The sequence below is a fragment of the Nicotiana tabacum genome, chromosome 1 (assembly GCF_000715075.1).
Source record: "Nicotiana tabacum cultivar K326 chromosome 1, ASM71507v2, whole genome shotgun sequence".
Lineage (NCBI taxonomy): Eukaryota > Viridiplantae > Streptophyta > Magnoliopsida > Solanales > Solanaceae > Nicotiana > Nicotiana tabacum.
Genome location: NC_134080.1, coordinates 216,759,009 through 216,830,567, shown reverse-complemented (window position 1 = coordinate 216,830,567; position 71,559 = coordinate 216,759,009). Strand labels below are relative to the sequence as shown.

The following is a 71,559-nucleotide window of genomic DNA, read 5'->3' as shown; positions in this document are numbered from 1 at the left end:
GCTGTGAGTTCGGTAGAATTTAGAATGCATAAACTTCAAATTTTAATTATCCGCTAAAGTCATTTTTCTTTCTTTTGTAACAACAACGTTACTTAACTATGCCTATAACACTAAAAATGTCACTGAACTAGATTTTTCAAATTTTGGATTGTCAAATACCTATTTTACTCACTACATTATAAACATTTATCTTCTTTTTATTTTTTTTAACTTTTTTAATATTATGATTATCCCTTTTTAATTTATATTATGGACTTACCTATATAATAAATAAATTTTATTTATAAATTAAAAAATAAAAAGTATTTAAGCATATATAATGCTGGAATAACAAAATAATGAGCATAGTAAAAAATTAATTAGAATAATTTGTTCGTAATAATTTTAGTATGTATTAATAACAAAAATTCAAAAATTTATTTACACAATCCAGAATGAAAGAAAATAAAGGTTGTAAAATATATATTCCATGCATGTAATACAAAAATAATTATTTAAATAAAAGTATTTTTAGAATATACATTATATATTTTTGAAAATTATGCTCAATTAAATTATTATTCTGTCATCATATGAGTTGAAAACTAATTTTTTATTTTATAAATAAAATATATTTTTCTATAGGTAAGTCCACAATGTATATTAAAAAGAGAAAAAACTTATGATATTTAAAAAGTTAAAAAAAATTGATAATTTAGAGGGTAAAATAGGTATTTGACAATCAAAAATTTAAAAAATCTAATTGAATGACCTTCTGAGTGCTATATGCATAGTTAAGTGACTTTGTTATTACAAACGAAAGAAAAATGACTTTAACAGATAATTTGAGATAGTTGAGTGATCATTTGAGTAACGAATTCTAGAGAACACTACTTTTCCTTTAATAAGTCTTTACGTAACGCAAATTTAAAATAAACGGATCAGTAAATTTTGAATAATGAATGGCTAAAGAAAAGTGATAAACCAGAGTAATACCTCACAATATTTTTTAACAAAAATACAAATAGTAATGTTTTTGTTTCGCTTATTTCTCTTTGTATCGTCATATTTATTTTGTTTTCATTTAATACAAGTTATGGTTCAAACACGTTTCCTATTGTTTGACCATCTCCTTCTCCAAGAGACCACACGGTTCGTTATTGGACGTTATCACTAGTTTAGAATTTCTATTTACAAACTTGTAAACATAAAATTATAAAATCAAAGATACGAAAATTAGTTTAATTTAATGGAGTTAAAACAATGTGGCTATCCAAATCCTCGTCTGGTCTTCCAAACGGAAAAAAAAAAAAAGTAATAAAACACTTGCTTCATGTGACGAGTCAAAGGGTCACCACCGGTTTTTAATTATATTATGTGCTTTCGAGGCCTTGAAAACCTCATTTAGAGTTACCTCGATTTGCGTGCGCAGTCCAGGCGCGTAGCCGGAAAGCTTAAATATGAAATTCTTTGAAAAATGATGAAATTTGAGTTTAAAATGAATAAATTTGACTTTGGTCAATATTTTGGGTAAACGGACCCGGACCCGTGATTTGACGGTCCCAGAGGGTCCGTAGGAAAATGCGGGACTTGGGCGTATGCCCGGAATCGAATTCCGAGGTCCCAAGCCCGAGAAATGAATTTTTATGTAAAATTATTTTCTGAAAATGTTTAAGGAATTTTGAAATGAAATCTGATTAGAAAGCGATGGTATCGGGCCTGTATTTTGGTTTCGGTACGCGACACAGGTCTTATATATGATTTAAGTCATTTCTGTAAAATTTGGTTGAAAACGGAGTCCGTTTGACGTGATTCGGACCTAAATTGCTAAAGTTGATGTTTTATGAAGTTTGAGACAAATCATTTGATTTTGAGGTTTGATTCATTATTTTTAAGGTTATTTTGGCGATTTGATCGCACGGATAAGTTCGGATGAAGTTGTTGAGTTAGTACGTGTGTTTGGTTAGGAGCCCCGAGGGCTCGGGTGTGATTTGGATGTGTTTCGGACTTAGAAAACGTTGTAGGTTTCTCACCTATTGGGTTCTCTAGTACTTCCTTCTTCGCATTCGCGGGAGTACCCACGCGAACGCGATGGGTTAATTGTTGCTGAAGGAATTTCTTTCTACGCGAACGCGTAGCTCAGGTCGCGAACGTGAGGCTTTGGGGGAGGGGGGGGATAACCCTTTGCGAACGCGGTCCTGGCCACGCGAACGCGAAGGCCAAATGGGTCTGGGCAGGGGGTGGGGTAGTTGTCTTACGCGAACGCGAACCCTTGGACGCGAACCCTTGGACGCGAATGCGAGGGCTCGAGGAGATTACTCTCCGCGAACGCGAGCCCGTGTACGCGAACGCGAAGGCTCACCCAGCCTGACCATCGCGAACGCAAAGGGTCAGTCTCGAACGCGAAGGGCATTCTCGCCCAGTGATTTTAAAAAGGCCAAAAACAGAACACTTTCGGAATTTTATAAAAATTTCACAAACCTCTTCTTCTCCAAAGCTCTTAGGCGATTTTTGAAGCTTCTCTTCACTATAATCTCTTGGGTAAGTAATCTTTAACTTGTTTTCTTCATTTTTCATTAACACCCACTGGATTTTTAGGCCTAAAACATGTAATTAAGAGCAGAAATTAGGGATTTGGGTAGAGTTAGGATTTTTTGATTATTTGTGATTTAGACCTCGTTTTGGGGTCGGATTTGAAAACAAATTATATATTCGGGCTCGTGGGCGAATGGGTGATCGAGTTTTGGTTCGAACCTCGTGTTTTGACCAAGCGGGCCCGAGGTCAATTTTTGGGATTTTGGGAAGAATGATTGGAAAGTTATAATTGAACATTGGAATTGGATTGTTTAGCACTTATTGATGATATTGAGTCAATTATGTATAGAATCGATTGGGTTAAGCCGAATTTGAGAGGAAAAGCGGTGTTCGTGGCTTGAGTTGGCCGTGAAAGCTTGAGGTAAGTGTTCGGTCTAACCTCAGCTTGAGGGATTAGGAGTTGAGTCCTATTTGCTACTTGCTTCTTGTTGAGTGCGACGTATAGGCACGGTGACGAGTATCTATATGTTGCTGTTGAGCATGGCCGTGCGTCTTAAATTTGAACGTTGTTGTGCTCTTAGATGGCACTATGGATGCTTTAATTAATGATCTCCTATATTGAGTAAAGATTGATTTTATCCTCGTAGATCTTAGTTATGATTGAGTATTATCATTAATTGAGCTGAGTACAAAATGAATTAGGATTTGGTTATAGCTGATTCTCCCTTGCCGGGATGACTGTTTCGATATTTTTGTTCCCTTGTTGGGATTTCTTGTAATTTTGTGATGACTTATAAATGGGAGCGGGTGGTACGCCTACCACAAGATATAATGAAATGGGAGCGGGTGGTACGCCTACCACAAGATATGATAAAATAGGAGCGGGTGGTACGCCTACCACAAGATATAATGAAATGGGAGCGGGTGGTACGCCTACCACAAGATATGATGAAATGAGAGCGGGTGATACGCCTACCACAAGATATGAGAAATGGGATCGGGTTGCACGCCTGCAACAAGATGAAAACTGAAAGTGAAAGTTATCTTTACTTCTCTTTATCTGTGTTAAAAGTTATATGGGAGCGGGTAGTATGCCTATCACAAGATATAATGAAATGGGAGCGGGTGGTATGCCTACCACAAGATATGAGAAATGAGATCGGGTTGCACGCCTGAAACAAGATGAAATTGAAAGTGAAAGTTGCCTTATTTCTTTTTATCCGTTTTAGAAGTTAAATTGTAGTTTCCTTATTATTCCTTGATATTCTGTTTTATCTGCTACCCCCGAAGCATGTTCCCTTTCCCAAGCTTTGATTGCTTATTACCTGTTTACTTTTCCCGTCATATATTATATAACTGCACAGGTTTATTTGGAGTCTGGTCCTAGCCTCGTCACTACCTCGCCGGGGTTAGGCCAGACAATTACCAGCACATGGGGTCGGTTGTGCTGATGCTACACTTTGCACTTATGTGCAGATACCGGAGCAGCGTTTGAGCTGCAACATTAGCTCGGGAGCCAGCCTTCAGTCCACCTAGACACCGAGGTAGCCTTGCAGGCGTCTGCAAGCCCGGTGTCTACTCTATCCTATTTTATATTCTGTTATCTCATGTATTCGAGACAGACAATGTTATCTTTCTTTCAAACTGATGTATGTAGTATTCTTAGTAGTTCATGGATGATGTGACACCAGGTTCTGGGTAGAGACATGTATTGGTTTCTAGATATTTGAGTTTCATATTTATTTAAGACTTCCGCTAAATTTTATTTTTCGCTGTCATTTAAATGCTTAATCATTGATAATTTAACTGGCGAAACATGTATAAAAACGAATGAGTTAGTGGTTTATAAGTGCATGGCTTGCCTAACTTCTACGAGTAGGCGCTATCACGCTCCCGAGGGTGAGAATTCCGGGTCGTGACACTTCAATACAAAAATGCAAACTTAATAAGTAGGAAAAAAAAACGATTTTTTTCCTTCTTTATTTGCCTTTCTGGCTCTAATTTTTTCCTTTTTTTTTGGTGAATTGACCGTGACTTATTTTGTTTTAATTGCGTATTTTACTTAATGAACATATTTTTATATTTAATAATTTTAGTTTAATATTCTCACTTTGCCTTCAATATCACCTCTTATAGAAATGATATGACATATTTAAAATTATAGAATTCAAAGGGTATTTTTGGTATGTTATACACACATTAGTTTAAGATCGTAATGTTTAATTTTTTTTATATTACTAAAGTTTATATTAGTCAAACTAAAATACATAAAATGAAACAAATTGAAAAATGGTTATTTATGATCACTTCATATATATATATATATATATATATATATATATATATATTTGGACATTTTATAAGACTTGCAAGTCTTATAAGGGCTGCACCTTAAGAAACGTGATGTAGATAATCTAGCCTAACGCAAGCATTAGTGACTGCTTACACGACTCAAACTCGTACTGTGGGTCACACATAGACAACTTTATTGTTGCTCTAAGATAACTTTGCCTTTTTCATTTGGTATATTTGGCTTCCTTGTCCTCATTTGTGCTTCAATAATGTGCACTATTACACATTATTGTGGGTAACTAGTTTTGTGGCTCTTTGCAAATTTATTTTTAATTTTATGACCCTACTTTTTTTTTACACATGAAAAATTTATTTTTTATATATAAGAGATATGTTTTTTATACATAAAAATTCTAAAAAATATTTTCTTAAATTTAAAATTATAAAAGATCATGACGTAATAACACCACACTATTGAAGGGTAAGGTAGTACCCTTCAATATTATTTATTTCTCCAAAACAAAACTACTTTCATCCTTATTTATTTCTCCAACTAACACACCCCGTCTTTCTGCAGGGTTATTTGCTTGTTCACGTGAATAAATAAAGTTTCTTAAAGAAAAACAACTGGCAAATATCATTTGCACTAAAGGAACATAATCAAAACTACTAATTGCAGTTATAATAATTATTACTTTTTACAATTTCACCTCAACACCATTTAAATGTAGGGCTTTAATATTATTTCAGTAAATATAATATTTTCTTTTATTTCTCATCTTCTATTATAAACCGGTTTAGTGTATTTCCCTAAATATTTTAATTAAGAGAAAAAAAGAAAATAATATAACAATTGTTGGATTAAAAAGTTTGATAAATGGACATTGAGCCTACCTCAACTCCAAAAAAGGAAGAAGAAGAAGAAGATATAATGTGGATTTGATACCATGATAAATGGACATTGGGCCTAACTGGATTGCTCCCCACACCCACCAATATGGGACTCAACACTCCCTCACGCCAGACACATAAACTGGAGCGTGAACAATATAAATGGAGGTGAGTCTTGCTTTGATACCATTAAATTATAACTGAATTAGTATAAGAACCCTAGAAACGAGGAAGAAGAAGATATATGTGGCTTTGATACCATGATAAATGAACTTTGGAATTAAATCAACCCCAAAAGCTAGCTTATCAGATGAGTATTGTCTAAGGCCGAGACAAATAGCCTCCCACACCCACCGACGTGGGACTCAACAAAGTTCCTAGCATAAATTTTGTAACCTGGTGTTTGATATTTACTTTGGCGCTCCGACTTATTTGAATTTGTATCGTGTAAAGCTCATTAAAGTGAAAAATGCACTTTATTAGAATTTTGTAAATCTATAAGGCTTGAACTCGAGATCTCTAGTTGATTTCTCACTTAGCGTCCAGTATTTACTTTGGCATTTAAATTCGCATTGCGTAAAATTCATTATAGCGCGAAGTATTCTCTATTGGATTTTTTTCGTATTTAAAACTCGAATCCAAAACATATAATCCATAAGGAATCATATCAATCTCACCATAATCCTTAACGATAAAAATTTACTATTCCCTCACAACCTACTAGTGGTATTAGAAAAAAAAAAGGAACATGTTAGGGACTATATTGTCATTACAAAGTAAACAATAAACAAAACAAGGAGATGAGGGTGAGAAAAAGGAAAACAATAAAGAAAATTGAGAAATCCAACTAAGATTTACCCAAATCAACCCCCGCCCTCCTTTTTCCCCGCGTTTTTTTCCACTTTCCACACCAATTCCTCCCTCCCAAATCAATTTATATAAAACCCCCCCTTATATTAAGCTTCTAAGAGAAAAATTTAAAATAAACAAATGAAAACAAACAGCCCCTATTTCTCTCTCCTTTCTCTCACCCAAACACACCACAAACAGTAGAGAGAGAAAAAAGCTGAGTTCTAGAGAGAGAAAAAAGCTGAGTTCTAGAGAGAGAAAGTAAGTGCTTTCGGAAGGGAAGCTAATCCTCTGCTGCTTCTCGATCTTTGATTGGCTCCAATCGGTCTCAAAGGGGTAAGTTCATTGCTATTTTTTTGATTTGTGGCCATGCGGAGAGGTAGAGCAACCCCGGCGGCGAAGCAAGCGGCAGAGGTTCCACCGGCGGCTGGATCTGGAGGATTAAAAGAGATTAGGTTTCGTGGAGTCAGAAAACGGCCGTGGGGAAGATTTGCGGCGGAGATTAGAGACCCGTGGAAAAAAACTAGGGTTTGGCTTGGCACTTTTGATTCAGCTGAAGAAGCCGCTAAAGCTTATGACACTGCAGCTCGGACTCTTCGGGGACCTAAAGCCAAAACTAATTTCCCTTTACTGCCGTATTCTCACTTCAATCAAACCGTAAACCCTAACGACCCGTTTATTGACCCGAGATTGTACTCACAGGAAAACCACCCGATTGTTATTCAAAGACCTACATCGAGCAGCATGAGTAGTACCGTAGAATCCTTCAGTGGGCCCAGGCCGCCGCCACGTCAGCAAACGGCGGTGTTGCCTTCGAGAAAACATCCTCGGTCGCCGCCGGTCGTGCCGGACGACTGCCGGAGTGATTGTGACTCGTCGTCTTCTGTTGTTGAAGACGGCGATTGTGACAATGAAAATGATAATATCGTTTCCTCAGTTTTCCGGAAACCGTTGCCTTTCGATCTCAATTTTCCTCCGCCGATGGATGCTGATTCTGATGATCTTCACTGCACAGCATTATGTCTTTGATGGAATATGGTTTCGAAATTTGGATCTGTTAATTATTTGAAAAAGCCCCATTTGGTTTCTTTTGTTTATTAACTATTGATCTTGAGAAAAAAAGGGGTGGAAAGAAAAAAAGATCATAGCTTTAAGGCTATTGATATGAGTCTGTTGCTGGAAGAGATTTGAACTCTTCAATTTACTTGTCCTATTTAATGTCATGTTATTTCATGATGGATGGATCAGTGTGTGTGTCTGACAATTGATCTGATTATGTGATCTTCAACTATATATTGGTTCTGGGATAATTAAGTCCTTTATTATCAGTTGAAGTCAGACTTATATACATTGACATGTAAAATTAGGGGGAACTTTCAGTTCCGTGGTGTCGTATTATGATGGGAGTTCTAGTGTTGTTGATGTATGAGATGTTGAATACTCTCTCATCACTTTATGTAAGAATCAAGATTTCATCTAATCAAATATTAATTGACATGTGTTACTATCATTTATGCTTGTTTAGTGTTTTGATTCTGGTGTTAATCAGGTCTGATATTTATTCAGTATGAGTGTGTTTTTACATTATACATGGTTGAGTACTTGTATGTTGGTCTAAGGTTTAATTATTCTTTTGCTAGCGGTGATAGAAGTTGAGATTGTTAGATGTTTCATGAAGTTCCATAATTTGTTGGAGTATAGTATTTATTTTTATTTCTAGTGTTTTGATTTTGGTGGTAATCAGCTATAATTTTTATTTTCAGTATGAGTGCATTTTTACATTATATATGGTTGAGTGCTTGTATGTCGGTCGAAGGTTTAACTATTCTTTTGCTAGCAACGTGATAGAAGTTGAGGATATTAGATGTTTCATGAAATTCCTTGAGTCTGTTGGAATATAGTATTTGACATGGCTTATCGGTGTTCATTCTTGAGGGATAAGCCCAAGTGCATCAGAGAGGGTTTTGCTTGAGCTGTTAAAATAGAACTCTTAGCTTTGTGAAGTTTCATGATCTTTTGCCCAAAAAACAAGGAAGTTTATTATTTGGTGATTGTCTGATAGCAAGCTAGAAATATCTGCCGTCTGCTAAATAGATATTTCTTATATAAACCATGTGTTCTATGCAGTAAAGTAAACAACATTCAATCATTTGATGATCACAATCATTCAATATTTTGGAACATCAAGCGCTTTGACATGGCTTGGTGCTGTTCATGCTCCAAGTAATAAAGTGTAGGTGGGTCACAGAAGGTTTTCCGTTAGATGCTAAAAGGAAACAACTAGCCCTGTGGTATTTGTGGAATTGTGGTTGTTTCTGATAGTGAGCAAGCAAGTTTGTAAAGTAGTGATTGTTTGATAATAAGAAGTGAAGTCTTCTGCCAAATAGATGTACTTCTTATCTATGTCAACCAAGTGTTGTGTGGAGTAAAGAAACATTATTCAATCATTTGATAGTCATTCTTTTACAAATGATCACCATGTATTATGTTTCAACCTAAGGTTTCTCTGTGAATATTCCCTATCAGCTACAATTTGTTGCTGGAGTTTATGATCTTGCTGTTTGGATTGTTTCTCTTTTCAGATATAGATGTTTGAACTTGAACTGCTGCTTTCACTTAAATTATAGAGCCATCTTATCTAAACATTGGAAGCACTAGTAGCTGTTATTACACTTACCACATTCTAGCGGTGCATGATTTCTTTCACTCCATGTTTTTACGTTTTGTTAGATTTTTATAGTCTAGTTGGATTCTTTTAATCTGGTCATTACTTTACATCCTTACCTTATTAAACTTACCTTAATTTGGTGAAATTTTCTGCAGCGCTAATTTAAGTGTGTTTGTATCTATTTCTGGGTGTTTTAGGCATTCCCATGTTCTTTCGCAGCATGTGTTTATGTGATTGTTAACTTATTATTAGGTCTTGTTCCATTCTTCAAACAGGTCATTATGTTACATAGGTACCTTTTTAAACTCGTCTTAATTTGGTTACACTTTCTGCAGTGCTAATTAAAGTGTGTTCATATCTAACCAGGAAACATGTGTCTATTTGTGAGTGTTGTCTGCATTCCCATGCCAAAGCTTTTCTCTCATGATTAATTCTCTGGACCTCCAAATTTGTTATCTATTCTCTGATATCCTGTATTTGCGGAGTTTTTAGGATTAGTGTAATTCAGTACATAATTTTATAAGATGGAGACTTTATTTTCTTGCTTTTTATAGTCTAATGTTTCCTTAATCTGTCATTTGTATCACTTCTCCAGTGTTCTCTTTTTCTGTTCTTGTTTGTACTGTGAACTTTTAGTGAAGTTTCTATGCTGAAGGAGCAGCAAATACATGAAAAAATTTGATAGCATCTGCCAGCGGCGGATTTAGGGGGCCGAAGGGGTTCATCCCCGAACCCCTTTCGGCGGAAAATTACAATGTATATACAAGGCAAAATTCGTTTTGTGCCTCTATATATTATATATTTTAACCTTTTTTTTGAATCCCTCAGCAGAAATTCTGCCTCCGCCACTGGCTTCTGCCCGGATCAACTCCTAAACTATCTGCTGGATGTTTCTAACTTCTGATATTTAACCCTGTTATATTGCATCAAAGCTGGTTATCATATGTGTGGAAGAAATTTATGAGAAACGTTGTGGAAGACGTTTGCTTTCCTGATTGGTTCATTGTGAAGGTATTGATATCAATGTTGTAGGTTTGGTGGTTAGATAAAATGAAATAATAGAATACGCAAGTCCAAGTATTACCTAATTGTATGGTTTAGTGGTTGATGAAGTGGTTAAAAATCATGGAGATTAGGATTCAAATTGCAGCAACGTCAAATAGTAAGGGGCAAGTGTATGGATAGACTGTCACTTATTTCGTCCCGAAATTTTACACGACAATATATGATATTTTTGTTCCAAAAAATTAAACTAAAAAACTGAATTTCAGGATGCATTGGCTAATTTCTAAATAGCAGCCCTTTTGTCATTTATACCGCCCCTAAGCACAAGATAGCTAAGTAGTACTCCCTCGATCCACGATAAGTCACCAATTTGCCTTTGGCACGTCCATTAATAAAATAATAAATTCTATACAAAAATACCTAGTATGACTAAACTACCCTTAACTAAATATTTAATGTGAGGAGTAATAAACTTTTTAGGGATATGTACATAAAGGTAATTTTGTAAAAATAAATTACCTTGTCACTTATTTTGGACCAAAATAAAAAAGTAAACTGATCACTTATTGTGGACCGGTGAGAGTAAGTATTTGGCGGAAAGTTGAGAAGCACATAGCTGACTTAGGGTATGCATTTGTTTCAGGAGTACAAAATCCAAGTTAGCTGGCTTTTTGAAGAGGAAGTGATTTAGAATTAACCCTTTTTAATTTGAATATAGCAAGATAATTTTGCAAAGATCTTTATTTCAGATGTCTTACGTTAAAAATAAAACCTTTTTAGAATATTATATAATTTTTTAAAAAGATTGTAGTGGATCACAAATCGAACACAAGAGCCCACAATTTTAAGTTGTAACCCAATTTGTCCCAATACTTCTTAGGGATTTTTAGCTATATGTACTACATTAGAAACTTATTTACCTTCACTGTTTAGGTTTTAATTTAATTACAAGTTGATATACAATTTATCAATTATATACAAATTAGTATTAATAAGTATCCCATTATATTAGAAATTGAATAGGGAATTCCTCCTCCTCCTCTCTCTCTCTCTCTCTCTCTCTCTCTCTCTCTCTCTCTCTCTCTCTCTCTCTCTCTCTCATTTTCTATCAGTATTCTTATATTAATATCTTTGTGTGGATTATTTGAAGAAATGATACTAATCTTAAGCGAAAAAAGAGAGAAGATTATTAGTACCTAGCAAAGTTCTTGCTTCAGATCCTATGAAAACGAGGAAGTAAATAAGAAAGAAATTAGCTCTGATGAAGAGAATCATTTTAGTTATCATTCTTTTAGCTTTTTAGAATTAATAAACAAAAAGGTTTTAATTAGAAGCGAGTAGATTGAATTGGAAACTATGTTAATCCATTGAAAACTCCATTGACAGCCATTAAAAAGTCTCAAAGCTTTGAATTCGAAAATGGAATTTTATGAAATTATTTTTTATTTGGATTGGGTGTTGTTGCAAACGATTGGAAATAACCGTTGGAGTTTATATCTCAAATTGAGACAATTTGGTGAAGATTCGAGGTGGTTTTGGTTGAAATTTCAGATTGAAACTCAAAAAAGAAGACGTGAACAAATTGTATATATTTTGCTTGTTGAATGTAGAAACGGTATACAAAATATATTGTATATAAGTTGTATATAAATTGTAGTTTTTGACTAGATTTTATATTAAAAAAAATGTATTTATGCTATAGATAAATTCTAGATTTTGACCGAATTTGTATATATTTTATAAAAAACTTTTGTCGCTTCCTATAAATATAAAAAAACTTAGACAAAATCGGGTAAATAGGTTTAAGATCTTGTATATATACGAAAAAGTCCCTACTTCTTACTTGCTTGGGCTGGGCCAAGATGAGCTAAACAAATAATGTGCCCAAGCTCTTCAACTCATATCAAGTTTTAGTTTTCTTTTTGTTTTTCTTAAAATTGGTTTTATTACCAAGCAAAATTAATATTTTTATTCTTCTTTATTATCGTTATATATAATATATCAAACAAAACAAAAAATTCTTTTAAACAAATCTTTTGACAAGTTTTCTCGTGGTTTAGTTGGGCCACATATTTAGCCCAAATCAATCCAACTTATAGATGGGCTAAATTGGATGGGTCAAAATATTATCGTTATATATAATATTTTGAATTAGGCTATTTCTGATTTTTCCCCATTTGCCACTAACTTTTATTCTTCGATCACGAATAATTAAACCACCTAATCCCTGCTATCAAATTTGTACATTAAATAATTTAGTCACTCTCTAATTTTTTTTTTCGTTTTTACTACCCCTTTCGTTTCAATTGAAGTGTTTTCTTTTTCTTTTTAGCCATATCTCCTTTTATATTTAGTAATTCTCTAATTCTAATATTTTATATGGCTTGTTCAAAACCACAAGATTCAAAGAGCATCTTGGTATATTACACACATATATGTAGTTTTAGATTACAAAATTCAAAAGTCTTCTGTATTTTCTTAAATTACGTGTATAATCAAACTGGAGCAATAGTTAGGTTCAAAAGTGAAGATTAAAATATTTAATTTCTAAGGTGAATTTGAGCATAAAATAAAATTATATCATTAGAAACCAAATAAAATTGGTCAATACAAAACTGACCGGTTAACTGAAACTAATTGCTTAGCGAAAAAAATATATGAAATATGTAATTTTTTGTATATACTACATATATATATAAAAAATATATATTTTATCGGCTATTATTTTTAAAGCGGTTAAAACTATACATTTCTAAATAAATTTCAGTATGATTTTTTAATAGTTATTTATAAGAATATAAGTTTATGGCAAAAAATCTACATAAGGATACATCATTTTTCTTTTTTATTCTCAAATGCATTTTATAAAGAGAAGAAAGTTGGACTTCACATGTAGTGATAATGGGCAGGTTGGCCATTTGCATAATTGCATGTTTTTGCCTATAAACTAAATACACCTGTAGCTTCTCTGCATATAATCTCATTTTGTCTTTTTATTAAAGTTTGTAAAAGTCTCTTTCATTGTTTTTTCAATATGTATAGACAAAACTAACAAACAAATCAAATTTGGTGTTATATATATATTTACAGCTTTGGTTAGCTATTATGGTGACACGAGACTTGCCTAAGATTCCTAGGAAAGACAAATCATGTGGAGAATTTTAAAAAGTGAAGCAATTGTAAAGAATAGCAGAAGAAGAATATTATTCAGAGACTAGCCCAAGATCGTTAATTAAGATCGGAGAATTCAACTAAAGAAGAAAAAGTTTGAAAAGAGAATAGATATTTTAGATAGGAGAACATGTTTAGAAAAGAAGACTTTCTTGATTTTGGCTTCAAATATAAATGCCTAAGGCCACTCCTATTTATACTTTGTCTAGGGAAGATTCTAGATACAAAGATAATCTAGACAATTCTATCATCTTCTATTAATATCTTTCTTAATTATCCAAGACTCTAGAATATCTAGATATTTCTTAAGTACAACAAATATCAAAGATATTACTCAATAACTTTCTAGAATACTCTTCTAACTATCTATAATTTTTACTCTTTCAAAAAATCAACTTTATTTTTTCACACTCTCCCTTAAAGTGATTTTTTGGAAGCTATCCTAAGCTTGTCGCGGAAGAACTCAACTGATGCTTTAGGACGTGTCTTGGTGAAGATTTTCTGGCTCCTCTCGCTTCCCCAAAAATTGAAGGCTCTTCAGTTGGTCCTACAAAGAGACATGAGTATGTGCTGACGAAATTTTCATCTCTGAAACGAGTTGGCTTTACAATAGTTCTTTTTGGTCTTCTTAAAACACTTGAATCATCTCTTTGCTAAGTTTCATTTCTTTGAGTTCTCGGACTCTCCCTTTCTATTAGGTCCTCGATAACTGCATTATCTAAGGAAGTACCTGCTGGGCAGATTTGATGCTTCAAGGTTTAGAACCTGCCCCTTCTTCTGCAACTCCATAATACAAAGAAACTTCATTAAATATGACATCCCTTGAAACAACAAAGAGATGGTTTTAAGATCCATACACTTCCTGCCCCTTTTCCTTTCATCATATCCAACAAAGATGCATTTTCTTTATAGGTGTTAAACGAGTGGTCCAGGTTGCTATTTTTTGGACCCGTACGGGTTACGGTCCGGGCCGGTTACGGGTTGGGGCTTAACGGATTTAACGGGTTCGGGTTCATCCGGGTAAAAATTGAACCGTAAAGGTTACGGGTTAAGGGGGCTGGGCCGGGCCGGGTTTAGTGTATTTTTTATTTTTTTTGTATTTTGTATAACTATTGTAAGTTATATTAATAATTTGTATTAATTTAAAGATTACAAGTTATATTAATACAAAGGTATTAATATAAATTGCAAGTGCTACATTTATTTCAAAGTTCAAAATTAAAGTTTGCATTTAAAAAGTAAATTAACAAAAAATAGTAAAACTAAATTTTCATGCATAATGTATTAACAATACTTCAAATTAATCTAACAAACTAAAACATTAAGCATAAATACGTCTAATAATTTTAAAATAACACAAATTGTCTTAAAATCTTAAATACGAATTTCCGGAGGACGCTCAAGACAATACTTTATATGCCTCCTTAAACTGCCTGTGCCAGACTCTGAACGAAAATTTAAGACTTGACCACAATTCTTGCACTTTACTTTCTGACTTTCTTCATTTTCTTCTATCACCTCAAAGTGTTGCCAAACATATGAGCACACTCTAGAAGTACGAGGCATGATTTAAATTGAATTGAGATTTGAGATTTGAGAATTGAGAATTTGAGATTGAGACTTGAAATCTTGAAAACTGGAGAATGAGAGAATGAGAGAAATTGAGAATTTGAGATTGAGAAATGAGAGTTGAGTGAAGAAATGAAGAAGAGGGGGGTGTATTTATAGTTTTAGAGAAGGTTAATTTTGTAAATTGTAAAAAGGTTAAATTTTAAAGAAAAAAGAGGTTATTAATGCAATTAACCCATTGGGCAACAGATCTCTGCCAGGTCTGACCGTTGCCAACGGTTAGTGGGCCCCACTTAATTCAAAAAATTTAAAAAAAACAAAAAAAAAGGTTGTACCGGGCCGGGCCGTGCCGTGCCGGTTTAACCTGTACACGGTACTGTTCACGTGGACCGGGTTTGACCGGTTCGGTTAACCGTTACCAAAATTTAAACGAACCAACCCCCTCTACCCCTCCTACCCAGCCCCACCCGGCCCCCTATGTACCAGGCCGGTCCAGTTTCGGTTTTAACCGGTCTAGGCCGGTCCGGTTACGGGTCAACCCAGCCCGTTAGACACCTTTAATTTTCTTGCCTTGGCATCCAACTTGCTCCGTTTAGAATCCGGAATGAGAACATAACAAATAGAGCCAAAAACCCTGAGGTGTTTCACGCTAGGCTTTTCTCCAAATATTAATTCACAGGGAGACTTCATATTGTTTGGAGAAAGCGACATCCTGTTAATCACATACGCTGCACATTTCATACCTTTAGCCCACAAAGCTCTAGGTAAATTCTTGGCATGAAGCCAACTCTTACATGTCTCAGTTAAGTGTCAGATCTTCCTTTCAGCCACTCCATTTTGTTGTGGCATATCGGCGCATGTCAGCTCTCTTTTAATGCCATGCCGACGATAAAAGAACAAAAAATCATCTAAAGTTTATTCTCCGCCATTATCAGTTCGCAGGCGCCTTATTCTGAAATCGAGTTCGCCTTCAACTGTTTCTTTGAACTCCACAAACTTACTGAAAACTTCTGACTTGTGCTTCACAAAATAAACCTAGGTGAATCTAGTAAAATCATCAATGAAAATTAGCATATAGGAGTAGCCTGAAAATGAAGGAGTTCTCGTTGGCCCCATTAAGTCACTGTGAATAAGTTCTAGTGGGGCATTGCACCTTGACAAGGATCTGTCAAATGGAAGACGATGTGCCTTTCCATATTGACATCCTTCACAAACCTCTCCTCCATCAAAATTTCTTAAGTTAGGCAAACCTTTTACTAGATTCAACTTTACCATGGCTTTTAATTTATCCATGCTTAGATGTCCAAGTCTAGCATGCCAAAGATGTGTATTATCATTGCTACTCATCTTCTCAATATATAAATTAGAGGCAGATAAGACATATAAATCGTTAACTCTTTTACTTGAGTGAACGATATCTGCCTTGAGCACTTTGATATTTCGGAGGAACTTCACATCACGTGGGCCAAATAGCAAATAGTTTCCAGCATCTACATAATTTGCAACTAAAAATAAATTTTTCTTCATACCTAGAACATGATAGACACTGTTGAGAGTGATAGAGTTTTCTTGCTTCTCGTTGACTACAACAATTCCTTCCTTCTCCACTTGATGGACTATATTATCTGTTGTCACAATGACATCATATCTATTGTATTCGCGAAAGGTGGAGAATTTGGATTGATCTCCAGTGAGATGATGCCCACATCCTGAATCCACGGTCCATTCTCTTTCAAAATTTATGGAAGCCATGACATTTATTGCACGAGTCTATGTTGCTAAGCACTTTCCCCAGTCTTCTTCTTCTTCTTCTTCTTCTTCTTCTTCTTCTTCTTCTTCTTAGGGGACTTTCTTGGTTTGAACCATATTGCTTTCTTTTGCTCGACAATATCTTTTTATGTGTCCGACTTTGCCACAACGATAACATTTTAAAGGCTTTTTACCATTGTTGAAATATTCTTCCTTCTTTCCTGGCGAGCTTGAATCACTTGAGGATCAAAAGTGCAAGCTATCTCTTGATTTCCCTTTAAAGTTCCCCTTGTCAGCGATAAGAGCATTTCCTTTCCCTTCTTTGACAAATACACCAGCCATCTGTTTGGCTAGTAGCTCCTGTGATGACAAAAAATTCTTAAATTCTTCCAGAGATGGTGTTGAACCCATCCTTGAATCGATGTAACAAAGCGTTAAACTACGAATAATAATTCTTCTTATTCGTGATTCAGACATAGCCTCGTCCGGATTCAATAGAGAAATTTCAGAACACAGATTTTTAACCTTCAAAAAATACTCGGCGATAGAGAGATTACCTTGAGTGGTGTTTGCTAACTCATTCTCCAAAATCTGTAGCCGAGCTTCATCCTTCTTATTGAACAGCCGATCGAAGGTCCTCCATATTTCATGAGCTGATTTACACCTTATAATATGATCAAATAAATTAGGAGAGATAGGCCTCTTCAGGATAAACTCCGCCTTAGCATTAATATGCCTCCACTTCTTAAGTGCATTGCTATTTTCCGGTGCGTCAGCTGGAGGACTTGTGTTACTCCCATTGACAACTTCCCACAAATCCTCACCAATAAAGCATGACTCCATGCAAGTCTTCTATACATTGTAGTTAGACTGGTTCAATAACTCCATCCCCAGTCCATTAACACGACCACCCAAATCCATTTAGAGAAACCAATTGAATCAACCGCTAACCCGGCCTTGAAATCCAGAAGCCGCCTTATGACTCTGATATTAGAGAAACCAATTGAATCAACCGCTAACCCGACCTTGAAATCCAGAAGCCGCCTTATGGCTCTGATACCATGTAAAGAATAGCAGAAGAAGAATATTATTCGGAGACCTTCTGCTAGCCCAAGATCGTTAACTAAGATTGGAGGATTCAACTAAATAAGAAGAAGTTTGAAAAGAGAAGAGAATTTAGATAGGAGAACGTGTTTAGGAAAGAAGGCTTTCTTGATTTTGGCTTCAAATACAAATGCCTAAGGCCACTCCTATTTATACTTTGTCTAGGTAAGATTCTGGATACAAAAATAATCCAGACAATTCTATCATGTTCTACTAATATCTTTCTTAATTATCCAAGACTCTAGAATATCTAAATATATCTTAAGTACAACAAATATCAAAGATATTATTCAATAACTATTTATAATTTTTACTATTCCAAAAAATAACTTTATTTTTTCACAATTCAATGTAAGAATTAATTTAGGAGATTTATATGATTTTTCTTTGCGAGAGTGAATCTCTTTTGATCGTGACTTGAATTATTAGTCGGACTTCAATTACTGATCGATAGGAATTTTTACAAAGCAGATCGATCCTGGATCTCTTATTTCTACGGCCTAAATACTCTCTTTGGAAGATATAGAGAATGTCAAATTCTACTACCGTCTTATCTCTCGGAAAGCTTATTTTCCCAACACCAGTAATTATATATTTGTAGTCAATTAATTATATACCAAACAAGATTAAATTTTATTTATGATTATGTATAAACTACCCATGATTATCGATAAAAATGCATGTGAATAATTATAGATGTCATGTGTTTATTGGATTGATATAAATAACCGGTGTGCATAATTTTACCCCAAGAGAATTCCCTCTTTGACGCTAATTGCTCCAAAGTGTATACATCAGTTTTTCTGCTAAAGTAACATTGAATACTCTTAAATTAAAATTTCCAGAAAAGTAGGTTTATTTCGCTACTATTCATCGTTAAATACTTACTCATGCTTGATGTTTATATCGAACTTTAATGAAGTTAAACACATATTTTGGACTATAAATCATATATATAATTCAATGAACCTAGCAAAATACTAGTGCTAAATTATTTTTTTAATATTACAATTGCTGCATTACAATTTCAACATAATTTTGTCCTTGAACCAAACGACTCTAAGAGTAATTATTCTTTACTTTTAATAAAGTAAATAAATTAATGTATATACTACTACTAAATACAAAATACTGTTTTTAATCATTCTATAAAGTGCGTTACTGAATTGTTAATTGCGTAAAATTTAGAAAATTTAAGAAAACAAAGTAAATCCCTTATGCAAATAACGAACACCAAATATGAACTACTATTAAATATACTACATAGCAATATTTTAAGGGTTATTATCACTTTTAGCCCGCGCCAGAAACTATTTACATCTGGTAGCCGAAAAGTGTATAAAATTTGTATAATTCTTGTATATAACATATATAATGTATATATATATACAAAAAATATACAAAATTTTATACATTTTTTCGACTATTATTTTTTTTTTCCGACTATTATTTTTATAGCGGCTATGTAGTGTCATTTTTTTTATTTTTAAAAAAACTATAATATAACTAATCTAGTTAATATTATATAGACACAAAATCAATACGCCAAGTTTGGTCATTGATTGAAAGAATCTTGAACCATTATGCATTATTAACTTTCCATTATAAAAGTAATACTTCTCAGTCCTCACTGTCCACTGCATTGCTCCTTTTGGCTTTAAAAAACCTTGTAGAAACATCTCTTACTTCCTCACACACCATTAACACAGTATAATTCTGCTTACTGATTCGACAGAATCCATTAACTTTGGTTCAGACGCTGTATTTTCAAGAATCCAGAACGCGTAAACTCAAATGTCTCTACTGTCAGACACAACAATGTGTGACAAAAATGAAACTTTACTGATAAACAAGAACAAGGAGTTAGGGAGAAGTGTATCGAATGAATACGACGAATTGAGGAGTTTTAGGACATGGCTAAAATGGATGTGTGTAGATCAATCTGATCCATTTTCAGCTTGTCTATCTTGGTTTGTTTTTGTTCTGTTGGCTATAGTTGTGCCTTGTCTTTCTCATTTCTCTCTAGCTTGTAGCGACTGTGATGCTGCGTACAATAGACCTTATGACAATGTTGTTCAATTGTCGCTCAGTAGTGTTGCTGCTCTGTCTTTTATTTGTCTTTCGCGGTTTGTTAAGAAATATGGGCTGAGGAGGTTCTTGTTTCTTGACAAGCTTTGTGATGAGAGTGAAACTGTTAGAAAATGCTACACACAACAGCTCAATGTACGTCTTCTCCTCTTCTTATTCATTCTTTTTTATTTTAAGTTCTTATTTAATTTCGGTTAGTACTATTCTTGTATTTTCTTATTCATAGATCTTTATTATTAGTTGTTGTGTCATTCGCTTCCGTTATCTTATTACCTTGTTGTTGCTATGGTTTATTGCTTCCTTTTTATCGTTTCTTGAGCCGAAGGTCTATCAGAAACATCTCTGTACCTTCACAAGGTGGAGGTAAGGTCTGCGTATATATTACTCCGCCATACCCTACTTATGGGATTACCAGTGGCGAAGCTAGAAATTTTACAAAGGGTGTTCGAAAAATAATTTTTGACCAGAATGCATAAACTCATAGTATTATTTTTTATATACTCAGTGTAGTTTTCTGGTAAAGGGTGTTTAACTGACCACCCTTCACTCTATGTGGCTACGCTACTGGGGATTACAATGGATTTGTTATTGTTGTTGGTAGAAAAAATTGGCAAATCAAAGATTAAAATTTGAATAGTTAAATGCATTCTTGAAAGTTTTGACACTTAACATTTATTAACATTATTATTGGAATTGAGTCAATTTATTAGAAATTTCAGAATAGAAAATACTGTTGATTACTCCTATATAAGTTGAAAGGATGGAGAATTGATCAACTTTGATGTCCAAGGTTTCTTCCTTTTATGATTTGGACAGTTGAGATCCAGAGTCTCTTCTTCTCCAGATGTTATCAAAATGATCTTAGCCATCAGTGGCCGAACCAGAGTTTTCATCGAGGGGCATCAAAATATAAAAAACTAGATACACCGAAAAGTTAAGGGGAGTCAACGTGTAGTAAATATAATACAGTATAATTTTCTGGCGAAGGGGTGTCTGATTGGTTGAATGTGGCTCCGCAACTGTTAGCCATCTGTTAGGGAAACAGAAGTAATTAAGTTGCATTTCATATTTTTTAGATCAGACAATAGGTATGCCTTGATTCAACAAGATCTAACAATAATGTAACTCTTCTTCTCAATATGCAGAGTTCACTGAAGATCCTATTCATATTTGTCCTACCATGTTTTGCTGCTGAATGCGCGTATAAGATTTGGTGGTACAGTTCAGGTGGTACACAAATCCCCTTCTTAGGCAATGTCATCGCGAGTGACATTGTCGCGTGCATTCTTGAGCTCACGTCTTGGCTTTACAGGACCGTCGTGTTCTTTTTAGTCTGTATCCTATTCCGGTTGATATGTTACCTTCAAGTTCTCCGGCTACAAGATTTTGCTCAGGTTTTTCATGTAGATTCGGATGTTGAATCAGTGTTGAGAGAGCATCTCAGAATCAGGAGGCATTTGAGGATCATTAGCCATAGGTATCGCGCGTTCATTTTGTGGGCGTTGATGTTCATTACAGCAAGCCAATTCGCGTCCCTTCTCATGACTACGCGCTCAACTGCAGATCTTCATATCTATAAAAGTGGTGAACTTGCGGTATGCCTTATACGCGTTCTTGATTTTTCATTGCTTCGTATATTCAACACAAATAATTTGAACTAGATCATTGATCACAATTGATATAAATGTGACACTCAACTAATGAGAATGTAGCACAAGTACATGTATATCGCTGTCCAAGTATTTCTAGCAACAGAACAGATTTGCCAAAACAATCACTCCTTCTGTTCCATTTTATATGACACTTTCCTTTTATATCTGTTCTAAAAAGAATGACACCATTCTACGTCTGATAGATCCTTAATTTTAAAGGAATCTTTATACAAATAGTCGATCAGAGTCACTGTCACTATTTCTAGCCGATATACATAGATTATACACTAATTATATATGCTTATACACATATTATACATGGATTATACATATATACATTTGCCAATTACTAATTAGGTTAATTTTTCGATTTTTCAACTTCACGTTTGCCCTGACGACGCTCTTTTAGCGTTCTAAGTGTACTTGTGGTATGTGTCTAAGAACCTCTTTTTCTTTCTTAAAATCCGTGCTTAGCTTCACTTGTATTCTTTCCTTCCACTCCTTTCCAACTCATTTCTTCGGTTCAGCAATTTCAACACCGTGCCCCTTCTTCAGGGCGGCAGATGGGTCTAGAGAACCGAACTATCTCACGATTTCAATCCGGTTAGAAAAACTTCTCCTGAGCAATTCACGTATCACTCAAATAGTAGTATGAAACCTTAAGAAAAGGCGATCTACTAATTGAAAAAAAGGAGGATCCATTAAAGAGTTTATGTTGTCTCGGTAGGGAATAGTCCAATCTTTTATACTATAATATGAAATGAAACCAACAACGTACCTATTATGATTTTTATCCTAGATGACCGAGGAACTACCCCTAGTTTAGTAGTTTTAACTCATTTCCCCAAGCTATTTCAGCAGATCTTCATCTTTAATCATCTCTTTGTTGCTGTTACTGGTTCGAGCTGGAAACAACCTCTTGCAGAAATGCAGGGTAAGGCTGCGTACGATAGACCATTGTGGTCCGGCCCTTCCCTGAAACTCGCACATAGCGGGAGCTTAGTGCACCGGGCTGCCCTTAGTTGCTGTTACTCGTAACTAATGTCGTAGTCTTATATGCAGCTTTGCTCTGTCAGTCTTCTTGCTGGTCTCATGATACTGTTGCGAAGCGCGACCAAAATCACTCACAAGGCTCAATCTGTGACATGCCTTGCAGCCAAGTGGCATGTATGTGCAACAATAGACTCATTCGATTCGATTGAAGGTGAGACTCCAATTACTCGGGCGACCTGTGGCCAAAGTTTTCCTGCATGTTCAGAAGGATCTGATTCTGATGATGTTGGAGATGAAGAAGATGAATTGGACAATACGAAATTTGTTCCTGCTTATGCCTATAGCACAATTTCATTCCAGAAAAGACAGGCACTAGGTATGCTGGTTAATATCATTATCCGTTTAACTTCTGTGCACTCACCGTGTATAAAATCGTAACTTGAGAAATATAATAAATATCTACTGGCAGAGGCGAACCTATATTTGGAGTAGAGGGGTTACTGACCCTGTCAACTTCGGCAAAAATTCTGAATACATATGTATATGTTGAAAATGGTCATATATTTTACTTGGATCTATTAAAACCAAATGTTAGATGAGGGCACTGGTTGAGTAGTCCGCTCATGTGTCCCCACCACCTTCACATTCTGGGTTTGCCTCTGCCTACTGCAATGTTGCTCGGATTCTCCGAAAATATCGCCAGGTGCATGTTGGATCCTCCAAAAGTAGTATATTTTTGGAAGATCCGACACAAGTGTGGCAGCATTTTGGAGAGTCCGCCACAACATAGGCCTATTGTAACACATAATGTAAAAATCTTTACAATTATATAAGTTACTCCTGCTACTATTAAGTTCTGTATTACTGAATGGCTAGGATCATCTAATTGTAGTTCATTTTGTCACACTTATTGCAGTGAAATATTTTGAGAACAACAGAGCAGGTGTAGCAATTTATGGATTTATGTTGGATAGAAGTTCTATTCACACCATATTTGGATTAGAACTATCACTGGTTCTTTGGTTGCTTGGCAAAACCATTGGCATTTCTTGAATCATCGGCTATCAGAACCGGACTTTTTGACTCGTGCAATGGTTAGACTGTAAAAATATCATACGATGCGGATATATGAGATCAATCTTTTTCCTCCGGTGCCTCCTGTTCATTCTTCGTCATTTCATCATTTCGTTGTGTTGTTCTGTTCGTAAGTCCTTGCCCTTCTTAGAAGGCGAGCGAGCGCGCATAGAGCTATTTGTTGATTCAACTTTTGTATCATTTCTTATATCATATTCTTTCTTTTATTGCTGGCTAAATAATTTATCAGGATGGGTTGTAGTTCTGATGCCAACTTCACTGGAACTATTTGAGTAAATATGTTATATATGTCATGTTACTTCTGGCTTTTGTGAGTATTAACATGATTTAAATTTACTTCTAGCCCATGACTGATTTCATTAGGATAAATAATGACAACACAAAAAAGAATCCTTTTGGTAACCATATCTGTAAGGGATACAAAAGAAATTAAACCAGTAGCCAGTGTTAAATAGAGAGCAGCAACTACAGATGATAAGGCCAGTGACATCTGCAGAGATAGACATTGCCATCAAAGATATGCCAACAGACAAAGCTCCAGGGATAGATGGGTTCCCTATTGAATTCTTCACAAGAAACTGGGATTTAGTGAAGAATGATATATATGCTGCAGTACAGAGTTTTTTTGAGACAGGAAAATTGCAGAAGAAGTTGAACTGTACAGCTATCACTTTGATTCCTAAGGTAAATTCACCATCCCTGGTCAAAGACTGTAGACCTATTGCATGCTGTAACACTTTGTACAAAATCATTGCAAAGATGTTACAATTGAGAATTAAGAAGGTTATTAGGAACATAGTAAGCCACTCACAGTCTGCATTTATAGAAGGAAGGAGTATCATCGACAACATCTTATTCAGTCATGAGCTATTCAAGGGCTACAATAGAAAAGGGGTGTCTCCTAGGTGTGTTATGAAAGTGGATCTTAGGAAAGCATATGATACTATAGACTAGAGATTCCTGAGAAGAATGCTAAGTGATCTTGGATTTCCATTCAGATTCATTGAATGGATCATGGAATGTGTCAACTGTTTCATACTCTCTTGTGCTAAATGGAGGCCTAACCAAACCCTTTCAAGGACAAAGAGGCATCAGACAAGGGGACCCTATGTCCCCTTACCTCTTTGTAATTGCTATGGAATATTTGATTAGGGAAATGATGCTACTAGCAGAGAATGGAGACTTCAATTTCCATCCTAGATGCAGGAAACTGGGCATAATACACATTTGTTTTGCAGATGATTTGCTCATGTTCTGCAGGGCAGACATTGAATCAATCAGGTTGCTTCAAGGGGTATTTCAGAAGTTCTATGCAGCTTCTGTATCAAGCAAACAAGGACAAAAGCTCTATTTACATGGCAGGGGTTGATGCAGATGAAAAGCAGGCTATCCTGAATACATTGGGTTTTGAAGAGGGTACTCTCCCTTTCAGATACTTAGGAGTGCCACTATCATCCAAAAAACTAACTCTGCAGCAATGTTGGCCCCTAATGGAGAAGATAACAGATAGAGTAAGGTGTTGGTCTGCAAGGCTACTATCTTATTCTGGCAGGCTTCAACTGATAAAGTCAGTATTGTTTGACATTCAAACATACTGGGCCCAGATATTCTTACTCCCTAAGAAAGTCATGAAGATGATAGATGCAGTTTGCAGAACTTTCTTATGGACAGGAGAAGCAACTATCCCAAAGAAAGCTCTGATAGCTTGGGAACAGATATGTAGGCCTATTTCTGCAGGGGGTTTGAATATCATCAACTTATGCATTTGGAACAAGGCTGCTGTGATGAAACAATCGTGGACTGCCTGTGGATTAAATGGGTCCGCAATTACTACATCAAGAAGCAGGATTTAGAACACATGCCTACACCTAAGAATGCAACTCGGGTAATCAGGAACATCATTGAGACAAAGAAAGACCTGAAGAGGCAGCCTATGCGGGGATCCTTGTGTGATAGACTGAAGATACTACAACTGCAGGAACAATTCTCAATTAAACAGACCTATCTTTTGTTGTTGCCCCAGTATCAGAAAATCCATTGAAAAGTATAATTTTGCAGACAAACATTCATCCCAGATTCAAATTCACACTATGGTTAGCTGCACATGAAAGACTATCTACTGTGGATAGACTAAGTAGAATTGGAATACAGGTGCCACATGATTACTAGCAGAATTTGGTCCAGATTACTATTATGGCTGGGCATGAACAGGAGCATAAAGGGATGGTCAGAGGAGCTTACTTGGGCAAGCAGGATGGCTAGAAAGAAGACAGGAAAAGCTGCAATCACTAGCTATGTGTTTGCTATGCTCATATACAATATATGGAGGGAGAGGGACATGATTCGTTTCCAGCAAAGTGTCTTTGAAAAACACAGAATATGCAGAGAAATTGTACTCCATGTACATACAAGAGGCAGAGGACAACCAAAGTGGCAGCAGACATTGCATATATACTTTTGATTAATACAATTTGAGTTAAATAAAAATAAAACCAGTACAAAAGAACGACCACGTTATCACAATAGACCGACACTACTTGCATAAAATCTTTGGTACGCCATCGTTGCAAGTTGTGACGAAATGTTGAGCAGCTACTCTTTAGCCATGCTTTTCTCCGTATTCCCAACAAATTTGAGCAAATATTAAGAGCGATTTAACTTATTTACACTTAAAGAGTAATAGATTTTTACACTATTAGAGTAATTTAAGCCTTTTTAATAGGTAACTTATTTTATTTTTTAAGCAACAAATACTACTTGGTATGAATAATTACATGTAATTATTTTTGAGTGACTGGATGATGTAAAAATTTCGTTACAGTATAAAAAAGTTGAACACTTAAAGGATTTTTAATTGGTTTAGTGGACATATATAAAACAAACATCCCAAAGTTCATCACATTTTATCTTATTTCCTTTTCCTGTTTCCCCTTTTCTATTCTTTTCTTATTTTGTTTTATTTTATATGCTTAGCTTAATTATTTCTTTTGTTCTCCTTTCTTTTCGCCTTCTGCATTTCATCTCTTCCAGTAAGTTCAGCCATGCAGATTTTTTTTATTTTTTATTTTCGCCCTTCTAGCTTCGCCTCTTCTGAAGATACAAAAAATTTCCATCAAAGTCTTCGTCTCTTCCATAAACTGTGTCTTTTTCCTCTCCTCGTTACACAACAAATATATATACAACAGGCGAGGAGAAAGCACAGAGAAGATATAGAAAGCACGAACAGATATATAGCAACGGTATATAAGGCTCGACTAATTCAGATTCGTGTTGCATATAGGACCAGGTTCAAATTAGTGCTACATATGACTATTTAAGGAGAAAACATGCTACGAAAAAAAAAAAATCTTCATTCTCATGTTGCTAACCCGAGACATCTGATTAAAAATCCTCATTCGCGATCCGTCTAACCATAGTGTATGCTTTGTTTTGTACGTTTATGTTTTGTGATCTTGAGCCATGTTTTCTTTTTTAAAAACAGATTTTTTTTTATAGGTTTACCAAAGAGAGTTTTGTTAATTTTTGAAATGCCAAATGCATTGTAGTTTAGAAAATTTTCTTCATGAAATAGTAATTCATTCAAATGCAAACTATTTTTCAGGAAAAAATAGTTCGAACACTTTCTATTGATCTTATTTTAAGTCATTCTATCACCAAAAAAAATATTTATTTATTTATTTAATCATATTTGATTTAAATTGTATAATTATCTCATCTAAAAGTTTAAATTTTTAGCAAAAATATGTGTTTATGTACTTTCCTAGCCTGATTTTTTTCATGAGCCAAATATAATTATCTACTGTGATACTATATTAATTATGTATAATCATACTTAATTTAATTTAATTTATATACATTATCAGTGTGATTAATTTATATACATTATCAGGGGTAGTCGGGCAGTCGATTTATGTTGTGTTTCAGACTTTTGTATAATATTTGTGGTACTGCTTTTCCATCTATTTGATGTCTCTCACGTTGCTGATATTATTTTTTCGGGTTTTGTTGTCACAAATCTATTGTCTCAGAGCCGAGGGTATCCCGGAAACGATCTCTCTAGTCTCTACCCCCTCCAGGGTAGGGGTAAGGTCTGTGTACACTTTATCCTCCTCAAACCCCACTGAGTGGGATTTTACTGGATCATCATTGTTGTTGTTGTTATCAGTGTGATTAGACCGTGAAATTATCAATTTATACTTATCAAGAAATTACTTCATATATAAAGTTATCAAGTTTATCCTGATATTAATTAATATTTATAAAAAATTTACCTATAATTATCTTTTATATACTTTTTTTTTTAATATACAACTCGATTTTGTAATTCTTATTTACATGTAAGAACTCCTTCAACAATTGGACAACAAACTAAATACATCTTCCCCTTCAACATAAACTAGGCTTCTCTGAACTCTGAAGAATGGAGTTTGATACTTTTCCCATTAATCAATGCTCCAAAAAGCACGAGAAGATATATCAAGAATGGTTCAATTTTGCTGATTCGGGTCTGCTCTCTCTCTCTCTCTCTCTCTCTCTCTCTCACACACACACCCCATTCATATTTAAAGATGTGCATGCAATTTAGTTATTGACTAAAAAATTGGGTTAATAACAGATGGAGATGGACGTCTCACTGGAAAGGATGCTACCAATTTCCTTGCAATGTCAAACTTGTCTCGTGATCATCTCAAGCAGGTTTTTTTGTGTGCTTAATTCTTTCAATCAACTCATAGTAATTGTTGCACTTTTATACCTCTGTATATATGAGTAGAATATAACTAATTCTGAACCCGGTTAATGGGGTAAATTCACTGCTAGCTTCAGGATAAAATGATACAATCAGGAGCGGAGCCGGCATGTCATCTACGAGTTCGATCGAACCCATTTTGAACCTGCACTTGTCTTAAAAAATTTATTGAATATATACAAATTATTAATTTAGAATCTAATAACTTAAAATTAGAATTATGAAACCATAAGATTCAAATCCTGGCTCCGCCTCTGCTTACAATAGAGTGGACAAACTACTTTAAGATTGAAGCATGGTAAATTGATGAATCCTTTCACTTTTTTGCTTTATTATGCCAAAATTCGCTGGGAAAAATGGAATACCAAAGATTTCAGTAATTTTCGTGCATTTCCACTCTTATTTTCACGACTTTCTTTCCTTTCCGGTTTTCTATAATAGGGTCAGTGGCGGAGCCAGGATTTTCATTAACGGATGTCAAAATATCAAGGGGATTAAACATATACTAGTATATATACATAAACAAAAAAAATTACCTACCTCAACAGTGTACTTTTCCCACGAAGTGATGTCAACTGACATCCCTTGCTATAAGGTGGCTCCGCCACTGACTAGGGTGGTTATCTCATGTCTGTTGCAGCGTCGAGCTATACGTGTGTGTGCAGTGGCGAAGCCAGAAATGTTTCCAAGGGTGTTCAGACTTGAAAGAACTAAAAAAAATTCCCGACAAAGGGTGTTCAATATATGTTTTATACATCTAAAATCAATATTTTACTTATATACACAGTGTAATTTTTCATAATATTTCGGTGAAGGTTGGTCAGTTCCTTTGTAAAAGGTGGCTTCGCCCCTGTGTGTGTGCGAGCATACGAGTTTCCTCCAAGTTAGGGGCGTGGATAGAAGGGGATTCAATTGAATCCTTTTGTCGGGAAATTATATTTTGCAAACCGGGCAAAATGAATTCTTGTTGTTTGTATATAAATTGTTGAATCCCCTTTACATAAAAGAAGATTCTACTCTAGTGGGAAAAGGGATTCAAATTTGCTTTAGGTCATAGGTTCAAATTTCAGGTGTGACATTCTTGTATTTTTTTAATCCCCTTGTTCAAAATTCTGACTCTGCCACTGCCTTGAGGTGTCCTTTAGGTTATTTGTTTCTATAGTTGTGTTCTAAACGATTATTTTTTTCCCAATAATTTGTCATCTTGACTCGTTTTTTACGACCTTAACAATTTGTTGTTCATGTTGGATGCCCAGTTGTTGAACTAGTGTACTTGTAGCTGTTCATTTCCTAAAGGCAATAGCTCATTTATCATCTTTACTTCTATCGGTGAATCAATTCAAGTATGGAATTTTCCTTTGTGTAGCTGAATGCTGGAAACCATATTGGAACTATTTTCTTTTGTTTGATATGCTAAACTCATCCCAAAACCCTATAAGGAAAGTAGATAATATTGACTAAGAACAAGAAGGAAAGAAGAACAACTTATCAAAAATATTGTGTCGTGGCAAGCCACTGCCTTGAAAGCGATTTCGGCCCGACTAGGTGCAAATCGTTAAGACCGGTCGCTCCCCAAGGTTCCACAGCACCTCCAAACACATTGCCCAAAAAGAAGAGAAGATGAAGGTTTTTTCTGTAGTTGTTACAGAAATTAAAATGTTGTAGGAATAAGAAAGTGATGATTAGCAAGATGAATTATTGGTTAAGAATTGAGTGAATATGATGACTAATGACCATCCTATTTATAGGCAATTAGGGAGGTTGCATATATGACAAGTGTGGAGAGCCTTTTAACACTTGTCCAAATATATTAGTTCATTTGGCTTCAACATTAACAAGTGTACCTAGTCTTCCATGCATGAAGACACATGGTAGATTTGCATAACCACTTGTCAAAACCATTCAACACTTGGCTTTAAGGCCACATGCAAGAAGCCACTTGGAAATAGATTGAAAAATAAAAAGACCCATGGCTATTGGTTGTAAATGGATTTTCACAAAGAAATTTTTGACTTTGCATTATAAATAATACCAACAACCTCCCCACTACCCAAGTTTTGTTTTTGCTCCTTTGGCGACTCGAATCCCCAAACGTAATGGCTGATGGTGGAGGGTCTTTATCAAGGTTTGGATGGAGGTGAAATATAAGTATTTTGATAAGTTTGGTCATAAGTAGAACTAAGTGGGGTTAGAAAGCAACTAGCTCAAGAAATATTGGATGGCAAAATGAGCCCTTCTCTCCTCTTCTTGCACCTAAAATGAAACCAACACCGACTTTTTAGTTACTTGAGAGAGTGTTACAGCACGTCATGCTAAATGCCATTTGATGATGTGCAGCCTAGGAGTTGCATTTGGACTTCTAACGATCTTCATTTATGAGTAAGATGCCAACGCCCTATTAATGTTCAATAACAACAACAACAACAACCCAGTGAAATCTCACAAGTGGGGTCTGGGGAGGGTAGTATGTACGCAGACCTTTCCCTATTAATGTACCTTTTATGCATTTAGTAGTTATGCTCTTTTGATAAGGCAAATAGCTATATTTTATGTGTTCTACGATTCTTGCAGTTTTTGTGAATCTCTTTACTGTTTAAACATCAACAGATTGTTTTACTTCTCTGTTTTTCCTAAGGTGTGGGCAATTGCAGATTCCAAGCGGCAAGGATTTCTCAGTTTTAAAGAGTTTATTACTGCAATGCAGGTACATAGCTCTTTGAGTGGGCTCTCATTTCACCTTTATAGTTAATTTTCTTCCCTCTAAAATGCAGATCATTCTTTGCATTTCACTATGTAGTTGGTCTCTTTGGCTCAAGCTGGCCATGCAGTGACAAGTGATTCCTTAAATGCCGAAGGTAAGTAGGACGGTATCAAAACAGTATGCTAGTAATTTCAGTTGTCACCAACAAGGGCCGTGGTGCTTACTTCTTCATCCTTAACCAGAGCTCTTGGGTTGGAGTCTTGGCCTTGTTAGGGAGTGCGTTACCCACCAATGTGGGACTTCCCGGCACGAATCCTGATTTAGTCGAGCTCCAGTGCTAGTACCGGACACCGGATATAATTGTCACTTGACTGCTATTCTAGAAACTTAGTTGATTCTTTGTCAGGCTTGTATTGATTTTCTTTAGCATGCAGAATTTGTTCTCTTATAATGATTTTGTAATTAGAACACTTTAAATTTTATGCAGTTGACTTTGAAACTTTGCAGCTACCTACAATGGAAGGTCTGGATGGACTTCTCGCTGTAAGTATGCTAGATTTCACTTTCTTTTTTTCTTTTTCCCATTCGTAGCTTCTTTTTTATAACCATAGTGTCAAAGGCCAGTTTGTGCGCACATCGACTAATTCTGCGGGGTACTTGTTACCTCCCACCAGTACATGTACCGGGTAACTGTGTTCGCCAAGACTTGGACAGATGGAAGGAAATCACCTAGGTCTCATAGCTTTTTAGTTATCCTGAGGTCGAGAGTTCCATTCATAACTTAACTGTTAACTTAAAATGTTTTACAGAAGAAGAAGCGTGTGGCTAAATGGGCACCTGACCGCAATGGTAATGTTACTTCGGTACATACAAGAAGATCTTTCATTTTATTTGCTTAAGTTTGTGGGAAATTGGGAAGGGGAAGTGGATGGAGCCTTTGTATCTAACTAATTGAATTGTGAAGCAGGAAGTCTTATGTTATCTTCAGGAGCTAATTGGTTTTCGTCATCAAAATCTGCAAAGAAGGTGAGCGTTGTTATTGTCTTTATTCTTTTATATAAAACTGCTACTACTACGCCTCAATACCAAAGTAGTGGAGTCAGCTATATGAATCCTCACTAAACTTGTTGCTCTATTTAGACCCATATCAATTCTAGAAGTTCTTAACACTAAAATTCTCGACATTTCTACTGGCATACAGATCACTAACAAAACCAGAATACTCTCAAAGAACGTATGTAAATGTACAGCACGACTAAGCTTTCATACTTACTGGTACCGCCAATATGAACAATTTTCTTCCATTGTGTCGATTTTGCACAAGTCTGCATGAGTTTCAAGAGATTGTAAGTCTTTTAAGACAACTTTCTTCCACATGATTTTAGGTTTATTCGTCCTCTTTTAGTACCTTTGAGAGTCTTTGGAGGTTGACATAGGATGTGACGAAACCATCTCAAGCACCTTCTCTCATTTTGTCCCGTATGTGTGCATTAACTCCCAATTCTTGTGCTTTCTTTTGCTTAACTAATGCACTTTTCAAATGCTTGCCTGTTGTAGATTCCGAATATTAACTTTGTTCCAATAATCCGTCTGTTTTGCATCAAAAGCCATGTTTTCATATTTACCTGTCTATATGATATCCTTTCCTATGAGTACCTTTCCACACTATTTTCACAATTTACGATTTACGTGACTGACTTCTGTTATGCAATGTCTTAATATGATTGATAAACTTCTAAACTATTGTATTCTGTATAGGTTTCACAGTTTACAAGTAGACTTATGTTATAGCTTTCCATTGGTATGTTCAATATTAATTCCTGTTTTTGCTCCTGAGATGATGCTCGATCATTTTCGTTTGCCCTTTAGGTTTCTTCAAACTATGTCACATCAATAATTGATGGACTGAAGAAGTTATACGTCAAGAAACTAAAGCCTTTGGAAGTTACATATCACTTCAGTGATTTCGTCTCTCCTTTATTGGTAGGTTTAGTTAGCATTTCAGTTTAGCTATGCTTATTTGAAACAAATGAGAAAAAAAACTTTAATTTTATTTCTTTCTTATCTGTATCATGATGATGGCAATACACATTATTAACTTGTTTATTATGCTATTTTGGTAGGCAAATAGTGATTTTGATGCCAAACCAATGGTGATGCTTTTGGGTCAATATTCCACCGGCAAAACAACCTTCATTAAGCATTTACTCAGAACCAGTTATCCAGGTTAGCAAATAAGAGTTTTTTTCCGCTTTTATGTGCTTTTGTCTGTGCATTTGACGGGTCTTCGTTTACATGTATGATTCTTTTATGTCTGTAGGTGCTCATATTGGACCAGAGCCTACAACAGATAGATTTGTCGTCGTCATGGTACTTTCACCTATCTGATTTTTACTGACTATTGTGTTCACTCACTTATTATCCTTCTCGGTATGGTGCTGAGTAGAAGAAAACTTATACTCTACCGGAGTTGAATCTTTTTGTTAAAAGCAATCCCAGAAATAGTGTCCCCTAATTTTAGATGACGTTTTATGATTCTATAACAGTTTACTTTTCATCAACATATATAAACTACTATATTCAACTATCTGAGCTACTTATGGATTCACGCAAACCCAGTAGCTTCTACCCAAACCCTGTATATGCATTAAAAAATTCATTAAATAGTTAAAAATATTCGACTGTGAATGTAGTTATTATTGTATATTAACTTAGTCGCTGTGAGAACCCATAAACTTAAAACCCTGGATCCGCCTCTGATTAATGGAGAACGTTCAATAGTAGAGGAGAATTTATTCTTGAAAGTAGGTTTGTTTAATGGTGTTGGTATGCCAAATCATTTGCTAGACATTCATTCACTTTAACTGTGTATTACACAGAACGGACCTGACGAAAGAAGTGTCCCGGGGAATACAATTGCTGTTCAAGCAGATATGCCATTTAGTGGTTTGACAACTTTTGGAACATCATTTTTGTCAAAGTTTGAGTGTTCTCAAATGCCGCATCCTGTAAGTTAATGGACTCTTTGTTACTCATACCACATAATGAAAACAAATTTTATAGAAACTAATGATATCATTTTTCCCTTAAAAAGCTGTTAGAAGATATCACAATTGTGGATACTCCGGGAGTTTTATCAGGCGAAAAGCAACGAACGCAAAGGATCTATGACTTTACGGGGGTGACATCCTGGTTTGCTGCTAAGTGTGATCTCATTCTGCTATTGTTTGATCCCCACAAACTTGATATTAGCGATGAGTTCAAACGTGTGATTGCATCTCTTCAAGGTCATGATGATAAGATACGTGTTGTTTTGAACAAGGCTGACCAAGTTGATACTCAACAAGTAAGGCATATTACATTTTCTTTCGTTCATGTTCGCGACCTATTTCTAGACTATGCTAAAATTTATTTTATTAATTGATCCCTGTTATTGCAGCTAATGAGGGTTTATGGAGCATTAATGTGGTCTTTAGGGAAAGTTCTGAATACCCCTGAAGTTACGCGTGTCTACATAGGGTATGATCTCGCTATTTTCAATTAGTTCATAATTAATTTAGAAGGGATTATAGCAAAATAAATGTAATTAAGCTGCAGAACATAATGATATTGTGAGAATAATAATACACTAAATACATTATCTCTTGCTTTAGTGCAGGGATAATGTTCGCAAATATCTAAATATACATGTTCGTTTCATAGTTCTTTCTATTTGAAGGCATAATTTTAAAGTCATCCAAAATGTTTTATTTTTGGACAGAAAACAAAAAAGGGCAGTCCGGTGCACTCCTGCAGTGTCAGGGGAAGGGCCGCATCCCAAGGGTGTGTTATGTAGGCAGTCTACCATGATGCAATCATCAGTGGCTGATTTCACGGCTCGAACCCGTGACCTATACGTCACACGGAGACAACTTTACTGTTTTTCCAAGGGTTCCCCTTATTATTATTAGACGGCAAATAAAATTCTTTTCGCTTTGGAATTGTGCAATTTGCATAAACTCTTTGGATGTTTTGGCTTTTACAGATCATTTAATGACAGACCTATAAATGAAGCTCCCACGGGACCTGTGGGGAAAGAACTTTTTGAAAAGGAACAAGATGATCTCCTTTCAGACCTGAAAAACATACCAAAGAAAGCTTGTGATCGTCGTGTAAGTTCACATTCTCTGAGTGTGATCCTAAAATTTTTTTTGATCATAAAGTCTGCTTCTGATTTACTATAAACAAGGATGAAGAACAAGTTTTGTTGCATACAGATAAATGAATTCGTAAAACGTGCTAGAGCTGCCAAGATACATGCTTATATCATAAGTCACCTGAAAAAGGAAATGCCTGCTATGATGGGCAAAGCGAAGAAACAGAAAAGACTTATCGATAACTTGGAAGATGAATTCGTAAAGGTGTGTCTCTCGTACCCCTTCGCTAACTCTCCTGACACGAACTTTATATCGAGTATTATGTCGTAATGTTCTCATTTCTTCCAAACAGATTCAAAAAGAACATCATTTGCCAGCCGGGGATTTTCCAAATGTCGAACATTTTAGAGAAGTTTTGAGTGGCTATAGCATTGACAAGTTTGAGAAGTTGAAACCTAAGTTAATACAAGCTGTTGATGACATGCTTGGTTATGACATCCCTGAACTTCTCAAAAATTTCAGGAATCCTTACGACTAACTAGGTAAAAAGTTGGTATAGTACGGACAGAGGTGGAGCCAAGATTTGAAGCTATGGGGTCGGGGTACTTTTATGTTACTCGGTTGTAAATTAATAATTTATACATATTTAATGAATTTTCTAAGATAAATACAAAGTTTGGGCTAAAGTTACTAGGTTCGGCCGAACCCGTAAACTGCATATTAGCTCTGCCCCTGAGCATGTAAAAGGTGTATAATATGGAATGTGGTTGTATTCTTGTTCCTATTTTTAGTTTCACATTTAGACTTTCCTTGAGCATATTGGTTGATGACTGATTATTGAATTAATAATATTAATTGGCGATTGAGCTGTAAAGACACTTTAATTTCTGTTTATTAGCATATGTGCTTGGTTTTTCTTATTCCTTTCTCTGAGAAGCCACATGGTTTGAAGAGGTTCAATTGAATTCGCTTTGTCGGTTAAGAAAGATACTATGCAAAAAGAGTATAAATATTTTTTTTCCTGTTTATATACAACAACAATAATAACCCAGTGAGTTCCCACGAATGGAGTCGGGGGGGGGGAAAATATACGCAATCCTACCCTTACCCTAGGAAGAGCAGAGAGGTTGTTGCCGATAGACTCTTGACTAGAAACAATCACGGCATAACTAATCCCAACATAACTTATCCCAATATAACTTATACATGTATAAATCATATTCCAACCAAGTGACCCCTAAGGGGTCGTTTGGTATGAGGTATAAGAAGGTATAAGGGTGGTATAAAAATTTAATACCACCTTAATACTCTGTTTGGTTAGCAAACCAGGTATAAGTTATCCTGGTGTTAATTTTAACACCGAGATATAACTTATACCTTCTTAAAAATTATGCAATTGTCATTCTTAATACAGTATATCAAACAATGAATAAATAACAATCCAGCATAACTAATCCCAATATAATTTATAACGGTATAAATCGTATTCCAACCAAACGACCCCTAAGAATAAAGAGATATCATACTAACACTAATGCTATCGAGCTGAGCCACGTACGCTCGACTACATACTAACCTACTATCTTAATCCTCGACCACTATACCCTCCTATCAATGGTCATATCCTCCGTTTATATAACTAGCCGGGAATCTAGTGATATATAGGAAGATTCTAGTGTAGCCACAAATGTAGCTTAAAAAGTGCTTAACTTGTATGTTTGAATCCCATATGTAACTTTGTTGTTGGTATGCTGAGTTTACCACTTAGAGGAATATTAGAACCCCTAATAAAAGTTAGTAGACTAATAATCCCAAATAATAATTTGAAAAAACAAAAGAAAGAAAGGGAAAGCTCAGATGCGCAAGTTTTCGTCCATAGGACAAGTGCGGAGACCCAAATTCACCGCATGGAGCGCAGATAATATCATCACAGCAAACCCAAAGGGATGCACCAGCCGGGAATCGAACCCGGGTCTGTACCGTGGCAGGGTACTATTCTACCACTAGACCACTGGTGCTTGTTGCTTCTAACCTCTCATTATTTTATTTAGTTTATTGAAACTATTGCCACTTAGTAGATCGATTTTTCCTAGAGTCTCGAGGTACTATTATTCAAGTGATACAGCTTGAAAAAATTGACTGAAATGAAACAGAAAGGTACTTAAAGAGTGACTAGCAATTGGAAAATTTAAATGTTCTTGCTCGAAAACAAAACTAAAATCAATGACACGCAAATTCAATTATATTAAATAAGGAAACACTAGCACATGCAATTCTATTTGAGAAATTAAAAAGTTTTTTCTTTACCAACTACTTTTAAATACTTGCTGAGTAATTTGAATTATAAAACCTTATGAATAATATAAAAATTTCTTATGTAATTTGTAAGTATGTAAAGTTATATTTTTAAAAAGATAGATATATTACATCCAATCTATATCGAGTATTAATATATTTTGACTATGCTACAAGCTCTTGAATAATTTATGGAGGAAAGTAGTCATAAGGGTTATGGTGGAGTGGTAAGTACTCTTTCATCCTTAATAAGAGGTTTCGGGTTCGAGTCCTGAGTATGGAGTCGCTCTGTTAGGAACGATTTACCTCCAATGTGAGACTTCTCAATGCGAATCCGAATTCAGTCGGACTCTAATGCGGAGATCAAACACCAGGTATAAAACAAAAAAAAGATAAATTTATGGAGGAAAGTAACTTTACTCCTTAATTAGTTTAATACTCCTTTTTATTTCGGAATCATTTTAAGAAGAATCATTTGTAGTAGAGACCAAAAAGCATCTCTTTCCATATGTTTATCAGTCGGTAAATTGTGCGGGTGAAAAATAGCAAATATTAGGGAAATAAGTGAGTTGCATGTAAGTTAGCCAAAACATTACAATTATACTTAGAGGCGGGTCTAGAATTTTAATTATAAGGATTTTTTCATACTTATACACTATTTGAAACTTTATTACCCTTAATTCCATGTTTAGTTAATTACCCGGCATAACCAAATTTTATTTACAAAATATATACAATCCACCTTGAAAGACTCCCAAATTCATTATTTGTGTTTTCAATCAAGAGATTTAGTTACGCCTTTTTCTGTTTAAGGGAGATAGTCCATCCTTGGACTGATTCTATCGCGTGTGGACTGATCTCATGACGAAATAGTTCTTAAGTTATGTGGAATTGAAGAAACAAGCCCCATTGGATCTTGAAACAGAGAGGGATTTGGAGATGGGTCAACTCAGCAGCACAGATGAAGACAATCTTTCCAACTTCTTCCATGAAATCGAGAAATAAAGTACCCAAATGTGACTAGCGAAATGCATTGTTGAGTATATAAGAATAATAATGTCGAATATACATATCTTTTTGGATATAGTATACTACTAAATCTAATATGTATCATATCTCCACAAGGTTTTTATAAGGCTCGTAGCCTAATTAGAGCTGTCAAAATGGGCCAGCCCAGCCTAGCCCAAGCCTCACGTACTTATAAATTTGGTGGGCTAGGACGGCCCGGCCCGCCACATGAACATGCCTTAAAATGGTTAGCCCAACCCAGCCCTAAGAGGGCCGCGGGCTAGGGCGGTCCGGCCCTTCAATTTTTTTTTTTAAGAAAAAAAATTTCTTTAAATCCTTAAATATTTTTTCGTGACATAGTCGATTAATCATGTAAATAACTTCTATTTGTTTATAGCGTAAAAAAAGGTTGATATTTGACGAGAAATCTCGTAATTGAAATGTAAATTCTCTATATCTCTAACTCTTCTTTTTTAAAGTTACATGAATATTTTCTTAATGCTTTTCTTTTATTTTCCTCAGATTCAAGGATTGATTCAATAAGTTTAAATGCTGAGGTTTTTTAATTTAGGATTAATATCATTTGCTGATTTCATCATTATAGTCCATAAAATTTTTTAAATTCCAGAAATTTGCTAGTGGTCAATTATTTTTTTTTTGGTGTATTTAAAATTGATATATTTCTATACTAAAGAGCAATTTAAATATGAATAGTATATTAAAATAATCCAAACTGATCATTGGCCACTTAAAGTAATATTTTCTTTTGAAAAATGATTATTATTGGCGAACTAAAACTTTTCGAGTTCGTTATTAATTAAGCAAAAGAAAAACTAATTTTGTCATATTACATGCATGTCAAAAATCTAAATTCTAGTTGATATGGAAGGGAAATGAACAATCTAGGGTTGGGGAATGAGGATTATAGTTAATATTTTTTTACTTTTTACTTTTTTTTAAATATTAAATATTTAATAGTTAATTAATTTGTTAATTTTTAGCCTACGGGCCAGCCCAGGCCCAGCCTCGGTCAAGTCTCAAAGGCCAGCGGGCTGACTTAGGCTGGGCTTATAAGCTTTAGTTTTAAATGGGCTCAAAAAATCCTAACCCAACCCTACCCAAGTAGCGAGCTGGGTTGGGCTGGCCTCACGGGCTAAGCCCATTTTGACGGGGCATTTGCATCTATACCCGCTTTTTGTGTCACGTTTTAACTTATGTCTGCTTTGCAAAAACAATTGCAAGCGTACCCGCTTTTTTGCATAACTTCAGCATACGGGGCTGAAGTAGCAAAGGCAATCACGCAAAACTTCAGCATTCTAGTAGTCGGACTTGAAGTTCAGCTCTAGAGCTGAAGTTTTTGATTTGTAACTGGCGAACTTCAGCTTTGGAGCTGAAGTTTTTGTTTTGTAACTGGCGAACTTCAGCTCTAGCTGAAGTTTTTGTTTGTAACTGGCGAACATCAGCTCTAGAGCTGAAGTTTTTGTTTGTAACTGGCAAACTTCAGCTCTAGAGCTGAAGTTTTTATTTTTGTAATTGGCGAACTTCAGCTCTAGAGCTGAAGATTTTGTTTGTAACTGGCGAACTTCAGCTCTAGAGCTGAAGTTTTTGTTTGTAACTGGCAAACTTCAGCTCTAGAGCTGAAGTTTTTGTTTTGTAACTGACGAACTTCAGCTCTAGAGCTGAAGTTTTTGTTTTGTAACTGGCGAACTTTAGCTCTAGAGCTGAAGTTTTTGTTTTTGTAACTGGCGAACTTCAGCTCTAGAGCTGAAGTTTTGTTTTTGTAATTGGCGAAAGTTTTTGTTTGTAACTGGCGAACTTCAGCTCTAGAGCTGAAGTTTTTGTTTGTAACTGGTGAACATCAGCTCTAGAGCTGAAGTTTTTGTTTTGTAACTGGCGATTGCTACATACGAAGGCGAGCACAATCATTCCCTTTCAGTTGCAGAAACAAGTAGTCTAATTTTAAAGTCTTCTTAGTTAGAACAAATTGTAGTGATATTAAAATTAGTTTTATTTGCCCTGCAAAGAAGAAGGGTTTCCGATCAATGTAAACTGGAGTAATATGTAACAGATTGGCTGGCGCAATTCTTCTAACTCCAGTGACTAACTACTAGTGGAAAAGTTTTCCTGCAAATTTGACAAAACAAGCATACTATGAACAACTTGTACAATCATAATTATAGCAATTCTGTTGAGGATGAGTTCTTCTTCTTTAAGCCATTGTTTGAGAATGGTGATAGTATTAGATAATTAATCATAGTGCCTTTCAGTTGTTAGTAGAAGAAGAAGAAAACGAAGGAGGAGAAGGAGGAGGAGAAAGGGGATGAAGTTGTTTAAAAACTGATTATAGGTTAAAACTTTAAAAATAAATTGGTATAGGTTAAATAGAGGCGATCAAATAGGGCGCTCCGTGCAATTTTTACCATTTTGACGGCTCTAAGCCTAATTAATCACAAGCCAACTTTATAGTAAAAATTGATAGAGGGGAAGGTTGCAGTGTAGCTACAAATGTAGCTTAAAAATTGCTTAGCTTGTAGGTTTGAATCTCATGTGTAACTTGGTTGTTGGTATGCAGTTTACTACTTGAGGAGTATTAGAACCCCTAATAAAAGTTAGTAGACTAATAATCCCAAATAATAATTTGAAAAAACAAAATATTAGAACCCCTAATAAAAATTAGTAGACTAATAATCCCAAATAATAATTTGAAAAAACAAAAGGAAAAAAGGGAAAGCTCAGATGCGCAAGTTTTCGTCCATAGGACAAGGGCGGAGACCCAAATCACCGCATAGAGCGCAGACAATATCATCACAGCAAACCCAAAGGGATGCACCAGCCGGGAATCGAACCCGGGTCTGTACCGTGGCAGGGTACTATTCTACCACTAGACCACTGGTGCTTGTTGCTTATAACCTCTCATTATTTTATTTAGTGTATTGGAATTTAAGCTGCTCTATTCCGATCTTCACTGGTCCGGGACGATCCTCTCCCAAGTATGTCTCTTCTACTCAATCTCCGGCGGAGGTTTTTGATTTCATTCATATTCTAAGAAATTTTAAAGGATGCTTTTATATTATACTGATACTAGAAAAGATTAGATTATTTTCGATTGAGACAACATAAATTCTTCAATGGATTCTCCTTTTGTCAACTAGAATCACCTTTTCCTAATATTTCGTTGTACTATTATTCAAGTGATACATGAATTGCTAAAAAAAATATTTGACCGGAATGAAACAGAAGGTACTTAAAGAGTGACTAACGATTGGAAATTCAAATCTTCAAAGTTTTTTTTATGCACGCAAATTCAATTATATTAAATAAGGAAACACTAGCACATGCAATTCTATTTGAGAAATTAAAAAGTTTTTTCTTTGCCAGCTACTTTTAAATACTTGTTGAATAATTTGAATTATAAAACTTTATGAATAATATAAACATTTCTTATGTATAAGTTTGTAAGTATGTAAAGTTATATTTTAAAAAGATTGATATATCACATCCAAAACTATATCGATTATTCGTATATTTTGACTCTACTACAAGCTCTTGCATAATTTACAGAGGAGAGTACCATAAGGATTATAGTGTAGTGGTAAATACTCCTTCATCCTTAATCAGAGGTCTTGTGTTCGAGCCTTGGGTACAGAGCCGCCTTTGTTAGGGAGCGCTTTACCTCCCAATGTAGGACTTCTCCACGCGAATCTGACCTTTGTTAGGGAGAGCTTTACCCCCAATATTTGACTTCCTAGCGCGAAGTTAGATTTAATCGGATCTTAATGCGGATACTGGACACTAAACACCGGATGGAAAACCAAAAAAAAAATTATGGAGGAAAGTAACTTTACTCCTTAATTAGTTTAATGCTCCTTTTTATTTTGGAATCATTTGTAAGAATAATCATTTGTAGTAGATTGTACAGGTGGAAAATAGCAAATATCAGGAAAATAAGTGAGTTGCATGTAAGTTAGCTAAAATATTACAATTATATTCAGAGGCGGATCTAGAATTTTAATATATTACTTCAAGATTTCGGTTTCAAGCATTGAAACCCATCACCTTATTTGAGTTGTGGTTTCATAGCTCAATTTTAGTTAATTTTATAATTGAACCCATAGTTGAACTATTGGATCCGGTCCCGTTATAGCAAAAGGTTACAACTCATTCGTCCCAATTTATATGATATTTTTTGGTTCTCAAGATTCAAACTATGTGAACTTCAATCAACATTTTAAAATATAATTTGTCATCGTCTTGACATAAAAAAGATTTACAACTTAATAATCAGTATAGTTTTTAAATCTTTGAATTTTAAGTTAAAATATTAAGTTTATCTAATTTAATTTAGCTTTAAAATTAGTCAAATTAATTCTCAAAAAACAGAAATGTAAATTGGGATTTGGGACTAAGGGAATACTTTCATGATAATTAAAAATTGATTTCAGAAAATTCTACGACCGGTATAAAAAAGAACAAAAACACAAACCGGCGTCGTTTTAATGAGAGAGCATCGTCAACTTGACGGAGAAGTCAAATTGGGTTCTTTTTTTCAGCAAAACTCCGATCTTCACCAAATATAATTCTCTGGTGTTGGAATTGAATTTGTGACGATGTCTAAGGATAACGAACCAGCAAAGCTCTTATTGCCTTACCTTCAACGTGCTGATGAGTTGCAGAAGCACGAACCCCTTGTTGCCTATTACTGTACGTCTTTTTTGGCATTTTTAAACCCTAATTTCGTTAAATCGGATCAAATTTGGAATTTTATGTGTTCTCTCTTATGTAATATGTATGTTATCTGAGTGTGTTCGCCTAGAGTTGAGCAGAATGATTATAGCTAATTTTTAACAGGTATGAGGTGAAATTGTTGAAGTGCGAGCAAACTGGCCTAGACAGTACGATTATTAAAAAAATTATTATAAAGAGTATTTATATAGTTGATCCAACTAGTTTATGATTGATTGATTGGTTTATAGAACAAACTGATTATAGCGAATTTATAGCATGTACTATGTGGAATAATATTGAGGTGCGAGCAATCTGGCCCAGATAGTACTCGTTATACAAAAGAATGAATATAGAGAATTTATATAGTCGATCCAACTAGTTTATGATTGATTGATAGATTCAAATTGCCCATCATAATGTAGAATGATTATAGAGAATTTATAGCATGTACGATGTGGAATAATTATGGTGCGAGCAGACTGGCCCAGATAATACTCGTTATACAAAAGAATTTATATAGTTGAGCCAACTAGTTTGTGGTTGATTGATTGGTTCAAATTGCCCATCATCAAGCAGAATGATTATAGAGAATTTATAGCATGTACTACATGGAATTATTGAGGTGCGAGCAAACTGGCCCATGTAGCACTCGTTATACAAAAGAATGATTATAGAAAATTTGTATAGTTGAGCCAACTAGTTTGTGATTGATTGATTGGTTCAAACTACCCATGATCGAGGCAGAATGATTATAGAGAATTTAAAGAAGGTACTCATTGGAATAGTTGAGGTATGGACAAACTGTGTTGAGAGAATTTTATATAGTTGACCCAATGTGATTGACTGATTGGTTCAAATTGCCCAAATCGAGTAGAATGATTATAGAGAATTTAAAGCAGGTAATAGGTGTAATAGTTGAGGGGCGGGCAAACTGGGCAGAGACAACTTGTAAAAAGAATGATCATATAGAGAATTTATATAATTGAGCCAACTAGTTTGTGATAGATTGATTGGTTCTAAATTGTATGTTAAGAACTATCAATGCAAAGTTTTTTCAAATAGCAGGTAATGTTTATAAGAAGAAAATTATAGCAAGTATTAGTTGAAATAATTGAGGTGCGCAAACTGACTAGATAACATGGTTATGTGAAAATGATTACAGAGAATTTATATAGTTGAGCCTACTAGTTTGTGACCGAAACGTAGTTGATTGATTGAATATATAAGTGTGTTTGTTGGTTCAAAGTCATATGCTAAGGACTATCTATGCAAATATTATGCAGGTCGATTGTACGCGATGGAACGAGGATTGAAGATTCCTCAAAGTGATCGTACTAAGACCACTGGTGCCCTCCTTGTGTCCCTTATGAAACAGCTTGAAAAGGTTCCTTCTCCTTTTTTTTTAAAATATTTTTTTCGGCCATAGAACAAACTATTTACTAGTATTGAAATGAAATAGGTTCAAATAAAGCAGGATGGGCACAGAGAATTCACATATCTGATCCCAACTAGTTTGGGATTGAGGTGTAGTTGATTGACTGATATTGATTGTTTCTCTTTTTTTTTTTTTGGGGGGGGGGGGGTTTGAGGGGGGAGGGGAAACTCACTTGGGTGTAAGATTAAATGGTTAGAAACTTTTGGCACATGAGCTATAAAAGGATCATCAAGAAAGAACGCTATGTTTGGAGAATATCTAGCCATATTGGTAAGGAATAGAAATTGAGGAATATTGACATGGACAGCCATTTGCATTTCTTCTTTTAAATTGAACATAGAGATATTATCCTTGATTGCTATATGATAAACAAATTATTTCGCAGGGAGTAGACACCACTTGGGTAGGATCCTTTGTGATGTAATAGGAATTCTGATATTGTTTTACTTTAACATGTTTTCGCTCAAGGTTGGGGTCGGCCAAATGTTGACCAATCTATTGATCAGGCTAAATTAAAGTAGATCTTTCGTAATGGTTAACATTCTATGAGCTCGTAGCTAGGGAGTTACGTAAGTGTTAATGTTATACATCTTTCTGTTCTCGTGAATCATTTTTCTGTATTTCTACAGGATAAAATGTCGTTGAAATTGGGGCCTGATGATCATTTGCATTTGGAGGGATTTGCCTTGAATGTTTTTGCGAAGGCAGACAAACAAGATCGAGCTGGACGAGCAGACTTGTAAGAGTCACTTAAGCTACACCAAGTGAATTCTGTTTATAATTGCACTTTTCTTAATCAAAATCGATGGTCATAGGCTGGTCCTTTGTAACGGTAGCACTTCGTCCATTGTATGTGGTTTAGGTGTGCTATCCTCATGCCGCATAACATATATAATGAAATTCTTAGTGCTATCTCTTTTTTGGCCTCTTTATTAATATCTTAGCATTTTTACTCTTAGATACCTCAAATTTATTTGCTGGAATTTTGGGACTTCTCCACCCTCCCTCTTTATTTGTTAAAATAATTCGTGGCGACCTTCCGACTTTAGTTATGTTCATAGATTTTTCTGTGCAACATATTGAATATGTCCTACTAATTGAAAAAGCATTTATTCAGCACTTTTATGCTGTGAATGTTGATTGTTATCTGATGACTAGGAAGTTGTTCACATAAACTATCTGGGTTTTACAGGAATACTGCAAAGACGTTTTATGCAGCGAGTATCTTTTTCGAGATCCTTAATCAGTTTGGTGAACTCCAGCCTGATGTGAGTTTCATCATACCATGGCAATTTTGAGTATTCATCCTTTTACATTACAATCACCGTTCTACCAGCATCCTTCTGGCCTCTGAATTTTGTAAATTTGAAAAAAAACAACATGTTTTCCTGTGTCCATATAGCCTCTGTTTGTTGACTTCCTTTATTCATCACCAGCTTGAGCAGAAACAGAAGTATGCTGTTTGGAAGGCAGCAGATATAAGGAAAGCTATAAAAGAAGGACGGAAGCCTGTTCCAGGCCCTCCTGGTGGTGAAAGTGATGTTTCGGAGCTGTCCAGTGCACCAAGTGGTGAATACGTATGATTCATGCTTACACTATTGCCTGAAACCCTAAAAGGACTCCCATATAAGTCTAACCCAAAATTTCTTGTGTTCATGCCACTAACTTATAGATTTCTGGTTAATTGCTGTGGTATCTCTACTTACCCACTTTTTAGTAAATTGTCATGTTTTCATCTAATTTTTCATATTTTTGAAAAATATATTTAGAAGTATGATCCCACTTTCAGTTTTTGGCAACTTATATTTAAAATAAAATGAGAACTTTATTTAAATATGTAGACCACCGAGTGTGCTACAATTTATAATTTGTTGATTAAGCATAGTCCTATTACTTAAAGTTGTGGGAGGTAATCAGCATACCTTATAAAAAAAGGTATATCAGCATGGTGATCCAGTGGCTTTGAGTAACTTTTCCATTTATGAGGAAAGGCCATTTTTATTTATTTATTTTGGGATCAAGTATGAAGAAAAGGCCATACTTTTAGATAAATCTTAAAAAGGATTACTCTTTAGTTTGTGTCTGTTAAGAATTGTTTTTGTTTGTATTTGTTCCCTCTGTTGAATCGAAATTTGAGATCTTATTTGTAAAATAATTGAGCATAAAAGGATCTTTGACTGTGTTTCAGTAGGTCAGGAGCTAAACTTTTACATGCATGATAGATGCCAACAATTAGTTCCTTTCTTACAGCATTAGTGGATTTAATAGTTCTGGGTATCATGGACAAATCTGACTATTTCATTTATGCAGGATGTTGAACCTAGTGGAGCTAATTCAGCCATAAAACCTGCGCCAGAATCAGATTCTTCCCCTCAATTATATGACAATGTACAGTATACTGCAAACAGTCAGTCACCTCCGCCGTCCATCCCTCCACCACCTCCTTCACATGCTCCTCCGTCTCATCCTTCATATTCTAGTGGTGATTATCCTTCTAATGAAGATCATTCTTCTCATAATTTCCCGCAACCTCCGCCGGCTAGCAGACACGAAAATTCTTCTTACTCTCAGTTGTATCAGCATCAACCTTACTTGCAACAACCCCAATCGCACTTGCCACAGCACTACCCTTCTCAAGACATTCCCTCTTCATATCCCAATTTCCAGTCGTATCCTAGCTTTACAGAGAGCAGCCTACCTGCTGCACCATCACATCAGCCTTCTTACTATCAAGGGTCTGATACTTCCTATTCCACTTTGCCTCCATCTAGCGCGGCTAATTATCCATCAAACAGCCAATACAACTCAAGTGATAGAAATGGGAGTGCAGCGGAGCCTGCAGCTATTCCTACTAAAACATATCAATACGACAGCAGTTACCAACCTCCACCAGATAAGATTGCTGAAGCACACAAGGCTGCAAGGTTTGCTGTCGGGGCTTTGGCATTTGATGATGTTTCTATTGCTGTAGACTACCTCAAAAAATCACTTGAATTGTTGACAAACCCATCGGCTGGTCAATGAAGTGCATCCTGCCACAGCTGGATTGTTTGAGCTCTGTGCTTCTCTTTTGGGTTTGTTCACTCTTACTGTTTTGCGTGTGGAGATGGTTTGATTAACTGTTTGTATCATTGTTCAAACTGAATTACGACGATGTTCACAGATGCATCCTCCGAGTCCCATCATCTTGTAAGTGCTCAAACTTTTTGGTGGAGATTGTTCAGATTTCTTTTTTTATTTTTTTAAATATTTATGTGCAGAGATAAAATTTTCTTCCCCTTTATATCTCGTTTCTAATACAGGAGCCCGAACCATAAGTAACTTTGAAATTGAGGATGTTGGCCCTTCACCTATTGTAAATTTGCAGCCCTTTTTCCTATTTGGAGTATTGAAAATGGATCACTAAGATTTTTGCATTGTACTACTTCTGAAACAAACTTTACGCCTATAGTTTTCCTCTGACTTATGGGATGACATGACCCTAAAATCCCACCGCCCTGCACCTCCTCTTTTCGTTCATTGCTTGTTCAAAAGTCTTATAGTCACACAAATATTATTAGCATGTTTAAAGCTATAAGTTTCAAAAGTTTTCATCATTTCTTCTTAAGCTTGCTTACTGAAACTTTTTCACATAAATTGAAATGAAATAAGTATACAAAACATATATATCTTTGTGGATCATCTACATTTTATTTCGTGCATGTAAATAGATTTCTTGGGTGACCAATGCAGGGAGACATGTCAACTCAGAGCATAAGCTTATTTCAACAGAAAAATAGTCTTACTGTTTGTTCATAGAATCCAGTCATTCCCCCCCCCCCCCTCTTTGCAAACAAGTGTATAACTAATAGGGAGGAGCGGCCGACATGTTAGGAGGAAAATTTCGGATGGTTCTAGTTCTTCCGTACATTCCGAATATCTTGCTATAAACTCATTAGTCTAATGCGATCCTGGTTTTTATTATGATGTATAATATAAAAATCCCTATCTATCTATCCATATTTATATCTATATTTATATATTATATTTAAAAAACGAAGGTCCTCAGCGAAATATCGTTAGTCTATTTAACCGTTTAGAAATAGAGTTCACATTGGACAAAATAATCATTTAAATATATTCACTAATATTTAGGAATAATCATTTAGTTAATTCTCTAATATTTATTTAATTATTTTCTTAATATTTAGGATTTTGATTTTAACTAAAATTTTGGTTAATAATTTTTTCTTGATTTGAATTAGATAAGAAGTCCTAATATTTAGGAAAGTTGTAAAAGTTAGAAAGTGAACTCTTTAGATGCTCCCAGGCACGAGTTCCGAGGTGAGAGCCTAAAATCTCTCCCTGGTATCGTTGCTCTCCCTTTCCGATGATCTTTCCTTTGGTTACTTAGTTTTTTTATCAATCATGTCTTGGTGATTGGCTCAAAAACTTCGTCTTCTTTTTCTCTTTCTTCCTAAATTATGGTTAATAGAATATATTTTATTAATGGTGAGAAATCTTTTGACATTACTGAAGTAAAAAATGGTGCAGAGGTTTGGTACGAATGGGTGGAATGCAAGAAGAATTTCATGAGGAAAATGACTCTTAGTCGAAATGTCATGTTGTGGGTTTGCGGTATTCTTCATACAACATCTGATCGAAAGGGGAATGAACTCAGAAGGTGAAGTCCAGAGACCATGTCTACAATTTCTTCTGTACAAAGAAATACAATGATTTTGGCAAATATATAAGCATTGTAGCAGTACAGGGGGAACACAGAGCTGTCATAATCCTTTCAGAAGCAACATTCAATGTGGGATGGAGAACGCAGAGCTGTCATAATCCTTTCAGAAGCAACATTCAATATGGGATGGAGAGATGTTACTTTAAAGATAGAGAAGTTCATAAATAAGGTGGCTCAAACTGTGAAAAGCTTTGTCAAACCAACTGTGAAAAGTTTTGTCAAACCAACAAAATACTCTTATATGGAAGCATTTAAAACCGATAAGTGGGAGGCAAAAGGAACCTCGACGTCGTCTGCACAAACCCCTTTTGGTCAACGAGTTACTGTTCAAGGCCTGAAATATTTGATAAGGATTTACTAAGCAGATGTTTGGTTGGCAGCTTCAGTGATGCGAAGGAATTGCCCACTCTCTCCGACATCAGGAGATGGGCTACTAATAAATGGAGCAATATCCCTGGCATACAGATGTACGAAATGCATGGCTCAAAATTCTTGTTCGAGTTTCCGTCAAGAAAAATGGCGGACCATATCAAAATGGGGGAATGGAGATGGAGGAACAAATTGTTGATGCTTGAATGGTGGCCGCCTACAGTAGGTCGCTACCCGGCTGATGCAAAGCTGGACTGGGTTTGGGTGCTCAAGGTTCTCAATGAAATTGGAGAACTCAGTCATGGCTCTTGATATGATGCTGATGTCCCTTCTTTCCTCCATAAACCTAGTGACATTGAAATCTCCGCAAACAACCCATGGACCGTCAAAAGATTTCCTGGAAGCAGCAACTTCCCACCAAACATTCCTTCTTTCAAGTCTACAGTGTGGAGCGTAAACTCCAATCAAGTGCCAAGAGAAATTATAGCTCTGAGCATCAAACTTAACAGTGATAGAATAGCTACCTACATTAATCACCTCCCCTTTCCAGGATCTACTGTCCCAAAGAACCAAGATACCCCCTCTACTACCACTAGCTTCCATACAACCAAATATGACCCATCTGAACCCCCAAATTTGTTTCACAAAACTCTGCACATCTCCTTCCAATTTCGATTCTTGTAAGCAGTAAATATCTGCCTTCCAGTTCTCAAATAAAGACTTGACAATAGATCTTTTATCCCTTCTGTTCAATCCCCTCACGTTCCAAGAAATAATTTTTACCTTCATTGATAACAATTGAAGGTAGATTTCCCCCTGCTTCTTGAACTGGACTCTGGGAAGTTCATGTTGAACACCAGATTCTGAACTTCCATGCTCCCCTTCTTCTTTTTTGGAGTCGACACTATCTTTAAAGCAGCTTCTTCTCTTATCTCTAATCTGCGCTTATCGATTTTCATGAAGAGGGACAGAGCTTCTCCCTCGCACCCCTAGAAGTTCACTCAGTATGCTTTGCTCATCTTCAAAACATTTTTGTGCACCCATAAGGAAGCTTTCATCTCCGCCTCTAGAAATTGAGAGTCCAAGGGTTTTGCTTCATCAACAAACCATGCCTCTTGATCTTCATATTTTGACAATTGTAGGGAATTCTTGGGTAGAGAAGAGAGGGGAATGGTTTCGCCACCCCCTAAAGCTTGGCCTTCTTCTTCGAATCCACCATGCAAAGCCAAATTCTCTATTGCATCTAAGAGACGTGGTGGGTCTTCTGTTTCAGATGGATCTTCTGATACAACAATGTCCATTGAGTTATGAATTGCATAGAGTTCTTCCAACATTGGGTCGGGTCTGTCCCCTGGGTAGAGAACTGAGAATCTGTTTTTTATTCCTAGATTTGGGCTTTTAGTAAAAGTGGGGATGGGCTTAGTGAAAGAAATAGGGGGACTTTGAATTTTACTAGGCCCATTAGATGACTCAGCAATAGCATGTGAACCTTTTTTAAAAGAAGGCCCCACCTCAATGTCACATGACTCTTGAGCCACGTGCATCTTACTTTCCAGACCCATAGCTGTATTTCTAGGGTTAGGACCCCTAGAAATTTCAAATTTCTCTGATGTACTATCAGCACTGCACCATGTCGCCGGCGATTCACACCAGATCAGCACAGAGAAAATTATGCCATTTTTCTCCATCTCTATGACTCTTGGGATTCTGTTGAATGGGCCCTTCACTTTGATTCGAGTCCATTTTAAATGATTCCTAAGAGAAGTTTCCTCCTCTGTTTCAATCCATCCCCCACATTTATCCCCAATTAGCTTGAAGATTTTCTGGGACCAAAGATGAAGAGGAATATGTCAACCCATGCATGCCACATACTGACATCTTGATGAGTATACCATTCCGAGGCTGCCCTACTCAAGCTCTCACTGAAATATGCCATCAACAACTCATCTTTCCGTTCAACACTTCTCATTTCACTATAATAACCCCTATATGGGCTACTGGATCTCCACGCCCGTCATACAAGTTAAACTTTGGCATTTTAAACCCCGTGGGCAGATGAACATCAGGGAACATACACAAGTCATTATAAGACATGTTAATCTGATTTTCTATCCTTTGCATGTTCTTTAAAGATTGTTCTATACCTTTTAGCTTTCTGGATATCTCATCTCGCTCTTTTTTTTTTCTGTGAACTTTTCATTTTTAACTTGAGGCTCATTCCAAGGGCTATGATTGTATGAGTCTGGGACCTTGTAGGCCAACTCTGAAGAGTAGTATTGGACATCATGAGGTTTTAATTGGTGTTCACTGTTGGATCTAAGGAAAGGTTGTTGAGAAATTGTGATAGTTGAGGTACTGGATATGACAAGAGGGCTAGGACGAACGATAGAGCTACTAGGGAGATTGGGAAAGCTGTGATAAGTAGGAAAATCTGGAGAGTATGGTGGATCATCTGGCACTATGACCAAAGCTTGGGTAAGGGTAGCGTCTAAGAAGCTAGGTGGTGGCGGGGGTTGTGCCTACCCATTCATCCAAGCTTGATACATGTCCATCATATGTTGTCTTAACATCCTTACCTCTTTAACCAACCCAGTGTCTTGTTCAACCAATTACTTTTGGGCACCAGTATCAACCAACTCAATTATGTTGTCGTCTGCCACTGCTTACAACTTTATGTTATAGGGAAGAGTTACCAGTTTAAGAACTACACACCAACCACCCTTCTGCTATAATGAAGATAACAAAGAGGAAAAAAATAAAGTCATCACATTAGCATTAGGGCATTTAACAACAAATAGTATCATATTATATGCAATGCACCTAGTCACAATTATCGGTTCTAAAATGACATCGAGGTTACGCAGGTCATCTTGGCATCATCCCAATTTTACTCTCCTTGCCCTTTTCCTCTTTATTTTCCTTTCTAGCACTCCTTGGTTTTTCATTTTCTTTTCTCTCTTTTTCTTTTTGGTTTTCACTCTTTTCGTTCCTCTCATTTCTTACATCCCATAATTTTGTCTTTTTTTTTCTTTTAATTTTTAAAATTGATTCGATTGAACCCTATGTAGGCTGCCTACCTATCATGTTCCACATAAATCCGACCAAGCATAATTCTAGAAAAGTAATGGACAAAATAAACTAAAAACAAAAATATTTTTTGATTTTTTATTTATAACTTTTTTTTTTGGTTTTTCAAATACAAAACAGGAAGTACGTTAACAAAAGACTCGAAAACTCAACTAGACTATGATAGACTCTGACATCACCTAAAAGATACAATACTACTGGATAAGACTACAAACTTAAAGACAAACATAAAAACACACTCAAAACATGAAAAGGCTCCTTAAGCAGCTCCTCAATATAGTGGTCCTGACTGGATGGTCCTTGAGCGTCTCTCATGCTCAAGCTCTGGTAAATGAGTCCATACCTGAATGAGAAGAAAAAGAATAAATAGATTTAGTGACTTAAGATACTAAGCGACACCACAACACCCCCTATTGAACAAATGCAACACTTGATTGGGCTATTTTGCAAAATGGCTTACGTTGCCAAGGGTGACTATTAATGCAAACTCAACAATGGTGACAACTAAGATATGGAAATACCTCACTAATGCTTATATGGCTTCAAACTCCCAATACTCATGGCCCTAAAAATTACTTTGCAAAATTGACCCATTTTGCAGAAATGGTTGATATGGCCAAACACGGCTAGAGATGCAAATTCAACAAGGAAGGACCGTAAAGTTAGGATAAAGTTGATTGTTGATTCAAAACACTCCTAACATGGTTCAACAAATCACTTTGCAAAAATAGCCCTATTTTGAAAAACGACCGATGTGGCCAAAAGTGGCTAGACATGCAAGATATGGCTACGACCCCCAAAGCCAAGAACTTAAGACTCACTAGGAATAGGAGGAAGACTGGACCCTATCTGGGTTGCCTACGTATCCTGCTCCGAAACGAGAATCAGGTATGCGTAGTTCGGGAAGATTGGCCAAAATTGAAAAGACTTACAAAAGGGTCAATTAAACGTAAAAAATGAGTTGCTTTTTTTTTTAATTTTTTTTTTCAAAAATGGTATGAAGGTGTAAAATCTTTTTGGAATTTTTCTTTCATTTTTATTTTTTTGTTCTTTTTTTATTGAAAAAAGCTGTGAAAGTAAAACAAAAGTGAGTCATACTTGCTTCATTTTTATACTTCACCCTCTTTTCTTTCTTATTTTCCCTCAACCATCACTGGTCCACCAAATGAACCCTCCGCTTTTAGGGGGAGTGTTTACATGGACCAGGAGCAACAATTCTCATATTGCTTCTAGATTGGACATATTTTTGTTCTCCTCTGATTGGGATGAGAGCTTTAGGAACATAAGGCAATCAGTGCTTCCCAAACCTGTCTCTGACCACACCCCCATTTTGCTTAATTGCGGTGTCTGAGAGACCTCTAAATCTTATTTTAAGTTTCAGAATTGGTGGTTGGGAGTCGAGGGCTTTAAGGACATGGTTGCGTTGTGGTGGTCTTCCTTCAATGCCCATGGGAGACCCGACTTTATTCTCGCTCAGAAACTCAAGCTCTTAAAAGGCAAATTACGAGATTGGAGCTTAACTCAAGGAGGAAACCTGTCAGCTATGAAATCTGATTGTCTTAATAATATCCTGGTACTACAAATTGCCCAGGAGACTAGGGATCTTACTGATGGCAAGCCTTACTATGGACCTAGAAGAAATTGCAAAGAACGGGGAGTTATCCTGGAGACAAAAATCAAGAGTACAATGGTTGAAACAGGGGGACAGAAACACAGTTCTTCCACAAGGTGGCAAATGCTAATAGAAGGTTCAATGCAATCGATAGACTCACCATTAATGGGGTTCAAGTTGAGGATTTAACTGCAATCAAAAGTGAGATCCTTGATAACCCTCGGGGGTTGGCCTGGTGGCAATTGACTTGAGCCTTGGAGTTTGCTCCCTTTCAAGGTCTCAAATTCGAAACCCACTGGGTGCAAACAATTTCTGAGGGCCATCGGACTGGGTAAAACCTGAATTAACCGTGGTGCACTTGCGGGAAACTCCTTGCCGAAGGCCTGTGCACCCCCGGGATTAGTCGGGGCTCGAAGAGACTCGGACACCCGGTGCAAATCAAAAAAAAGAAGTGAGATCCTTGATTTTTACCTGCATTTGTATAGCGAGTCCGAATCATGGAGGCCTAAGTTCAACTATAGTCAATCCCCTCAACTAAATAACTCAGAAGTGGAGGGCCTAGAGCGGGATTTTGACGAGCAAGAAATTTTGGATGGGCTTAAAGCATGTGCAGCTGACAAAGCTCTTGGACCTGACGGATACACCATGGGTTTTTTCTTACACTGTTGGGATGTCCTAAAAGAAGATCTGGTGAATACTTTTTAGAATTTTCACTCACAAGAATATTTTGAGAAAAGTTTCAATGCTACCTACATAGCTTTGACTCCTAAGAAGGTTGGTGCAGCTGCGCTGCAGGATTTTAGACCTATTAGTCTGATTGGCAGTATCTACAAGATCATTTCTAAGGTGCTGACTGAAAGACTGAAGAAGGTGGTCTATAAACTTGTGGACTCTCAACAGATGGCCTTCATCAAAGGCAAGCAAATCATGGATGCAACTTTAATAGATAATGAATGTGTTGACTCCATAATTAGGGAGAAAGATCCAGGGGTGCTGTGCAAACTTGACATTGAAAAAACTTTTGATCACGTAAACTGGAATTACCTTATCAAACTTTTGAAAGATATGGATTTCGGCTGCAAATGGATTAAGTGGATTAACTTCTGCATTAGTAATGTTAGGTTCTCCATTCTTGTGAATGGCACTCTAGAGGGGTTCTTTCCATCTCAAAGAGGATTAAGGCAAGGAAACCCACTCTCACCTTTCCTTTTCATTATTGCCATGGAAGGTTTGAATAACATGATCAAGAAAGCCAATCTTGAAGGTTGGCTGAGAGGCTTCGGGGTGCTCAACAATGACATAAGTAATCTGGAATTTACTCACTTACTATATGCTAATGATTCACTGGTTGTCTATGATGCCAAAATAGAGCAAATTACACACTTGAGGTTGATTCTGACTGTGTTTGAAGCTATGTCAGGTTTACATGTAAATTGGAGAAAATCCCTTTTGTTCACTATGAACGAGGTTCCAAACATTCAAAGACTAGCAGGCTCTTTGGGCTGTGAGGTGGGAATCTACCTACTGCATATATGGGGTTACCTCTAGGGGCTAAAAATAAGTCTCAACAGATATGGAATGGAATTGTGGAAAGATGTGAAAAGAAACTATCTAATTGGAAAAGCAATTACTTGTCCCTGGGAGGTAGGGTTGTCCTGATTAATAGTGTTCTAGATGCCCTTCCCACCTACATGATGTCTCTCTTTCCCATGCCAGTCAAGGTTGAGAAGAGAATCGATGCTCTGAGGAGGAACTTCATATGGCAAGGAAACAAGGAGACAATTTGGAAGGAACTACGGCCTCTGGCATTGGAAACATATTTGGAAGGCAAAAGTTCCCCTAAAGGTGACAATTTTTTGATGGTCAGCAGTCAAACAGCCTGTTCTAACTCATGAAAATTTGATGAAGAGAGGAATACAACTATGCTCAAGATGTTTTTTGTGCGGCAATGAGAATGAGACAATCAGTCATTTCTTCGTTCACTGCCAGGTGACTAGCAGATTGTGGCAGTTGTTCATGAGCATGAAAGGCCTAAGCTGGACAATGCCTAGGAGAACTGATGAGATGATGGCAAGCTGGAATGGCTCCGGGATAATCACAGGCCAAAAGAAGTGGTGGAACATTGTCCCAGCATGTATTTGGTGGACCATTTGGAAGGAAAGAAACTCTAGATGTTTTGAAGATGTAGCAAGCCACGAACAAAGGATTAAGATGAATTGTATATTTTTGATGTAAAGAAGCACTTGTACAAGATGCAGAATCTCTAGTAGATCTCATAGGCTCCTTGTAGCTGTTACAATATTAGTTTTTTGTCTATTTTGGGTCTTGTAACCTGTTACTCCTTAGCACAATCTTTGTGCTAGGGACTAATTTTATCAATATATTAGAATCTGTTACCTTTTCAAAAAAAGAAGCCCTAATATTTAGAAATCTGAAATCAGTAAAATCGGAAAATTTCCTGAATTCCTATTGTATGGCCCTAAAATGCCAAGAAACAAGAAACGATCATGGTGCAGTAATGACTATTGCTCATTTAGTCGTTTGTGAAGGGCCATCAAAATTTTAGGGGCTAGTTGCCCGAATTCATACAGATGACGTAGATTATAGCACACGAAAATCTGAGAATCTTCTGAATTCATGTTTATGGCCCTAAATGCCAAAAAACTAGAAATGATTATGGCAAAATGATGACTATTATTCATTAGGTCGTTTTTATGGGCTTTCAAATTTTTAGGAGATTCAAGGTCGGTCGACCGAATTTAAGAAGATGGCGTGGATTATAGCACAGATTCTCTGGGAATCGTCCAAAATTCTTGTTTTATGGTCCTAAAACACCAAAAATGAGGAATGGTCATGATGAAGCAATAGACTATTGTTCATTAGGTTATTTTTTTATGAAATAATTGATTTCATTGCTAGCATCAAGAAGATGCATAACAGTTACAAAAGAGTTATAGCAAAAAAGGAATAATGCTAGCTCCAATACAAATGTTCAGGCCAATATTAAGGAGCTAACAAAATTCAAAAAACTATCAGGGGAATCTATGGGGGATAAATATACCCAAGTGAATAAAAACATAATACAATTAGCTTTGAGAGACTGGAAAGTAGTTGATAGTCCATCAAAACATATGCTATTCCTTTCCTTCCAAATACTCCAAAAGATAGCAGCAGATAGACTTTCTTGATGGTGCTGTCAACTTTCCAAAAGCTCCAACTCTCAAAAGCTACCCTGATGTTACGTGGCATGACCCATCTAAGTCCAAAAAGAGAAATAAACATATTTCAGAGATTTGCTGCAACTGCAGTGTAGGAAGAGGTGGTTATGTGATTCTGCCTCCCTCTAGCACATGTAGCATCTATTGACAATCTGAAAATTTCTTCTGACTAAGCTGTCCTGTGTTTGACATGATCCATGGAGTGCCTTCCAGTTGACACACACAACTTTAGGTGGCAGCTTAACTTTCCATATTAGCTTCCAAGGCCAGTGGTCGGTGATTGCATTTTGAGCTTCTGATAACTTGTAGGCTGCTTTCACGGAATATCTTCCTGCATGTTCATTTCCCCTTCTAAACTGGTCTGGTACTAGGTTGTTACTGGAGTAGCCATTCAGTGTGGCTAGTAGCTTGACTAGCTCTTCAAATTCCCAGTCTTGCAAGTTCCTTCTGTATAGTATGTTTTAGGTGTCACCCTCCCTATGCTGCAAGATTGTTGAATCTGGATCTCTGGCTATCTGAATTATTGCAGGGTAGTCATTCACCAAAGTAGTGCTTCCTAACCACTTGTCCTTCCAAAACTTGATATGTTGACCATTCCCTACTATAAAGTGTTTGTTCACTGAGAATTATTCCCATAGCTTACAAATGTTCTTCTAGACTCCAACTCCATGGGAAGCTCTTGATAATTTAGTGCACCAATGATTCAGGACTCCATGTTTGACGCTGACAACTTCCTTCCAAAGACATTGCTCTTCATATGTGTACCTCTATAACCATTTCATTAACAAGCATATGTTATGAAGGGCTAAGTTTTTTATGCCTAATCCACCTTGGTGCTTTGGCAATTGAACCTTAGACCACTTGACCATATGAAATTTGTGATCGTTGTTCTCTTCCCACAGAAACTTCCTTCTAATATTGTTAAGTTGTTTCAGGACCCTAGTACTCATTGGATATAGTGACATATAGTAAGTGAGGATGCTATCAAGGACACTATTAATCAGGGTCAATCTTCCATCCATTGATACATACTGCAACTGCCATGAGGCTAGCCTTTTTTCAAACATTTCATCTACTCCATTCCATATAGCTTCTGATTTAAATTTGGCCCCTAGTGGAAGCCCCAAATAGATTGTTGGGAAAGTCCTAATGCTATAGCCCCGTATTCTTACCAATTCCTCTAGGTTATGCACCTCATTTACGAGGTAAATCGCACTCTCGAGCATGTTGATAAGCAAACCTGAAAGAGCTTCAAATAAGGAGAGTTAGGTTTAAATAGAGCACCTAATTTCTGTCTGCCCCACAGAAAATCAGTGTGTCATCTGCATAGAGCAAATGTGCGATGTTTACTGAATTGTTTCTCCACACATCAAAGCCACTACATCTAATTAGCCTTGTCCAACATTTCCTTCCATTGCTAGGATGAATAAGAATTGAGATAAGGGGTCTCCCTGCCTCAAGCCCCTTTGTGGAGAGAAAAAACCAACTGGACTTCTATTGATCAAGATAGAGTATTTCACAGTGGACATGTTAGATTTAATCCATTTGATTTACCTTTCTCCAAATCTCATCTGCCTGAGAATAAAGATGAGATAAGACCAATTTAGTTGGTCAAAAGCTTTCTCTATGTCCAGCTTGCATAAGATGCCTGTTCCCCTTGCTTCAGTTGCTGGTCAAGAACCTCATTTGGTATCAGTGAGGCATTTACAATCTACCTTCCCTTAATGAAGTCATTTTATTGATTTGAGACCAATTTTCCCACAACTTTCTTCAATCTTTCTGCCAATACCTTAGCTATGATCTTATATACACTACCAATGAGGCTAATTGGTCTGTAATCTCTAAGCTCTAATTTTCTTGGGAATCAATGCAATGAGGGAAGCATTGCATGATCTAACCATCCAACGTTGTTGATGGTAATGACTCATAGCTGCAAGAATGTCATGCTTGATGAACTCCCATGACTGTTGGTAGAAGGCCATTGTATATCCATCAGGTCCAGATGGTTTGTATGGAGCACTTGACTGTATAGCTGCTAACACCTTGTCTTCACCAAAGGGAGCTTCCAGTTCACTCATCTCTTTATCTGTGATGGATGCTATGCCTTCAAAATTGGTAGAAGGCCTCCAATTTTCTTGCTCAGTGTATATCTTTTCATAGAATTCTAGTGTTTCCATCTTTATCAGCTCTTTTTCCTCTATGATTTCATCACCAAGGCCCACAAAATTTTAGGAGATTTGGGGCCGGCCGCCCGAATTCATGCGGATATGTGGGACTATAGCATACAAAAATCTGGGAATCATCATGAATTTCTGTTTTATGGCCCTAAAATTTCAAAATACGAGGAACGACCATGGCAATGTGATCAATATTTTTCATTAGGTTGTTTTTGATGGGCTCGCAAAATTTTAGGAATTTTGGGGCCGTTCGCCCGAATTCATGTTGATAGCGTGGAGTATAGCACACAAAAATCAAGGAATCATCCCGAATTCCTATTTTATTGCCCTAAAATGCAAAAAAGAAGAATGGTCATGGTAAAGTGATGACTATTCTTCATTAGGTAATTTTTATAGGCCTACAAAATTTTAAGAGATTTGGGGTCGGTCGCCCGAATACATGAAAGTGGCGTGGGCTATAACAAAAGAAAATCTGGGAATTGTTCTGAATTCCTGTATTATAGCCCTATAACGCCAAAAAATAAGGAATATACATGGCGAAGTGATGACTATTGTTCAATAGGTCGTTTTGGATGTGCTCGCAAAATTTTAGGAGATTCAGGGCCGGTCACCTGAATTCATTCAAAATGCATGGACTATAACACACGAAAATGTGGGAATTGTCCTGACTTTCTATTTTATGGCCCAAAAACGCCAAAAAATAAGGAACAGTAATGACGAAGCGATGTCTATTGTTCATTAGCCATTTTGGATGGGCCCAAAAAATTTAAGGAGATTCGAGGCCGGTTGCTCGAATTCATATAGATGGCGTGGATTGTAGCATACATAAATCTGATAATCATCCAAATTTTTTTATTTTATGGCTCTAAAACACCAAAAAATGAGGAACGGACATGGTGAAGCGATGACTATTTTTCTTTAGATCATTTTTATGGGGCTCCGCCAAATTTTCGGAGTTTGGGGCCGATTTTTCGAATTCATGCAAATGTCGTGGACTATAACTCACAAAATTCTAGGAATCATCCCAAATTCTCATTTTATAGCTCTAAAACGCCAAAAATGAGGAACAATCATTGTGAAGCGATGACTATTGTTCACTAGGTTATTTTTTATGGGCATTCAAAATTTTAAGAGATTCAGGGCCAGTCGTGCGAATCCATGCAGATGGCGTGGATTATAGCACATGAAAATCTGGGAATCATCCTAAATTTATGTTTTATGGTCCTAAAATGTCAAAAAACGAGGAACGACCATGGTGAATCGATGAATATTGTTCGTTAGGACGTTTTTGATGGGCTCGCAAAATTTTAGGAGTTTCGAGGCCGGTCGCCCAAATTCGTGCAGATGGTGAGGACTATAACACACAAAAATCAAGGAATCGTCTTGAATTCCTATTATATTGCCCTAAAATTGCCAAAAAAATGAGCAACGGTCATGGCGAAGCGATGATTATTGTTTATTAGGTCATTTTTATGGGCCACAAAATTTGAGGAGATTCGGGGCTGCTCGCCTAAATACATGCAGATGGCCTAGACTATAGTATATGAAAATCTGAGAATCGTCCTAAGTTCCTGTTTTATGGCCCTAAATGCCAAAAAATAAGGAACAATCATGGTGAAGGGATGACTATTGTTTATAAGATTGTTTTTGATCGATTCACAAAATTTTAGGAGAGTCGGGGCATGTCGCCCGAATTCATGAAGATGTCGTAGAATATAACACATGAGAATCTAGGAATCGTCTTGTCTCTACTCCCTCGGGGTACAGGTAAGGTCTGCATACATACTACCCTCCCCAGACCCTAGTAGTGAGATTTTACTGGGTCGTTGTTGTTGTTGTTGTAATGTGGGAATCGTCTTGAATTCTTATATTATAGCTCTATTACGCCAAAAAATGAGGAATGATCATGACGAAATAATGACTATTGTCCATTAGGTAATTATTTATGGGCCCGCAAAATTTAGGAGATTCGGGGCCGGTCACCCAAATTTATGCAGATGGCACAGACTATAGTACATGAAAATATGGGAATCTTCCTAAATTCCTATTTTATAGCCCTATAATGCCAAAAATAAGAAATATTCATGGCGAATGATGTTTAGATGGGCCCGCAAAATTTTCAGAGATTCAAGGCCGATTGCTCGAATTCATGCAGATGTTGTGGACTATAGCACATGAAAAATTGGGAATTGTCCTGAATTTCTATTTTATGGCCCTAAAATACCAAAAAACATGGAGCGGTCATGACAAAGCAATGCATATTGTTCATTAGCCATTTTTGATGGGCCCAAAAAATTTAAGGAGATTCGAGGTCGGTCGTCCGAATTTATGCAGAAGGTGTGGATTATCGTACACAAAAATCTGAAAATCGTCCCAAAATTTATTTTATGGCCTTAAAATGCCAAAAATGAGGAACGGTTACGAGGAAGCGATGACTACTGTTCATTAGGTCATTTTTATGAGCCTGCCAAAGTTTAGGAGAATCATGGTCGGTCATCAGAATTTCATGCAGATGGCATGGGCTATAGCACATGATAATTTGAAAATATTCAGGCATTCCTATTTTATGGCCCTAAAATGCCAAAAACGATGAATGATTATGGCGAAGTGATGAATATTGTTTATTAGGTCATTTTGGATGGGCCCGCAAAATTTTAGGAGATTCAGGATTGGTCGCCCGATTTCATGCAGATGACCACACGAAAATCTGGGGATCGTCCTAAATTCCTATTTTATGCCCCTAAAATGCAAAAAAAAAAAGGAATGGCCATGACGAAGAGATGACTATTGCTCATTAGCTGTCTTTGATGGGCCCGCAAACTTTTAGGAGATTCGGGGTCGGTCTCCGAAATTTATGCAGATGGCGTGGACTATAGCACACTCTGAATTCCTTTTTATGGCCCTAAAATGCCAACACACGAGGAATGGTCATGGCAAAGCGATGACTATTGTTCATTTGGTCGTTTTGGATGGGTCCGCAAAATTTTGGGAGATTCAAAGTCGATCGCCCGAATTCATGCAGATGGCGTGAATTATTGATGAGCACAAAACATAACACGAAATTGATGCTCGCTAGCCAAAGATAATATAGTTTAAATGCCGTCTCCACAGGGATTGGATTTAAATAATGTTCAAGTAATTTTTGGTATAACGCTATTCAGGATGATTAACACTTTGATTGGAATGATTATGAACTAAAAATTAACTATTAAAACTAAAGCAATTGATAATTGATCACATGAAGACAAGAGTTGAGCAACACCAAAATAATCATTGAGAGAAATAAGGGTCGTGATAGGATAGGTATAGGATAGCTATTCAGATCTGACTCTAGTTCAATTCACTCTAATGTTCTAATGATTCTCACTAATTCACATTGACTAATTCAACCATATAGCCAATATTCCTCTCTCGATTAAATCTGAATTCTACGAGGTGAACTAATATAAAGCACTGTAAAGGTATGCAAGAATACGTTAATAGACTAGTCTTTAGAAAAACGTCTCTCGAATATTCTTCTCACTTGATTTAATCAATAATTTAACGAGCACTTTCTATTATGTAAAAGAATCACTAACTTAAACCGAACAAAATAATGCAAAGATAATCACCTAAATATTCCTCTTTCGATTAAATACTTCGGTGAACAAAATTACAATCAATTTAAAGCTCCAGAAATAACCAGAGTTAAAATCAACAAATATCAAGTAAATACCATATCCGTCAAATCCTAAAGTAAACTACTCCATAATCATGGAGAAAGTTATCACAAATAGAGTTGAAGAATAAGAAAACATGAATCAGTCCAAACTCGAAAACATGAATTCAATCCAAACTCGAGTGTTGAGTTGAGGAAAGAACGATGAATCCTTGCGCTTTGTGTCTTCATTGCTATTCCAATATTCCGTAGGCCAAAAGTCCTTTCAAAAATGTGTTTTTGGTGTATTTATACCACGTAGAAGCGGTCCGGACGGAACTATCCTTTCCAAGCCGAAACAGAAAAACACTCTAAGAAAATTGTACAGGCGCGACACATGGGAAAGTTCAGTGAGCGGATTTTTTTCACTCTTCAGGAATTTTGCACTAGCACCTTGTGCCCTGCGGCGCGATAGTACATTTTTCTCAGAGTAACCTTTTTCTCCATTTTTGACATCCATACTTGGTCCTCGACACCCGAGCGTGATCCCGACTTACTTTCTTGGACTTCTACTTATACTTCAAAGCTCCAACTTGTTCGATTTAGCTCCAAATTATCCGTTTAACTCGAAATTATTTCCTACCAGGTATAAAACACGTAATAAATGTAAGTGCAGTAATTAGAGTGCAAAATACGACTAAAATACGAGTTTCTAGCCTATCATCAACACCCCACACTTATTTTAGCCTAGAAACTCGTATTTTAGTCATATTTTGCACTAAATAAAATTTCTAGGCTAAATATTAGTCGCGAGCAATCAAACTACACTTCACATAGAGACAACCTTCTCATCAAACAACCTCCCGAACTCATCACGCGAAGAATATTTATAGCATATTAAGTACCATACCGTAATATCCTAGCTTCAAGACTCAACTCACCGACACCACGTATTTTTCAATAGTCCGCTCACTTACTCTAACACATATGTCAAATAATTTACCTTTCCTTTGCAAACCACGCGTCCTCACACCAAAAATATAGAGTAGTTCCACACGCAATAAAATTTAAGAACAAATAGGAACTCAAAATAGAAAGAGTTCATTCACTCTTAGAATAAAATTTATGTGTCATAGAAGACGTGTCATAGGCTTGCTCATAATTTAATACTCTACTAGTTCGAGCTCAGTCAATCAAAGATCAAGTAGGACTTTATTTTGGTTGTAATATAGGCTGCGGGATGTGTAATTTGAATATAGTGACTACACCTCCCTGAGTGCTTTAATTTATATTTTTAACAATTCAAACCCCACACTTGTGTTGAACCAAGCCCTAACCTTCACAAAATAACACCAAACTCTAAATTTCTTTAAGCACAAATAATATGAGAACTACCACTAGCAAGGAATCAATTTTTTCTTTCTAATACATACACAACACTTTTTTTCTTTTCAAGGTTCTATTTTTTTTTTTCCTCAAGCAAATTCACCTTTTTTAAAAAAAATTCCTTGCACACAACTTTCACAATGTTTCAAATATTGCACCTTTCTTCATTTTTTTAGTTCCACTCAAAACACCAATCATACTTCGACTTAGCTTTTAACAAGCTCATAATAATTTCAAGTACTCGAGAGAGGTAAAAAGTTCAAATAGATAGTCAATTCGAACAAAAGGGCCAGCTTGTAGTGTGGTTGCCAAAGAAAGAGGATTACAGACTCAAAGGGGATAACTAAAATACACATCAATTTTGGTGGATCAAAGGCATATATCTGGCTCAACAAAGAAATGCCTATATCACTTTCTAGATTGAATAAGACTATTATTTCGTTATGCAAATACACCAGGCAAGTTCTAGATATCATCTAGCATGCACAAAATATCAACAAACCTTACTCACACATTGGCACATAACTCCTTTAGGATTGGATCTATCCCGACTCCTAGTCAAAGCAGTTAAGTAAAGTCGAGATCAAACAAATTAATGTACTTATACACGAATCATGAACTGAGCATAGGCGTCACGAATAAGGTACTCACCACTATCAAGGCACAATAAATTCAAGAAAAGTTATCTGCAATTAGCACAACGACACACAATTCTCTTTATTTCTACCAAAAGTAAAACTAACTACACATGATTCAAGCAAAAACTCTTGAAAAAGGATCGGGCATAAAGAAAAATCAAGGGGAAATTTTACACAACCTAAAAAAAAATAAAAATAAAAGACATTTTTTTTTATTTTTTCTCTTCTTCGACTTTAATCCCTCAAGAAGATAATTGAGGAAATCCATCTTTGGGAAAAGTTAATATTTTAAACGATACTCACGAAAACACATGCAAAGATTAAAGAAATAAAACAGATATTATACATATTTATATCCCCCACCCCACAATTTAAACTGTGGCATGTCCCCATGCCACAAGTAAAAAGCAAGAGGTAAGAGAAACTCCCCTGTATCATCTAGTCTAGGTCTGAATCGAAGTTGGGGTCCAATTTGCACACCCGATCCAGTGCACACATTCATGCTGAAAGTTTCTTCTTTGCCTCCTTCGGTACACCCCACACTAGTTATGCTTACTCTCTCCATCTCTCTCTTTTAGGGCCTTTGCCTTGAATTCAGAGTGCACAATCGACTCGTGTCTAGGTGCACCTATTGCCTCCTTCATTTTGAACATCACTCTTTCGTCCCCCACTCTTAGCATGGGCTGCCTTTCCTGAATATCAAGAAGAGATTGGCTAATAGCCAAGAAAGGTTTCCCTAAAATCAGAGGAACCTCCTTATTCTCTTCCATGTTTACCATGATACAGTCCATAGGGAACACAAATTTGTTCACCCGAACTAGCACATCCTCCAGTATTTCTTCAGGTATGATTGTAGTCTAATCCACCACCTGCAAAGACACAGGTATAGATCTGATTACTCCAATCTCTCCTTCCAATTTCCTAAAAATAGACAAGGCAATAAGATTAATAGAAACACCTGAATTACACAAAGAATTTTCAAAATTTTAGTACTTCCTAAAGAGTAAGGTATAGTGAAACTATCTGTATCTACACTTTTGAAGGAACTTATTTTGCAGTATAACACTACAATGATCTGTGAGTTTGACAACCAATGTCTCTTCCACTTTCCACTTGTTGGACAAGATCTCCTTCAGGAACTTGACATATACTGGCATTTGAGAGAGTAACTTAACATGCACCTGCTTGAGCACTTCTAGAAAATGCCCAAATTATTTGTCCAGCTTTTTGTTTTTGTGCTTATGAGGGAAAGGTAGAGCATGCATATATTTACTATCTTCAGTCTCGCCATTACTTCTTTGTTTGTCTTTCTTCTTCCTGTTGGAACTTCAGATTTGTTCTTCTTCTTCAGACCATCCTCTTGCTCTGCCCTTAATTCACTCCTATAATGCTCATCATTTTTCTGCTCCTCTTTAGTCTTAACTTGATTTCCAGTCAACTCATCCTTCTGTGTTACCATCGGGTCCTGCAATGCTTTGCCATTCTTCAAAGACAATGCATTTATTATTTCCTTGGGATTCCTTTTGGTATCCGCATGAAGGGTTCCTGGAGACCTCTTGGATAGCAAACTAACAATCTGCCCCACTTGCCTCTTGAAGTTTCGGATAATAGCACCATGAGTTTCAAATCTCTCATCTGTCTTAATAATGAAAGCCTTCATTAAATCTTCCATGCTAGACTGATTATACTATGGGGGATGATATTGCTTCCTCTACTAATTTTGATATCCGGGAGCTCTTTGTCCCTAGGTTCTCACATTATTCTACTGCTATGAGTTCATACTTCCACTTGGTGAACTCCACGAAAAACCTAGGTGTCTCTGCCCCATGAAATTAATATTATTTCCACTTTGGTAGTTGCCTCTGTCAAATCTTTCCACAACATTTACCACTTTATATGTAGCTGAGGACTGACACTTGTACGTTGGATGACCCATTCCACAAAAGTCACAAACTGATGGTGGCTGACTTTGGATCTTGGCTAAGGTCAACTTTCTTATCTCCTTGGCCATGATGTCTAGCTAAGCTTGCATTAATGTGTTAGAGTCCACCTGGTGAGCCCCAACATATTTTCTTCTGTCATTACTCTCAATGGACCATTAGTTAGCATCCTCAGGCAATTCATCAAGCATAGAGACAATCTCCTTTGGAGTTTTCTTCAATAATGGACCTTCAACTGCGGTACTCAGAGTTCGTCGCAAGCAGGGTGTCAGTCCATCCCAAAAGTCCTGGAGTTGCATCCACAAGCTGATTCCATTATGCTGACACCTTCTCAGTATCTCCTTGAATATTTCCCAAGCTTCGAAGACCGTTTCAGTGTCCTTCTGGCATACGTTGTGAATTTCCTTCTTGAATTTCACTGTTTTTGCATCTGAGAAGTACTTGTGAAGAAACCTTTTTGCCATATCTTCCCATATTCTTATCGAGCCAGTTGGTAAGCTTCGAAGCTAGTGCTTGACGTCATCCTTCAATGAAAAGGGGAATGCCCTTAAGTAGACTTCATCTTGTGACACTCCAACAACAAACAACAACGACCCAGTATAATCCCACAAGTGGGGTCTGGGGAGGGTAATATGTACGCAGACCTTACCCCTACCCCGAAGGGTAGAGAGGCTGTTTCCAGGAGACCCTCGGCTCAGAAAAGCAACATCTTGTGACACTCCATTGTACTGAATGTTAGGGTCTTCATTCTCCTTCCTTCTAAATATACAGTTGTTCTGGATGGTTTGAAGCAAGCCTTGCTTCATCTCAAAATTATTATCTGCTATGGGTGGAGGTTTGATACTTGATAGTCCCTGATCGTAGACTTGTTTGACATAGTCACCTAATACTCTTCCAGGCCCGGGGGCGCATTTCAAACTGCTCTTAAACCATGGGTCGATTTAGATTGAACCTTCGACCCCTATCCTCTTTGATAGTCTCATCAACAGCTCTAAGGGCTGCTTCAGCTGCTAACTTTGCAACTTGTTCTCTGTGTTGTGCTGCCTCTATTGCAGCAAAGTCTACTTCATCATTCTCATTGTTTGCCATTTTATGTTTAGTTGAAGTCTGACCCAAGAATGATCCACTTGATTCCTTCTCCTTTCTCAGCTTTTGCATGTGCTTGTCCAATTTTGGGTTGTATGTCACCAATTCCTTTGAAGAAGATCGAGTCATACACCAATGAACTTAACATTTTGCCTGCACATAGATGAAAGAATCGTGAGTAATAATAATAAAAAATAATTCCTAAATTAGCACCAAAAATATTTTTGAACAATATTGATTGCCAACCTCAACAATGTCGCCGAAATTTGACGAGCGCAAAACACTACATGAAATTGATGCTCGCTAGCTAAAGATAGTATGGTTTAATTGTCGTTTCCACAGGGATTTGATTTAAATAATGTTCAAGTAATTTCTGGTTTAACATAATTCAGGATTATTAACACTTTGATTGAAAAGATTATGAACTAAAATTAACTATTAAAGCGAAAGCAATTGACAATTAATCGCAGGAAGACAAGAGTTGAGCAACACCAAAATAATCATTGAGAGAAATAAGGATCGTGACAGGATAGGTGTAGGATAGCTATTCGAGATCTAACACTAGTTTAATTCACTCTAACATTCTAATAATTCTCACGAATTCACTCGATGATTAGTTCGACCGTATAGCCAAGACTCCTCTCTCGATTAAATCTGAACTCTACGAGGTGAACTAATATAAAGCATTATGAAGGTATGCAAGAATATGTTAATGGACTAGTTTTTAGGAAAACGTTTCACGAATATTCTCCTACTTGATTTAATCTCCTACTCGATTTACTTAAAAGAATCACTATATTAACCAAACAAAATAATGCAATGATAATCACCTAAAATATTTCTCTTTCGATTAAATAATTTGGTGAATAAAATTTTAATCAATTTAAAGCTCCAGAAACGAATTCATGCAAAATAATTAGAGTTAAAATTCATAAATATCAATAAAATACTATGTCCGTCAAACCCTAAAGTAAACTACTCCAAAATCACGGAGAAAGTAATCACAAATAGAGTTGAAGAATAAGAAAACATGAATTCAATCCAAACTTGGGTTTTGAGTTGAGGAAAGAATGATGAATCCTTGTGCTTTGAGTCTTCAATGCTCTTCCAATCTCCCGTAGGTCAAAAATCCCTTCAAAAACGTATTTTTTATGTATTTATACCGTGTAGAAGTGGGTCCGGACGGAACTACCCTTTCCAAGCCAAAACGGGAAAACACTCTAAGAAAATTACAAAAGCGTGGCGCCCTATGCGCCATGCCAATGGGAAAAATCAGAGAGCAGGTTTTTTCCACTCTGCAGGAATTTTGCACTAGCACCTTGTGCTCCCCGGCACAATACTGCATTTTTCTCAGAGTAATATGTTTTTCTCATTTTTGACATCTAGACTTGGTCCTCGACCCCCAAACGTGATCCCGACTTACTTTCTTGGGGTTCTACTCAGACTTCAAAGTTCCAACTTGTTCATTTAGCTCCAAATTATCCTTTTAACTCCGAATCATTTCCTGCAAGACATAAAACACGTTATATGTGCAATTCATTATCATTTAAGCTCAAACACACGTAAACTGCAATAACTAGAGTGCATATGACCAAAATACGGGTTTCTAGCCTACCATCAATTATAAAACACAAAAATATGGGAATCGTCTTGAATTCTTGTTTTATGGCCTTATAATGCCAAAAATAAGGAACAGTCATGATGAAGTGATGACTATTGTGCAATACGTCATTTTGGATGGGCCTGCAAAATTTTTACTCCCTCAGTTTCAATTTAGATGACACACTTTCCTTATTAGTCCGTTAAAAAAGAATGATACATTTCTATAATTGGATATAATTCAACTTTAACCTCTTCATTTTACCCATTTTACCCTTAATGAAAAGATTTTATAACCACACAAATGTCATGGCTCCATAAAGTTTTTACTCCTTAAACTTTTAAAATCACAAGTTTCAAAAGTCTCACTCTTTTCTCCAAAACCCCATTCCGAGTCAAACTACCTCATCTAAATTGAAACGTAGAGAGTACCTAATTCAAGGCCAGTCGCTCGAATTCATGTATATGGCGTGGACTTAACACACAAAAATCCGAGAATCGGTCTAAATTCCTGTTTTATGGCCCTAAAAAATTATAAAATAAGGAACAATCATGATGAGGCGGTGATTCTTGTTCATTAGGTTATTTTTGATGGTCCTGCAAAATTTTAGGAGATTCGGGGCTGATCGTTTGAATTCATGCAGATGATGCAGACTATAACCCACGAAAATCTGGGAATCGTCCTGAGTTCCTGTTTTATGGACCTACTATGCTAAAAAAAGGAACGATCATGGCAAAGTGATGACTATTGTTCATTAGGTTATTTTTATGGTCCCGCAAAGTTATATGAGATTTGGGGCCGTTCGTCCGAATTCATGCAGATGACATGGACTATATCACACGAAAATCTTGGGATTATCCAGAATTTCTATTTTATGGCTCTAAAACACCGAAAAATGAGAAACGGTCATGGCGAAGCGATGACTATTGTTCACAGGTCATTTTGATGGGTCCGAAATTTTTTAGAGATTCGAGCTGGTCGCCCCAATTATGCAGATTGCCTAGATAATCGCACACGAAAATTTGGGAGTCATCTTGAATTTATATTTTATGGCACTTGAAATGTTAAAAATTAGGAACGATCATGGTTAAGCGATGAATAGTTTTCATTAGCTCTTTTTGATAGGCCTATAATTTTTTAGGAGATTCAGGGCCGGTCGCTCGAATTCACGCAGATGTCGTGGATTATAACATACGAAAATCTTGAAATCATGCTGAATTCCTATTTTATTGCCCTAAAATGCTAAAAGAAATGCGGAACGGTCATAGCGAAGCGATGACTATTGTTCATTAGGTTATTTTATGGGTCCGCAAAATTATAGGAGATTCCGGGCCGGTCGTCCAATTACATGCAGATGGTGTAGACTATAGCAAACGAAAATCTGAGAATCATGCTA

The 71,559-nt window shown here is 36.3% G+C and overlaps 4 protein-coding genes and 2 non-coding genes across 11 annotated transcripts; 4 read left to right on the top strand and 2 right to left on the bottom strand.

Annotated features, from left to right (window-relative positions):
- Positions 1 to 6,659: 6,659 nt before the first annotated feature.
- Positions 6,660 to 8,054, top strand: LOC107804908 (ethylene-responsive transcription factor 3-like). The gene has a single exon (XM_016628858.2). It carries the CDS (start codon positions 6,916 to 6,918, stop codon positions 7,573 to 7,575), a length of 660 nt encoding a protein of 219 aa, XP_016484344.1. The 5' UTR covers positions 6,660 to 6,915; the 3' UTR covers positions 7,576 to 8,054.
- An 11,402-nt stretch (positions 8,055 to 19,456) lies between these two features.
- LOC107804906 (uncharacterized) lies at positions 19,457 to 23,940 on the top strand. The gene is made up of 4 exons (XM_016628857.2): positions 19,457 to 20,035; positions 21,046 to 21,495; positions 22,615 to 22,921; positions 23,462 to 23,940. Exons 1-4 carry the CDS (start codon positions 19,607 to 19,609, stop codon positions 23,596 to 23,598), a joined length of 1,323 nt encoding a protein of 440 aa, XP_016484343.1. The 5' UTR covers positions 19,457 to 19,606; the 3' UTR covers positions 23,599 to 23,940.
- A 2,785-nt stretch (positions 23,941 to 26,725) lies between these two features.
- On the top strand, positions 26,726 to 36,008 carry LOC107804905 (EH domain-containing protein 1-like). Of its 4 annotated transcripts, XM_075256863.1 has the most exons (18): positions 26,728 to 26,879; positions 27,669 to 27,728; positions 28,041 to 28,145; positions 28,256 to 28,335; positions 31,023 to 31,091; positions 31,185 to 31,242; positions 31,576 to 31,631; positions 31,898 to 31,937; positions 32,056 to 32,114; positions 32,958 to 33,071; positions 33,212 to 33,314; positions 33,409 to 33,458; positions 33,968 to 34,096; positions 34,183 to 34,434; positions 34,528 to 34,607; positions 35,113 to 35,239; positions 35,345 to 35,488; positions 35,577 to 36,008. In XM_075256863.1, exons 3-18 carry the CDS (start codon positions 28,061 to 28,063, stop codon positions 35,760 to 35,762), a joined length of 1,632 nt encoding a protein of 543 aa, XP_075112964.1. In that variant the 5' UTR covers positions 26,728 to 26,879; positions 27,669 to 27,728; positions 28,041 to 28,060; the 3' UTR covers positions 35,763 to 36,008. The 4 variants fall into 4 exon arrangements, with proteins under 4 accessions (XP_075112976.1, XP_075112964.1, XP_075112970.1 ...); XM_075256875.1 differs by lacking the exons at positions 35,113 to 35,239; positions 35,345 to 35,488; positions 35,577 to 36,008 and adding an exon at positions 34,849 to 35,099 and having other exon boundaries at positions 26,726 to 26,879; XM_075256869.1 differs by lacking the exons at positions 26,728 to 26,879; positions 27,669 to 27,728 and having other exon boundaries at positions 27,993 to 28,145.
- Positions 36,009 to 37,171: 1,163 nt separating this feature from the next.
- On the bottom strand, positions 37,172 to 37,242 carry TRNAG-GCC (transfer RNA glycine (anticodon GCC)). The gene has a single exon. It is a non-coding gene; the product is annotated as a tRNA-Gly (tRNA).
- A 4,110-nt stretch (positions 37,243 to 41,352) lies between these two features.
- Positions 41,353 to 41,423, bottom strand: TRNAG-GCC (transfer RNA glycine (anticodon GCC)). Its single transcript has one exon. It is a non-coding gene; the product is annotated as a tRNA-Gly (tRNA).
- Positions 41,424 to 43,021: 1,598 nt separating this feature from the next.
- On the top strand, positions 43,022 to 49,342 carry LOC107786748 (protein HOMOLOG OF MAMMALIAN LYST-INTERACTING PROTEIN 5). 3 transcript variants are annotated; one of them, XR_001648219.2, is made up of 7 exons: positions 43,022 to 43,228; positions 44,536 to 44,636; positions 45,317 to 45,426; positions 45,880 to 45,955; positions 46,124 to 46,264; positions 46,998 to 47,876; positions 49,221 to 49,342. XR_001648219.2 is itself a non-coding variant. In XM_016608262.2 (6 exons), the coding sequence occupies exons 1-6, from the start codon at positions 43,135 to 43,137 to the stop codon at positions 47,709 to 47,711; spliced, it is 1,236 nt and encodes a 411-aa protein (XP_016463748.1). In that variant the 5' UTR covers positions 43,022 to 43,134; the 3' UTR covers positions 47,712 to 48,066. The 3 variants fall into 3 exon arrangements, 1 of the variants encoding a protein (XP_016463748.1); XR_001648218.2 differs by lacking the exon at positions 49,221 to 49,342 and adding an exon at positions 47,990 to 48,066; XM_016608262.2 differs by lacking the exon at positions 49,221 to 49,342 and having other exon boundaries at positions 46,998 to 48,066.
- Positions 49,343 to 71,559: the final 22,217 nt, after the last annotated feature.

What these genes read in the sequence shown, in the direction of transcription:
- LOC107804908 (XM_016628858.2), top strand. Translation starts at nt 6,916, where the DNA reads ATGCGGAGAGGTAGAGCAACCCCGGCGGCGAAGCAAGCGGCAGAGGTT.
- LOC107804906 (XM_016628857.2), top strand. Translation starts at nt 19,607, where the DNA reads ATGTCTCTACTGTCAGACACAACAATGTGTGACAAAAATGAAACTTTA. An exon ending in ATAAAAGTGGTGAACTTGCG is followed by an intron (nt 21,496 to 22,614) that starts GTATGCCTTATA and finishes TCTTATATGCAG; the next exon opens with CTTTGCTCTGTCAGTCTTCT. An exon ending in CCAGAAAAGACAGGCACTAG is followed by an intron (nt 22,922 to 23,461) that starts GTATGCTGGTTA and finishes CACTTATTGCAG; the next exon opens with TGAAATATTTTGAGAACAAC.
- LOC107804905 (XM_075256863.1), top strand. Translation starts at nt 28,061, where the DNA reads ATGGAGTTTGATACTTTTCCCATTAATCAATGCTCCAAAAAGCACGAG. An exon ending in ATGGGCACCTGACCGCAATG is followed by an intron (nt 31,938 to 32,055) that starts GTAATGTTACTT and finishes ATTGTGAAGCAG; the next exon opens with GAAGTCTTATGTTATCTTCA. An exon ending in CATCAAAATCTGCAAAGAAG is followed by an intron (nt 32,115 to 32,957) that starts GTGAGCGTTGTT and finishes TTTGCCCTTTAG; the next exon opens with GTTTCTTCAAACTATGTCAC.
- LOC107786748 (XM_016608262.2), top strand. Translation starts at nt 43,135, where the DNA reads ATGTCTAAGGATAACGAACCAGCAAAGCTCTTATTGCCTTACCTTCAA. An exon ending in ACCCCTTGTTGCCTATTACT is followed by an intron (nt 43,229 to 44,535) that starts GTACGTCTTTTT and finishes AATATTATGCAG; the next exon opens with GTCGATTGTACGCGATGGAA. An exon ending in CGAGCTGGACGAGCAGACTT is followed by an intron (nt 45,427 to 45,879) that starts GTAAGAGTCACT and finishes TGGGTTTTACAG; the next exon opens with GAATACTGCAAAGACGTTTT.